Consider the following 72,089-nt stretch of genomic DNA (forward strand, 5'->3'; position numbering starts at 1 on the left):
AAGGAGGGGTTCACCTGATGGTTCTGCGCTTGCTCCATAGGGATGTTGTTTCCCTCATGTTGTATATCAGTGGCCGGCTGGCGAATTCCTTTAGCTTCCTCAGTATTTATCTTCGAGATCAAAGGGCAATCCTTGTAGAGGTGGCCAACTTTGTGGCACCTACGACAGCGGTAAGGAACACCTTCGTAATCTAGAGGCTGCTTACGTGAGACGTGATTGTGATGCAGTGTAATTTTTTCCACCAAGCCGGGCCTGATATCCATATGGACTAGAATTCTAGCCATAGTCCTATTACCAGTCTTCTCATATGACCTGTCATGCTCTAGGTAGGTACCCAGAGTGTCCCCAATTAGTTTGAAGGTGTACAGGTTCCAGAATTGCCATGGAAGTCCCGGCAAACGCACCCAAATGGGTCCTTCCCCCAATTTTTCACGTTCAGGATCGAATAGGGGATCCCATCGCTTGAGTAAGACCGGGGCGAGCTCAATGTGCCAAAATTGGGATAGAACCCACTGAGTGTATGCCGGCTTTTGAAAATGGAGGGCGAACCAGCCTCTAGTGAGCACCATTACCTCTGGGAGTTCTTTGAAGTAGGGTCCCCAAATTTCTTCCACCCAAAGTTTAAGTCGCGCTGCAGAGTATGTTCGGCCACGAACTCTACCAACTAGAACTTTGTTGGCGGCATCCATAACGTCCGGAAGAGGAGCTTCCGGCCCGATGTTGATGATATAATCCGGGTCGATAGAACGGTGACAGCGACCCTGTGGAATTTTCTCTGAGCGTCTGCCAAAAGGAAATCCCCTTAGAGAATTTCGGCACGGGTCCGAGGTGCTGTGCTGGGCGGATGCTGCGGAGCGTACCGGCAGAGACGGGGTGGTGAAAGCCCCGGAGAGAATCGGAGTGCGTGGAGAGGTGTGGCTGGTACCAGGGATGTGCGATGCGGGGGGAAAGGTGGACTGATGCTGCGCCAGCGGCATAAAAGATACGGAAGGAGAGTGGGAGCTCGATGGGGGAGGGGGCGGAGGGAGCGAAAGCGGAGGGGGCGGAGCAGTAACAGGTCGAGCGAGATATTGCGGAGGGACATCAGGGATAGGGGAGTTGAGGAAGCAGGTGCCCAAGAGGTGAGCCGTCGCAGGGGAGAGGGGAGGGCAGTCGAGGGGCGAGGAAACCACAAGGGGAAGAGCCGGCGCCTTTTCTTTTCCAGAAGCGGACAGATGTGGAAGCTGAGTCTGTGCACCCGTCGATAGACCAAGTGCAAAGCTTCGCGGCAGCAGATGAGGCGACCTTGAGTGTGCCCAGATGGCTTGATGCGGCATGGGGTCCGCTTCATAATCGACAAGCTCCTCGTCCTCCATCCCAAACTGTCGGTAGCGCCGCGGAGACGGGGTTCGAAACGGGGACCGTTCGCTGGAAAGTAGGATAGGTCAGAGCGCCAGAGAATGCACAGGGGGGACCGCGAGTAAGAAACCAAGACCCAAGAAAAACGTGAGTGGTGCCGCGTCTATGACTGCCGTTACACAGAATCCGGGAGCCCTGCCTGCTAACCGCCATGGCTCGTAAAACTGCAGGAAACCCTAGCTAGGGTTCCACCATCGCTCCATGAGGGATCCATCTCTACCTTTCTACTTTATTATGCAAGAAAAATTTAATCTTTCTTACTAGAGAGTTCTTATCTATTTTCCTGTTGTAATTACGAATATGCAATTATTTCCTTTGTCTGGAAGTCTCAACACCTAGCCTTGGATTTGGCAATGACATCCAGAATCCCCCCTGAGCTCTTCCAACTCCTGTCAGTGGATGAAGACAGTCGGGTACCTTGGGTGTCAGCACTGTGTCCAGCCTCAAGTCTTGTACCCTTTGACTGCTATCCACTATCTCTTCCCACTGGTTAATTTATCGAGCTCAAGGAAGATTTTTGCACAATAAGCCCTCATTCAACTATTTTTTTCCCAACCCCTTCCAGGTTTCTGTCATTTCCTTTTTAAAGGATCATATGGGCAACCTCTTGTAACTATTTTTAGGAGTTATTAAACTGTTTCTTCAGTTCTTTGTATAACTGATCAAATTTCTTTTAATTAACAATTGCCAAAATCGGTGCTGGCCTTTCAACCTAATTCTTTAATAATTCAAGTTACAACATAATAAAGAAGAAAAAATTGACAGTAAATATTAAAGCTTGGTAATAAGTAAATGTCATGCATCACTGGGTGTTACAGCTCCCTCCCCTTGAGAGGGACACCATCCCTAGTGGCCCTTTCAGGCAAACAGTGTCAAATAGGCTTTCTGCATAACTTCCTCTTCTTCCCAAGTAGCCTCATCTGGGCCAAAGTGCTTCCACTGCAATTTAACCTGGGTGATGTCTTGTTTAGCAAGATGGTTTCTCTCCGATCGAGGATACGAAGAGGCTCTGCCAGAAATTCTCCCTCGGGTTCGACCTACACAAATATAGCCTGCTATCAGAAATTTTCAAAACAATAATACATAATTTACTGGTACTATTCTCTTATTACCTGTAAATTCTCCCAATTAATAATATGTCGCGGGTTGTACACATATTTTTTAGTAAAGAGACATGAAAAACGTTGTGGACCTGAATATGGCCTGGGAGCACTGACTCGTAAGCCACAGGCCCAATCCGTTCCAAGAATTGAAATGGTCCACAGTACCGGGGTGCCAGTGTCACACAACCCTTCCACTACAAGGTATTCTTCCATGGTTTGACTTTCAGATATACGTGTTCCCCCAACTGAAATTCTTTGTGCAACCTCTTCTTATCCGCATATATATTTTTCCTATCCTGGGAAGCTTTTAGGTTCTTACAAACCTTTTTAATTGTGTCTTCCATTTCAACCAGCATATCGGGACCCAGTGCTAGTCTATTATTAGGACTATTCCAATCTGTGGATACCCTGCACTTTCTCCCATATAAAAATTCAAAAGGGCTCATGCCCAGAGAGTCGTGGTAACCGTTGTTGTAGGAAAACTCCACCAGATGGAGGTAGTCTTCCCACTTCTGCGGTTGTTGCATAACAAACATTCTTAACATATCCTCTAGGACCTAATTTACTCTTTCAGTTTGGCCATCCGTTTGTGGGTGGTAAGCCGTACTAAAATGAATCTGAGTACCCAATCCAGAGAAGAGGGTTTTCCAGATTGTGGATGTGAATTTCACATCCCTATCAAATATTACTACCTGAGGTATCTCGTGCAAATGGAATATCTCTCTCATGAATATATCAGTGATCTCCATTGTCTTGTAGGTGGATTTCATGGGTATGAAATGAGAGGTTTTTCTCACCTTGTCCACTATGAAAATGATGCAATCATGCTACTCTTTGGTACGAGGTAACCTGGTGATAAAGCCTAGGGTGATCGTCTCCCACTTCCACTCGGGAATGGGTAAAGGTTGCAGCAGACCAGCAGGATTGATGTTCTACCTTCACCAACTGGCATTCTAAACATTTGGATAGATACTCAACCACATCCTTCCTTAAACGTGGCCAGAAATAATTCATTTTGATGGTAGAAAACAGTTTCTGGTATCCTGGGTGAGCGGCATAAGGTTTCCGATGGAACTCATCCAATAACAATTGTTTAATAGAGTTCTGGTTAGGAACATATATTCTATTTCTAAAGTTAACATTTTTTTAGGATTAATACCAATATCTCACGACTCCCCTTTCTCCTGAGCTTTTGAGGCTTGCTTCCAAATAAAGTCATATTCAGGGTCTTTGAGGGATGCTCCTCTAATGACATCCTGCATATTAGATCATACTTGACTGTATTGTACTTCATAAATGCAATGCAATTTTCTGCTTAGAGCATCAGCCACTCGATTTTCTTTCCCCTTAAGGTGCTTCATATCAAAGTCGAATTCACTCAAGAACGCAGTCCACCTGGCCTGTCAAGCGTTTAGACTGGACTAGTTAAAGAAATTAGTAAGGTTGCTATGATCTATTAGCAATAGAAATTTCTTTCCAGGGAGGTAGTGTCGCCACAATTTGAGTGCATGCACTACTGTTGTCAATTTGAGATCATAAGCTAAATATCACTATTCATATTCTTTTAGTTTGTTTGATTCGTAGGCTATGACTTTCCCTTCCTGAGTTAGTACCCCTCCTACACCTTCCTTGCTTGCATCTATGCAGACCACAAAGGACTTTTCTGGATCTGCTACTTTTAGGACAAGGGAAGTAGTAAGTAACTGTTTTAACTATTCAAAACTTTGGTAGAATTTCATTGTCCATCTAAAGGTACGCCCTTTTTTTTGTAAAGAAGTCATCGGAAAGGCTATTTTTGAAAAACCTTTAATGAATCGGCGGTAGTAGCCAGCTAGGCCTAAAAATGATCTAATGTCCGCAACATTCTTTGGGGTGGTCCATTCCATAATAGTCTTGATCTTTTCTGGATCCACCGCTATCCCTTCGGCTGAAATCACATGACCCAAGTACTGGATCTGATCTTTGAAAAAGTCGCACTTGCTATACTTAGCATATAGCTGGTTATCCCTCAAAGTCTGCAATACTATTTTCAGGTGCTTTTCATGCTCCTCCTAGTTCTTAGAATAAATTAGTATATCATCAATGAAAATCAACACAAATTTATCTAAATAGGGCTGAAATATACCATGCATCAGACTCATAAAGGTGGTTGGAGCATTAGTAAGGCCAAAAGGCAATACTACGAACATGTAGTGGTCGTAACGAGTACGAAATGCAGTTTTGCAAATGTCCTCTTCCTTTATTCTTATCTGATGGTAGCCAGACCTTAGATCAATTTTTGAGAATACACTTTCTCCCTGTACTTGGTCAAAAATATCGTCAATGTGAGGTAGGGGATATTTATTTTTGACAATCAATTTATTTAACTGACGATAATCAATGCATAATCTCAAGGTTTCATCCTTCTTCCACACAAATAGCATAGGGGATCTCCAAGGGGATACGCTGGGAGGTATGTATCCTTTATCTAGGAGTTCCTAAAGCTGCGTTTTAAATTCTATTAGTTCAAGAATACTCATATAGTAAGGGGCTCTTGAAACAGGGGTTGCACCTGGTATTAATTCAATGGTGAAATCAATGTCACACTTGGGTGGTAAACCTGGAATGGATTTAGAAAATACATCCTTGAAGTCATGTATTATAGGAATATCTTCTAGCGAGGTCATTTTACTTTTTGAATTAGTATATCCGACTTGAACGGCATAAACTTGACAACGTTTCCTAATACATCTTCCCAACTGATTGGCGGAAATAGGACGTAACTTAATGTTTTTCATGATCCCCTAAATTTCTCTTCTCTGTCCCAATTTTGTGAGGTAACTGACAGATTTCTTTTTGCAGTCAACTAGGGACCCACTTCCTTCCAGCCAATCCATACCTATTAGTACATCGTAGGAGCCTAAAGGAAGTATGTTAAGGTCTACATGGATTGGTTGTCCTGAAACTGTTATAGGACAACGCTCTGTTTTCGCAGATACTCTCCTCCTCGTCCCTGTGGCTAGTTGAACTAGCCAAGGTTTCTTAAATTTGTTGCTCTGCAGCTTGCATTTTTCTACCACTTTAGGACTTACATAGCTTCATCTAGCACTCGGGTCAAATAAAACAAAAACAGGTTGATCAGCAGTCATACCATCACGTTCGATCATGGTAGGTTGGTATTCAGCTTGATGATCGTCCAACACAACATTAATTCGGGGCATGCTTCTTGTTATGTCTCCAACTGTGGAGGCCTCTTGCATATTGGAAATTTTTCAGTTCTGGCCCTGTGCAGATAGTTTTTATAATAATGGGATTCTCCACATCCCCAACACTGTAGGGGTTGTTTTAGTTGCTAGTTGTTTACAAGTTTATTGAATCCCTCTGGTTGTTTATTCTCATAGTAAGCTGTAGCTTTTGGCTGATTTCGTGGAAATTTGTTGAATGTCCTTTGTTGACTATTAGTGTTCTTTATTGGTCTGCTTGAGGGTAAATTCATTCTTTTTTTGTTTAATACCCCTTTGGAACCTTCATTCATCTTCCTCATTTGCTGATAACAAATGCAAGCTTTCTGAACTGCATCATCCATTGTCCTTGGATAGTCGAATTCTAATTTTTCCTTCATAAAATTAAGCAGGCTACTAATAAGTCGCTGAATTTTGGCTCTCTTCTTGCATATACGGAATGTATCGCAATAAGGAAGTGAATCACTTCAAGTGCTCATCCATGGTCAAGGTTCTCAACCTTATTTCATGGAATTCCTTTGCCTTCTCTTCATAGTATCTCTCTTTCATATATTTATCCTTGAAGTGCTTCTGAAATTCCTGCCACGTAACCTACTCCTCATCAATCTTTCGCACAGTTTTGATTTCCTCCCACCAGAGAGTGGCTTTTCCCCTTAACTGATAAAATTCCAATCGCGCTTTAAGTTTCTCAGTGTAATCATAAATCTGGAAATACTTGCTCATGTCGATTAACCAGGCTTCAGTTGCTTCCTCAGATTCTCCTTCAAAGAGCGATGGTTTAATCTTTTTGAATTCACCTTGTAATTCCATTTTTGGTTTATTTTTTTTACGTTGTTCAGACATGTTATCTGAATGTCCCTCTTCATCTTCTCCATGGCCCTCAACTGATTCTGTGTTACCTTCCACATTGTGGGTTGTTGGAGTCCTTTCTCTATCTTCTGCGCTGGGATCCGGTCCTCGTTGATTTTTTCAGTCAGATAGACTTTTGAGGATTTGTTCTTGTTCCCGCCTAAGTCGTTCGTTTTCCATCCTTAAACTGGTCATTTCTGAGCATAATTATTGAACTGTTTCTAATATAGCAGCATTGGCTTGGCAAGACTCTTCTCCCAATTGTATCCATACGTCTGGGTGAGTCCCCACATACGTGGCTTCTGGCTGGTTTAATGTACCAGAACTCCTTTGCATTTCTGCCTTTGAAGGGTGGATCTCTGTCTCTCTTTCTCTATGCACATCCACCATTACTCAGTCATGAGTTATAAATTTATATATATCAACAGATTATATATATATATATATATATATATACATTTTATGTTCATATTGAACCCAGAAGTCTTAGAGTGCGAACATGTCGCTCTGATACCATTTGTAACATACTAACCACATAAAATTTACAATTATATAAGATATATATATATATATATATATATATATATATATATATATATATATATATATATATAGATATAGATATAGATATATATATATAGATATAGATATAGATATATATATATATATATATATTAATTAATCACATAAGAGAGTACGCCAAGCTGACACAAAGCATTTACTAGTCAATGTTGGCATGCCTCCAGGATCAACTCGCCATTAACGTGGCAGAAACTTGAGGATTGTACGCCGACCTACACCATTAAATGCATACAAAGGAACAATCTCGAATTCCGACAGTTGGCACCCTCTTAGCCATTAGATCAGAGGGATCCACGGTCTTGATTTCTCAGTGAATGCTTCGGGGGTTATTGCTTCTTGCAATGAGGTAAGGTCATTTGTTTGCTGCGATGTCATTGATGTTTTCCCTCTACGAAACAGAGCGGTTGAATGGCTGCAAGACATCTCCTTCCACCAGGACTATGTCGACAAGATTGCAGGTAAGGTAATGGACCTAGACTCCATGTTAGGTCCCTATAATACTAGTGATTACCCCATTACTATTGTAGTTATATCCATTATTAATATTGTTGTGCCCCTATTGTCCCCATATTGTTATTACTGTGCCCCATAGAATCCCTCTATTGTTATTTTTGTGCCTTTATATTATTATTGTTAGGTCGGTTGGGTTATATTGTGACTCCTTAGACTCTTATATATAGAAAGGAGGTTTTGTCATTTGAATCATCAAAGAAATCATTCATTTGTGTAATGTAAAGGAGGTTTCCCCCTCGAAGAGGCTGAATTCTAAGGTGTTGATCTATCTTTTCTATCTTTTTGTAAGTTGGTTTCATAACATTTGGTATCAGAGCTTTGGATTCTAGGGTTTCACTGCTCCAAATAGGTCATCGTGGCATTTTCACTATAACATTTTTTCTGCGACATTTCAGAAGTGAAAAAAAAAAAAAACCATTTGAGACGAAATCGCACTGAACCTTGGGTCCGAATTTCAGAGCTTTTCATGCTATATTTGCAAAGATATGATCTGAGGAAGTTGGTCTTTTTGCAGACTCCTAAATTACATTCCAAACAGGTGACCTAGGGAAAATCGTCATAAATTTCTCTCTGAGCATCGGATTGAAGTCTCGTAAGAAGGTACAAAAAGAGGACAGACTATAGTTTCTTGTATATATTTTTCAGAGCCAAAGGTTGAAACAGGGACACGTGGAATGTTGCACAAGTTAGCTCTACTGAACTAGTCTATAATCAGGTCACATTAGGAGATTTGGCATAACTCTTCCTTGGAGAATCCAATTTGGATCAGACTAGTGGCATTGGAAAGAGGACACAGAGGGCTACTATAGGTCGCAATTTTAAAATTGGAGGATCCGAATTTACAAAGATACATCATAAGCAATATCGAGCTCCTACAAAGTGAAAAAAGGTGTGTAGATTCTTTAAATTTTTGCTTAAGCTTGGTTTGAAAAATTATTTTGAAGGAATTCAAAGGGCATAGTAGAGCATTATTATCGGTAACTGATGCCCCGAGTAAAGAAAATGCAAACACCTAGTAAGCAACTTGAAAGCTCTAGCATGACTAATGAAGAAGAGGAAGAAATGCTACATGATATATCAAAATTACAAGACCAAGTGCAACAAATGTCACTCTTACAAAAGCTAACAGAAGCTAAGATAAATGGCATGGAATCTAAGATAAGGGGCGTGGAAGCTAATATGGACGATTTGAAGATATATTTGAAGACATATTTGAAGAGAGACATGGCAAATTTGAAGACAGACATGGCAGATTTGAAGACAGATTTGACAAATTTTCTACAAGAAATACTTACTAATGGTGAAAGGGTAGTAAAGGAAACTCATGATGCGAACAAAAGAAATGTTAATCATGATTTCATAGACTCTAATGTTGGATCGAAGACCCACCATATTCAAAAAATCGATATGAGGAATTTTGATCGCAAGGATCCCGCAACATGGATATTACAAATGGAGCAATTTTGTTGTGCCCCTATTGTCCCCATATTGTTATTACTGTGCCCCATAGAATCCCTCTATTGTTATTTTTGTGCCTTTATATTATTATTGTTAGGTCGGCTAGGTTATATTGTGACTCCTTAGACTCTTATATATAGAAAGGAGGTTTTTTCATTTGAATCATCAAAGAATCATTCATTTGTGTAATGTAAAGGAGGTTGCCCCCTCGAAGAGGCTGAATTCTAGGGCGTTGATCTATCTTTTCTATCTTTTTGTAAGCTGGTTTCATAACACTCCGCCATATTTTTTTCTATCGTTCTGTTAAATTTCATCTCTGATACATAGCTGGTTTTGTCCCTCTCGCTTCAGATAATGGGTCCGTTGCTGATGGCTGGAGTCTCTGCGATGGAAGGAGGCGTTGGTTCATTTTGCAACCAAAGGTAAGCTATCCATCTTTTGTAATGAACTTGTCTATTTTGATGTGCTATGAGGGAACCCTAATGGAAGCTCTGGTTCTGACATGTACAAGATGCATTTTCCTGCTCGTCAACCCTCTCTAGGTAAGCCATCCCATTTTTCTCTGGAATCTACTGTCACTTTGTTCTTTCTGTGTCAATTTCCTTGTCTAATATGATGCGCCTTCAATTCACAGGTAAAATAGGTCGCGGTATGATTGTTATGGTTCTAGAGAGACTCGGAACGAAACGCCTCTCTTACAACATTGTTGCGTTTACATTACAGGTTGGTACTCACTCCAGAATGATACTGACGATGTGTTTTCTCAAACTACCGGCCTTATTACCGGACCAATCATGTGATTTTAAAGCATTAGGTTCTTCTAGGGTTTAAGACGTTGCCTAGAAATCCATGGCTACTTATGTATAACTGTGGTTATTTGTGGCACATGAGGAACCTGTTGGACAATACGATGTTTCCATTTGCATTGTTGATAAGGGCTTTTCGCGGGTTCTGTAGAGACAATATACTGTTAAGTTAATGTTTTCATGACTTTCATTGTTAAGTTTTTAAATGCGTCCCATGTTGAGTTGCATCGCCGGGTTAGCTATTCGAATATTGTAATTACTATATATTTAATTTATGGGTATTCGTTGTTGCTTGCATGTTACATATATTTTTGGTTTAATATAGAAAGGTGTTTTATTTCTTATGCTTTACACCACAGTTCTGGGTAACAAACCCTATGTATAATATTATTGATTCATGGTGGTGCTTTATGACCAATGGTGGTAAATGGTTTGTGAGGGACTTGCTCAGAGTCCCAATCGAGGGCCATATACCATTACAGTATTTCTTTTCTTTCAGACTTCTTACTATTGCATGTAATTTTAAGCTCTCTATTAAATACTTTGCATTTGTCTAGTGCTACCAGAATGGAAATATGCTTTATAATTTCTACTAATTGATAAGTGCCTCTCCTAGTTTCAGTATTTGATGAATTCGTCAACATAGTTTGTATACAAAGAGTGAACAGAAATATGATTTATTCTGCTCTACTTCTTTCGTATACTATTATTTAAATAGCTAGTGTGTTCTTTCTGGTACTCTTTGGTGAGTACATATTTTCTATAGTCTTTAATTTAATCATGCATCAGTGCCTGCAATTACTCTGGACAGGCTAGAATTACAACAGAAAGCAGTACATACCTATTTAACTTTTAATAACAATCTTACTGTAATCTATTTGCACGCTACCTTTCTACTTTATTATGCAAGAACAATTTAATATTTCTTACTAGAGAGTATTTATATGTTTTCCTACTGTAATTACGAATATGCAATTATTTCCTCCGTCTAGAAGTCTAACCACTCAGCCTTGGATCTGGAAATGACGTCTAGAATTCCCCCCGAGCTCTTCCAACTCCTGTCAGTGGATGAAGACAGTCAGGTACCTTGGGCGTCAGGACTGTGTCCATCCTCAAGTCTTGTACCCTTTGCCTGCTATCCATAATCTCTTCCCACTGGTTAATTTATCTAGCTCAAGGAAGCTTTTTCCATAGTAAGCCCTCATTCATCTATTTTTTCCCAAACCCTTCTAGGGTTCTATCATTTCCTTTTTAAAGGATCATATGGGCAACTGCCTGTAATTGTTTTTAGGAGTTATTATACTGTTTCTTAATTTCTTTTTACGGCTAATCAAATTTATTTTAATTAACAATTACCAAAATCATTTCTGGCCTTTCACCCTAATTCTTTAATAATTCAAGTTACAACATAATAAATAAGAAAAACTTGACAGTAAATAGTAAAGCTTGGTAATAATTAAATGTCATGCATCATTGGGTGTTACATCCGTTCTTCCCTATGCTCTTCCCTCTTTTAATAAATCCCCCTTACTATAGATAGAGAGATAGAGCAGGGACAGGAAAATTTTGTTCAGATATTTATCAGAAATATGGATGGAAAGTCTCTTGCTTTATGGTCAAAAAGTTCAACTTCTGTCTAATCTCTTAAGAAATTTATTAAAGATAAATGGGGCATTCCTAAAATGTTCCAATATCTACAATATGAAAGGAAGGTCCTCCATGATTTCTCTCTGCTCAAAGACTACAATATCACAAGAAACTCATATATAATCTTGAACTCAAGGCTACGAGGGGGCGCTACTGGTGCAAAAACATCAAATGGAATTGTTGTTTCCTTCAAGTAAGTAGTACAAGGGAGGGTTTTTGTCCTTGCATAATAAAGCCAAAACATTCCACGTCCTTATACAATAGACCAAATAGAGCAATCTCCAACTATGATGGTTAGTACCCTAGAGGTATCTTCCCTCTTTTATGCTCTTCATTCAAAGGCAATTATATGAAAATTAAATGCCTTTTGGCAAAAACCTTAAGCATTATTCCAGTGGGTTTTCACTTCTTTGACTCCCAATTGTGACATATAATTATGCTCCAAAGGATTCTTCATAGTCCAATTTGATATACATAAAGACCTAGATTTTGTTCTACATGAAGGGCCATGGTTTTGGGGAAGTGTTGGGTTATTTATCACTCCATGGTTCCCTGAGTTTGATGCCACAAATATGGTGGTCTCAACTATGCCAATATGGGTGAGTCTTCCTAACCTTCCTCTTCCATTCTGGCACCACAAAATTCTTGAGGACGTTGGAAATAATCTAGGGAAATTTTAAAAAAAATGGACCTGGAAAGAACAGATAAATACCTATTCACTTTTTCCAAAATATGTGTGGAGATAGACCTCAGCAAAGGGCTTATATATCACATAAAACTAAAGCATAATAATTTTTAGTGGTCTCAAGTTTTAGATTATGGGATCACAACACCATGATTGAATGTTTTCAAATAGGACACTTGCGAAATACATTTCCATAGACTAAGAAGAACCCAAAAAAGAAAAAGAGGCAACTAAATCAGCCAAAATGATGGCAATTTTTAGAGCTTCCCCCCTCAAAAGAAGATACCAAAAGAGAGTGACCCGGTTAAATTAGATGTGAAGATTAAGGCTCAACCTGGATACCAATTGGAAGGGGACACCATGGCACAGTCAGGAACAGTCATATAGTTTCAGCAGGGCTCTATTCCTGAAGGATTACGAACATTAGAAGGGCTTGGGGGCACAAAAAGAGCCCATGTTTCCAAGAGCTCAAAATCTGGCAGAGAAGTCTCCCAAATGGCTGAAGGACAAGAATTGGCACTAGTTACTATTGAACCAACTTTGGATGGTTGGTACAAGGTGCAAAAGAAGAAGGGTAAAAAAATCAACTAATCAAAAAATGTCATACTTAACTTAGCTCTTTTTTATTTGTTCCTATATATATGGCATTATCTAGCACCCCATAGGGGTTTTTATTATTCTAGATGTAGACTATGTGGTGGGATGATATTTTGTATACCTTTTGCCACAATATGGATCTGGGTGGATCCTTGGTGAATGGGTTGTTGAAGTGCATATAAAAATTGTAATTTTGTTTATCTTGATAAATAAAGTTACTTTTTTTCTTTGGAAAAAAAATTATTACAGTAATTTAGTAAAAGTAAAATAATGTGATAAAGAGTTATATTTTAAATTTAAATGGCTCTATTAATATCTTTAAAACTATTTGAAAACACTAATAACCTACTACAAAAAATATTATCAAATCTTATTTACATTAATAATTAAAAAATAATAATTTTCTCACTCTTGAACTTATAATTAAATTTATAATTGTTTTTATCATAGGTTATTGTGTGTGTCATTAGAAAAAGAGAACTGAGTATGTGGTGATGGAGAGAGAGATGGAGGTAATCCCTATGCACGAAATTGTCAAAGGGAAGGAGGATGTGTTGTATGGAGTATTGTACGTCTGGCAGTATGCAGAAACTCGCGAAGGACACTTGGGTTGTACCTGTCTCCATAGCTAGGGGCCTCGGGAATGAGGAAGGGGATGAACGGAGGTATATGCAGGATTACGTCAAGAGAAGGTTTTTCCTATTTATTCTTTTGTGCATGTTCTCATATCGTAAAAGCACGCACCCGACGAAGGTTTCAATAGTTAGGTTTTTCGGTGGAGGTTTCAACCAACATACAGGGATGGGTAAAATGGTCAACCAACAAATCTCCATCAATCTAGAACCCAAATCGGAAGACATCCTGTCGGTCTGGGGTTTGGATACTACTGATAAGAATATAGAGAATTTTATTCGTCCAAGTGGGCTTCCAACTGAGAAGAGGAGAGTCTCGGTAGCGGGTTGGAGCTAGGAAAGCAGTATAGGGTTTCTAGAGGACTCTCTATGCGGTTCAAAGGCACAGAACTAGGGGACAAACAAGGAAACAAATGAGAGGCAGGAGCTAGCAGTTTTCTCGGCAAACTGTGCAATGAAGGTGGTGGTGGGAAGTCAAGTAAGTGTAAAAAACCCTATTTATTTACCCTCATCGGGTTTATTTTTTGGAGGCTTAGAAGATATCATTATCATTTGTGGCTATAGAGGCAACGAGGGCGTGAAATCGTGTCTGATAGAAGATTTGGGTCTTCTAGAAGCAGTAAAGGGGAAATGGTTGGATAGTTCCTTTGCATGTAAGAGCACGCTGAATCTGAAGACCGAAGAGGCCATATCTCAGCAAGGGATATCCACACCGGAGGAGTTAACTGAAGAAGCAACCTTTCAGGGTTTTGGGGGACAACTAGAAGAGCCAGTGGAAGTTGTAGGGGTTTCTAGAGGGCATTTTAGGGGAGGAAGAGCATCGCCTATATCGATGGGGTGGGAAGCCAAAAGGAACCAGGGTCCCACTTTCCAGGAGTCGGGGGAAAATTCTCTTCGCTCGAGAGAGGAGGGGCAACCTTCAAAAGTAAGGACCTTAATCAATCGAAGTCATATAGTGGAGAGGCGATTAGGGCCGCTCTCTGAAGAAGGTATCAATGAGAGGGAGGAAGGACAGAAGGCAGGGGAAGCGGTAAGGAACAAGAATTCAAGGGAAAAGAGGAATAAAAGTAAGTTAATCAAGAACAAGGAGGTATGCTCAAATTTGGTTCCTGGAGTCAACATTCAAATTGACAGGGTTATGGAAGTGGCAGAAGTAACCCTGGTTGGGAGAACCAAGGGAAAAAAATACTAAGCAAATTACATTACAGAATGGATTTCAAAGGCATGGAAGGAAGCACCCAACCAATAGTTTGAAGTGAACACTCTTGCCAGAGGCTGGTCCATGATAAAATTTGGTAAGGAAGAAACCCTTGAATGGGTATTGAGACACAACTGGAGTTCTTGTAGAGCGACAATCTTGTTTGAAATGTGGAATCCTCTATTTGATGCCCAGAGGGAAAAGGTGGTAGAGATTCTGGTTTGGGTTTGTCTCCTGGGGCTACCTCCATAGTTTTGGATGGTGGAGGTGTTTAGAGCCATTGGAAATACTTTGGGTCTCTTCCTGGAGGCAGACATGTCATTTCTTGAAACAAGAGACAAGAGACTAGCCCGCATTTTGGTAAGACTAAATCCAAGGGAAGGACTGGTAGAGGAGATTCACCTGAAATACAAAGAACGTACGTTTACCCAAACCATAGATTATGAAAAAATCACTTTCCGCTATCATAGGTGCCATAAATATGGGCATCTAGCAAAGGATTTTCCTATGGGGATAGGAAGGAGGATGACGAACAGAGGAGATGCAAAAATTGAAGATCACCCTCGGAGAGAAGGGGAGGAAAATGCTCAAGTAGAGGAATTAGGGAACATGAAGGAAGGGGATCAGGGGTCGATGGATACTCAGGAAATCTAGGAAGTGCAGATGGAAGAAGTGGTAGAGTAGGAGCAAGAACAACCTGAGGAGCAGGTTCAGGAAGAGTTGGTGGAAAGAAGTACAAAATCCTTTACGCCACTGCTAGAGGGTATTGTTCTCTATCCCATCCCTCCTTTACATAAATCCTTTATGTCTCTTCTCAATTTGATTTTGAGGCCTAATCCTTCTAGGCCTATTTCTATGGAAAGTATGCTTGTGGAATCTGTGTTTGAAGCCCTAGATAGTATAATTACCTCAATTCTGGAGATACATCTGAAGCAGCCCTTGTCAACAAGGCCTGTCTAATCTAACCCTTATGAGATATAAACTCAGAAACCTCATTATAACCTTCGGTCCCGTGAGTAAAAGGAATTTTCCCTTGGAGCTGTGGGGAGCTTGGGTGTCCCTCTGATATCGGTTGGGCCTCAAAAGACTAGAGGAAGGAGTTTCAATATTTCAAAGGCTCAGCAAAGAGCAAAAATTGACATTGCAAATGGGAAACAATTATCATTAAAAATGGGCGCTTAGAGAAGTGCAAGCCCCATCCGAAGTTACCTAATGATTATGTTTTCCTTTAATTGCAGAGGATCTACTAATGCCTCTAAAAAACTAGCTTTGAAGTCTCTATTCAAATGTGACTATCCTGATGCTATTATGCTACAAGAAACATTGGAGCAAGAGAGGACATTAAACTAGCCCTGAATAAAATGCTTCCAGACTGGACATTCATGGCCATGGATTCCAAAGAAAGATTTTGGGTATTGGATTTGGGAGTCAAAGATGGTAGTCTTAAGTTATTAAACTCTTGGGGATCTGATTTTGTTTTGGGAGCTGAGGTCTATTCCCAAGAGCTATGTTCGGAATTATTACTCTTGAATATTTATGGGCCTTGCCTGGACAGGGTGCCCTGCTAGAATAACTTATTTTCTAAATCCATCATGAATAACCCAAACTTGGTGGTGGGAGTGGATCTAAATTTCTCCCTGGGCTTGTCAAAAACTTGGGGTCTTGTTGCACAAGCCGACCCATTGGCAGATTTCTTTCTGAACAAGATTCGTGCTGGCAAGCTAGTAGACGTAAATCTGATAAAATATAGACCTACTTGGAGGAACAAGAGAGTGGGGGAGGCAAGGGTAACCAAGAGGTTGGATTGCTTTCTCTTAAAAGAGGATTTGGCAATTAGGATTCCTTGTTTTAGACACTGGGTGGATGAAGGAGGAGATTCTAACCACCTCCCTATACTATTGGAAATTAAAGGACCTAATCAAAAGTCGGGGTCTCGTTTTAAAATTAATCTGTCATGGCTCAAGGAATCCGCCATGGCTCAAGGAAGTATCATACAATGAATTGTTTAAAACTACCTGGAGGCCTTCGGCAAGTGAACAGGGGTTGTCTTTAGCTCAATATTTTATGGATAACCTAAAGCGAATGAAAAAGGAAACCATAGAATGAGCAAAATTTAAGAAGATAGAAGAGGAAGCATATTTAAGCAGGATAGGGGAGGAATTAGATCTATTGGAGAGCCCGGAACCTAATGGTTATGAGATAATGGAGAAGAGGGAAAGGATCAAACATCTGGAGATCAAAAGAAGGAAAATTCTTAACAATAGATAAGAGCAGTGGAGGCTAAAATGTAGAGAAATTTGGTTGGCAGTAGGGGACGAAAACTCAAAAAAAAATCAGAATTATAGAAAAGGGAGGAAAAATTCAAACACAATCCGGGGAAAAAAATGGAGGAAGGAGAAACAACAAAAACCTTTGTCAATATAGCCTAAATGGGAAGGAATTATTTCAAAAGTCTCTTTAAAGCCCCAGAAGAGGTATCAATAGCAAAAGTAATACGGGTCACCCAAATATTTCTTGGGTATGTTGAGGAAGAGGAAAATTATCTACTAATGGAATTGATAGATCACCAATTTCGTAGGTGGTCTAAGCATCCAAAGTAGCGGACAGATGAAATTCCCTTTGAGAATTTGTTAAAACAAATTAATTCAACAACTTATACGGAATTCAAATATTTTTTTATATAAATGGGATTTTGATAATGAAGCCATACAACTTTCCAAATATGAAAACCTTACAACATTCTAGAACAAAGTTTCCTAAAAGCAACACATGGAGGTTCTATAAACAACATTTCGTTATTGGAAAATGCACAAATTTCATCACTGCAAAAAAATTACCATTTAAACCCTAAGAGTGGAATCCACATACCTGGGTCAATTCTAGGCACTTACTATCACGGGAGCATGCTTGGCAATTCACTTTCACAGGAAAATTTTCTCAGCACGTAGATTTTACAGGGCAATTCTTGGTCTTGAGAAAGGGCTCAGCAGGTCGCTGGCCACTTCTGTTGCGGCAGAAATGGTTGCCCGGAACTTTTCTTTTTTTTTTGATACCATCCAAACTTTCAACCAACAGTTTCAATTAGAATCTAGACTCGCAGCAGAGAGTTTTGAATGGAATCTAAACTCTCGACCGAGAATTTTAAATAGACTCTAAATTTTCGGCTGAGAATTTGTGCCCAAGATATTTTTTTACCGAACTTCTCCACCAAAAACTTGGTGTAGAAAATTGATCTTATGTAGTTTTGAGAATTTAGTTTTGTTCTTGGTTATACAATGACGAGTCCAATTACTTTTGTCTATTTTGTAGGGTCAATTTAAGTCAAACATTTCAGTAATGTCCTACATGGACAGATCCATGCATAATCGTTTTTCATGGTTATTGTGATGTTTTCTTCAAGATATTGGGAAAAAAAATTGAATGACAACACAAAATTTACAAGTTAATATGTATAAATATCAACATCATAGCAAGGGACCAAAATGGGAATATACAATGGATGTGAAAATAAAATGGAAAGTGGAAAAGAAATGAACACAAGGTAGTGAGTAGATGGCATTCAAATAATTAGTGAATTGGAGATATTGGCATCGATAAAAAGAAAAAGGAAACATGAAATGATGGAGAAAATAGTGGACAAAGGACATATAGCATGGGAAAGAGTTAAATTGAAAATGGAATAAATAGTTAAAAAAGAATCTATAGTGTGGATGAAATATATAAACAAATAATACCAAAAGGGGTGGATTCAATGGTGGAAAGTGGGGAGCTTTTCACCATGGGGTGAGGTTCAATTCTCATGAGGACTTCCCTGGATCCATGTGGGCACCTTGAAGTAGTGGTTGAACATGCGGTTGCACAAAAAGAGACCATAGTAAATGGTTTCCTGACTGTGCACACATAAGTGGATTAAATTCCATCCCCCATGTACTCCTTTTAAAATTCGAAGAATCTTAACTCGAGTGGTTTGGTGAAAATTTATTTTCCACGTTTAAAAATAAGAGATGAAGAAACAAAATTGATGTTTGATAATGGAGTATGCTTGATGCAACAAAAAGTTTACATCGAACTAAATGATTGTAAAAATAGAAAAAAAAATATTGTCAAAAGAGGATAATGAAACGCTAAAAAAAACTTTAATATTATTGAAAGTAGAAGATTTCATTGGAAATCAATGACAAAACATAGCAATATGAAACTTTAAAGATTCACCCAACAAACTATTGAAGAAGGTAACTAGGTTCGTGTTGAAAATGGCAACAAAAAATTATATTTTAATTTTTCCTTGAATTAAACTGTGAATGAAAATCGAATTCTATTCTCATAGCAACTTGTAAATAGTTAATTAAGTTTATTAAACTTAATTAGCTTAGGAATTTTGAGTTGGAAGTCTTTCTGAAGTCATGTATATGTTCTTTGTATATTATAGGGGTCCAGGATGAGTTAAGTATGAGTGGTAATTAGTTAACTCAATTTATTGAGTTAAGTCCAGTTAAATTAGTTCCAAATTGTTTGAGGAACCAATAGTGATTTAACAGTCAATTGATGCATTAGTGCACTCAACTAGTGCTACTCCAGTTAACTGAATATTCCCTCATCAGAAACTCATGCATGTCGATTCTGAGAAAGACCCAGTTGAGACTAGAGTGTAGGGACAATGTACTATTTGTTTTAGATTTTTCTAAGTTGCACTAATAGTGCATGCAATCAGGAACTGATCCTTGAAGGGATTGCACAGTTTTGAGTGCACTGATTTCCATTTAAGATGGGTTAATCAGCCATAGGAATTGCACAAGGAAATAGGGACTTGGAGAGCTAGTGAATTGGCTAAGTATTGGCCTAGTGCTTTCTTGTGAGTTGGAGATTGATTTTACTGAGTGTTGGGATTGTTCTTGAGAGAACAAGCATTGTAATCTCATCTTGATTTTTCGATATATACAATACAGATAGTGGGGTTTTGAGTTGTGGCTTTCCCCGAATATTTATTGTGTTATGTGTATTTGATTCTCTTCCTCTATCGATTATTATTTTTCTCGATCTTTATGTGCTTCCGTTGTAAAGAGTAGAAGTAGATTCTTGTCTCTTGCTTTAGTTCATTGCATGAGCTTGTGAATCTACAAGATTTTCTACATGGTATTGGAGTTGAGAACAGTATACTAGAGGAGATTTCGAAGTTTTTGAGTTCAGGGTTACAGGTGAAATTTGAATTTGCATTTCATACTTCAGGATCGGCACATGGCGTCCTACAGTTTGTGGCTCGAGTATGCCTTGGAAGGCAGCTCAAATTTTATAGCCTGAAGGGATAGGATTGAGGTTGTGCTAGAAGATAATGGCTTGAAGGAATTTATTGATCAAGAAGTCCCCAATCCAGCAGCTACGGATGCGCAGAACTTGGTCGAATGGAAGAAGTGTGTGGCGAAGGCAAGGCAGATAATCCTTGAGGGAGTTCGAGACCACATTGTCTCAAGTCTCCATGGAAAGGAAACTCCACATGCTATGTGGAAAACATTGGCGGATTTGTATCAGAATAGTAGTGACCAAAGGAAATTGGCACTGAAGGACAAACTTTGAAAAATCAAAATGGAGAAAGGTGAGACTATTTCCAAATACTTGACCAAGTTCACTCAATGTCATGATGAAATTGGAAGTGTTAGAATCACAGTTGCCGAGGAGGATATGGTGAGTCTTGCTCTTCTAGGACTCCCAAAGAGTTGGAATAGTTATCAGGACTCTGTTAATGGTCGGGAGAAACTGCCAGATTGGGAACGACTGTGGTTGGATTTGATGTAGGAGGAGATCAGGAGGAACACCAGGGATGGCTCTTCGTCAAAGACTGATGATGAAGAGAATTGTGCCTTAGTGATTAAGGCAAGGGGAAAGGAAGAGTTTCCCATTCCAAATCATATTCTTATCATGGAGGTAAGAAGAAAGATATGACAAAATTTAAATGCTTTCATTGTCATAATATGGGACATTTTGCTACAAATTGTCCACTCAAGAAGTCCAAGGAGAAGTCCTCAGGAGGAGCGGTGGGTGAGGCTTTGGCCTCTCATTTCGAATTGGACTTTTCCCTCATTGCATACATGGCGTCATCAATGTTGGGAAGTGTATGGTACTTAGACAGTGGAGCTTCATGCCACAGGACTGGTGACAAAGAGTTATTCAGTGACCTGGAGGAGAAAGATCTCCAGATGCATATCGAGATGGGTGACGACGGGAAGTATAGTGTTTTTGGATTGGGCACGATTGCTTTTAAGAGGGAGCATGGGGCTCCACTCACCTTGAAGAATGTTATGTATGTACCCGGGCTGAAGAAGAACTTGGTATCCATTGCCATGCTTGAGGATAGAGGTTATGATGTGATTTTCTTGAAAGGAAAGGCGTTCCTTCGACACATAGCCATGGGTCAAGTAAAGAATATATGGATTCATGTGAAGAATCTCTATAAGCTATAGGTAGAGGAGTGTGCTGCTTTGAGTTCAAAACCAGAAAAGATGCAGAGCCGAGACATTGGCAAGTTGTGGCATGGGTGATTGGGCCACTTGCATCATGGGGCTTTGAAGATATTGCAGCAAATATCTACTGGAGTCTGGTCTTCTTAAAGGTATGCGTGAGCAAGTTGATACAAGCAAGGGGTGTACTTTTGGAAAATACACCAAGTCTTCTTTTGGAGACAGAGACAATCGAGCAGAGTCTATTCTAGAGCGAGTGCATTCAAATTTATGTGGACCATTCTTGACACCATCCATGGCCAAATATTATGTTTTATTTTTTGATGAATATTCTCATAAATGTTGGATATTTTTCATGCAGAAAAAGGATCAAACTTTCACAAAGTTTTGTGAATTCAAAGCATTGGTGGATAATTATTCAGGCACGAACGTTAAAGCTCTATGGAGTGATAACAGTGGTGAGTATGTCTCAAATGAGTTTAAGAACTTCTGTGTAGTGGAAGGGATTAAATGAGAGTTGAAGACACCCCATAACCCTCAATAGAATGGGGTGGCCGAGAGGAAGAACAGAAGCATAGTAGGGGCAACGAGGGTAATGTTGCATGATCAGGGCCTACCGCTACACTTGTGGGCTGAGGCATCCAACACAGTAGTTTATGTTCAGAACCGTAGCCCACATCGGATACTTGAGATGAAGACACCATAGGAGGCTTATTCTGATAAGAGGCCAGATGTTGGTCACTTTAGGATTTTTGGGTCATCGGTATATCTCCATGTGACCAAAGATGCAAATAAGAAGCTTGACTCGACAACAGAGTTGGGGATATTTGTGGGGTACACTGATACACCTCACAATTATCGGGTGTACATGTCGACTAGTCGGATGACAGTGGTTTGCATGGATATCAGATTTGATGAGGAGAAGGCCATGCGAGTTTCCCTTGAGAGGGAGCTTGAGATACATGCAAATGTGGAGATTTTAACTCCTAAGGTTGAGGTTCCTCAGATTGATCTAGAGCAGCCACATGTAGAGGTATCGGGAGTGGAGACATCCACTCAAGCAAAGTCTTCCAAAGAGGGAAGAAAGCGTACTAGAGAGGCTGACATATTTTTGGATGATGCATGGGAGAATGTGGGAGCACCCACTTATCAGCGCAGATAGATGAGGTCACTAGAGAGGTACACTAGGTACATGTCTCTTATGGGTGCATGTGTTGAGACAAAGCCATCTTCCTTTCAGGAATCAATGCAACAGTCGGTTTGGGTTGATGCGATGGTGGAGGAGTATGACTCCATAGTTCGAAACAGTGTTTTGGATGAGGTTCTGAGACCGGAGGACAAGTCAGTAGTGAGATCTCGTTGGCTTTAGAAGGTAAATAAAGCTGCAGATGGTAGTGTGGAGAAGCATAAGGCTGGATTTGTGGCCCGTGGCTTTTCACAGGTAGAGGGGATTGACTATGATGAGACATTTTCTCCTATTGCAAGGTACTCGTCAATCAAATCGATATTGGCACTATCGCCACAAATGGGTTGGAATATCCATCAAATGGATGTGAAGACTACCTTCCTCAATAGCATGATTGAGGAATAGGTGTACATAGAGAAGCCCGAAGGTTTTGAAACCTTTGATCGTGAGTCACATGTGTGCTAAAACAAGAGAGAATTATATGGACTGAAGAAAGCACCACACCAGGATAGATAGCTACTTCACTGGGTTGGTCTTCACGAAGAGTGAAGCGGATGAGAACCTGTACCACGTTGTGGTGGAAAGTAAGTTGTTGATCATTGTACTTTATGTTGATGATCTCATACTGACAAGTGATGATAATCTCATCAAATCTTGCAAGGTGGACCTTGCAAGAGAGTTTGAGATGAAGGACATGGGATCATGCATTACTTTCTTGGCATGGAGGTATGGCAGGGAGATGGGGAGTTGTTTGTATCTCAGGGCAAGTATGCCAACGAGATACTCAGGAGATTCTGCATGGAAAGCAGTAAACCCATGGATACTCGTCTAGCTAGTAATTAGAGGAAGGAGGATTCTACTTCAGGGGAAGAAGTGGAAGCTATTGTTTACAAGTAGCTTGTGGGTTCACTCATGTACTTAGTGAACACACGACCGGATATGTGTTATGCAGTTAACCAACTTATTTAAGCGATGGTTAGGCCTACCAAGCTGTATTGGAAGGCGGAAAATCATGTATTGAGATACCTCAGAGGCACCACTCAGTTTGGATTATGGTATAGACTGACAGAGGGATTGAAGCTTCAAGGCTTCACCAATGTAAATTGGGCAGGGAGTCCATCTGACAAGAAGAGCACATCAGGAGGGATCTTCAGTATTGGGTCAGCGATAGTTTCTTGGTACAGCAGGAAACAAAGATCGGTTGCACTCAGTTCGGTAGAGGCAAAGTACATGGTTGCAAGTCAGGCAGCATGTGAGGCTATCTGGATGAGGAAGATCCTAGTTGGTTTGTTTGGTCAGTAGATGGATCCTACAGTGATTTATTGTGATAATCATAGTTGTATCAAACTCTCTTAAAATCCAGTTTTTCATGATTGGTCCAAGCATATTGATATCTGATATCATCATCTCTGATATTGTGTGTTGAAGCGGATCATGTTGTTAGATTACATTCCCATGAAGGAGCAAGATGCTGACATCTTGACAAAGGCATTGTCAAGATGTAAATTCGAGTTCACAGAGACAGGATCAAGGTAGTTGATAATCCCTTTCTTGTTGAGAGGGAGTGTTGAAAATGGCAACAAGAAATTCCAGTTTAATTTGTCCTTGAATTAAACTATGAATTAAAATCGAATTCTATTCTCATAGCAACTTGTAAATAGTTAATTAAGTTTATTAAACTTAATTAGCTTAGGAATTTCGAGTTGGAAGTCTTTCTGAAGTCATGTACATGTTATTCCTATATTATATGGTTCCAGGATGAGTTACGTATGAGTGGTAATTAGTTAACTCAGTTTATTGAGTTAAGTCCAGTTAAATTAGTTCCAAACTGTTTGAGGAACTAATAGTGAGTTAACAGTCAATTGATGCATTAGTGCACTCGACTAGTGCTACTCCAGTTAACTGAATATTCCCCCATCAGAAACTCATGTATGTTGATTCTAAGAAAGACCCAGTTGAGACTAGAGTGTAGCGACAGTGTACTATTTGTTTTATATTTTTCTGTGTTACATTGATAGTGCATGCAATCAGGAAATGATCCTTGAAGGGATTGCGCAGTTTTGAGTGCATTGATTTCACTTTAAGATGGGTTAATCAGCCATAGGAATTGGGCAAGGAAATAGGGACTTGGAGAGCTGGTGAATTGGCTAAGTATTGGCCTAGTTCTTGCTTGTGAGTTGGAGATTGATTTTACTAAGTGTTGGGATTGTTCTTGAGAGAACAAGCATTGTAATCTCATCTTTATTTTTTGATATATACAATACATATAGTGGGGTTTTCAGATGTGGATTTCCCCATATATTTATTATGTTATGTGTATTTGATTCTCTTCCTCTATCAATTATTGTTTTGCTCGATCTTTATGTGCTTCCGCTATAAAGAGTATAAGTAGATTCTTGGCTCTTGCTTTAGTTCATTGCATGCGCTTGTGAATCTACAGGATTTTCTATAGTTCAGTCTTCATAATTGTATTTGAGTCTTAATGAAATGTATTTATCAAAATAAAGAAAAAGAAATTTTTATTATTATTAATATGATTTATTAAAGCATGGGTTTCATGTTTGGGTCATCATGTTTTAGGTCAAAGTCCCCATTGTGGACTTCTAGGTTTTGGCCTTGAGTCATTAGAGTCATTTTCCATTTAATGAGACCCTTCTTGGGATTTTGAATCATGTAAAAAGGATTATTATTGAGTAAAAATAGTCATTTTTCACCTCCACGCCAAATCGGCCCTTACCTGATCAAGTCGGCCTACATGAGGGTAATTTGAACTCCATAAAAGGGTATATATAGAGTGTAGTTCGATTCATTTGGAGCACATTGTTACACAAGTTCGATATAGAAGAAAGAGGAGTAGAAAAAGTTAAAAGTTGCAAAAGAAGGAGGAAATCTGCTGGAGAAGGAAAATTGAAGTTTTTGGGTTGTCTCTCTCTCACACATGTGGATTTATTGGGCTATTTATTGGGTCAAAATTCTGCTACTGGAAAATTTGAAGTTCTGGATTTGTTGGGTCGAAGTTCTACTGCTGAGAAGGTCAAAGTGTTGTTGTTGGGTTGAAATTTTGTTAGGTCGAATTTATGTTGCCAGGAGGTTGAAATTTCATGGTTGCTTCTAGGTCGAAGTGTTGCATCTAGGTCGAAGTTCAGTTGTTGCTGGAAGGTTATCATCTACAGAAGGGTTGCCTTGGTGTGTGGAGGAAGTTTGTGCCTAGGTCAAGGAGTCTTGGATCATCTCGTGAAACTAGTAAAGGAAGAGTTGTTGACTGGTTTTTCCCCTAGATAGGGGTTTTTCCCTAGTTGTCCGCCTACATCTGGTGTCTTTAATCTTCGTGCTATGGTTTTGGTAATTTCTTGATCAACTAACATAAAATGAGAACATAAGAAAGTTAATAAGAACATAAGAATCTCACAAGTAATTATCAACATAAAGAAAATATTTTTGCCTTTCTGATTTGCCAACATGCTATCAGAGCTAAGGTGAAGAAGGAAAAAGGAAGCCTGAAGATCTATTGAATAAGGAGTTGTAAGAAGTTTGAATAAGGTTCATCAAGGAAAAGGATGATATAATAATTAAATCCTACTATCTTCAAGAACAATGTCTAACTCAATGAATGGAGAAAACAAGTTAAAAGGAGCATCCAATTACAGGGCATGGAAAAAGAGGATAGATCTCATCCTCAAGAAAAGTAAAGTCTTGGATCTAGTCAAAGGAAAAGTGAAGAAGCCTAAAAATGACTCAAGTGATGCAGAAAAGGAAAAGTTCAGAGAAACAAAGATATTTTCCATGACACTAAAGTTGGATGGAATAAAGGATAACCTCATCCCATATATATCCAACATAGATTCCGCTCAAGATATTTGGAAGGATACTTATACATTCGAGCAATTATGGAATGCATGTAGTCAAGAAGAAGTCAAAATATCTTTAGTAAGCAACAAGGAGAGTGAAGAAGAGAAAATATCAAATTTCCATCCCGCTCATCACAAGAATAAAGGAACCTTCAAGAATTCCAAAGCCCCAAGGATGAAGATAGACCTATCCAAGATTGAATGCTACAATTGTCACAATATAAAGTAATTGTCCTGAGAATCCAAGGAGTAAAAAAGGAGATAGGGATCAAGCAAACATTTCCAATGAAGTTTCACCAAAGAAGAAAAAGATGGAAGGATCTGAAGTCGAAGACCTATTTGCTAGGGACTCTATACCTTACATATCCTTCTATTCTAAGTTTTGAATTGTTTTCCTTTATGCTTTGATTTCTAGTACTTGTAGGTCTAACATGCTTTCGAAGAGAATTTTTGAGTTTTTATAGGTATCCCTTGAGATTGGATTAAGAGGGATCCCTCAACATTTTTCCAAAGATAAGTATCTTACTTCCTGTATTATATTTTATATTTGGTTTTCCTTTTCTTATCTGGATGTGTTTATGCTAGATGCTAATGACATTTCCTTCTATATTTTCCATGTTTAGGAAAATCTTGTTGATATTCTCGAGGGCTATGGAGAAGATCTTACAAAACAAAGCATTGAAATTGATGTCATGTAAGGTTTGTCTAGAAAACAACTCAAAGGCATGTCTTAGACCATAAGCTTTGTTCTCTTTATGATAAAGGTTTATTCATTCCTTTTAATATGTTCTACATTACTAACATTGTTGTGTCTATCTCCTTTTAATCATAAAGATTATTGATAGGGTGATTAATCATTATATAAATCTACCCTCATTAAAATCATCATTTGTGTGGAACCCTAAAAGGTTATTTTAAAATCCTAACCTAAGGGTGTGTCGATATTGTTAATGAAACCCTAGTCTACTTAGGGTTACTGATGAAATATAGAAAATACTATTCTTCTAATGTATGGGTTTTTTATGGTAATGTCATGTTTGGAGTTTTAGTATTGCTATGGAAACCCTAGTCCTTTAGGGTTGGATGATAATGTCTATGTGTTGAAATCCTAGACCTTTAGAGTTTTTGGAAAATTAGGGTTTGTTGTGTTATGTATTGAAACCCTAAATATTTAGGGTTTGGTAGGGTTTATAAGAAAGACCCTTATTTTATCTAAGATGATGTCCTAGGAATGAAACCCCAGGTGTATGTTTGTCTGCCTGATTAAAACCCTAGCCTAATCAAGATAATTATATGTATGACTTTGAATGTATTGATATTTGTGTCTTGGTCTTACCTAATGGATATTGATATGCTTGTGCATGATTATGAAATCCTAGATATGTATATGTGCTAACCTAATTTGATAGTGTGTAAATTCTATATTTTGTAACAAAGCCCTAGTCGAAGTTTAATATTCTAGGATATGGTGATAGTGTTTTCATGATGATGATAAAATCTAGGTTTTACAACGAATCCAAGTATAAGTTGATCATATCATTGAAACCTTAGATTGTGATGTGCTTGGTTTTATTTGTTGACATCTAAGGCCTAGTGTCTCTAAGATGAAATCTAGGGTTTGCATTAAATCCTAGTAGAAATCTAACATATGAATTCTAAAGTTATTAGATGCATTGTAAGTATGCTTGTTTGAATTGCTTCTAGGGTTTTCAATATATTTTAGCAGGGTAAGTCATATATCTGGAAGAAATATTGAAGCCCTAGGTATAATGAAGAATTTTATCTTGATTAAGTTGCTCAAATGTCTTGATGATGAAGTCTAGGGTTTATGACAAAACCCTAGAAATAAGTTGAAGTATAAAAGTATGTGTCTCTTGTTGTTTGTAAACCTAACTAAGTTTAGGTATTTGATGTCTAAATTCTAATTCTTCCATTATTGTATTATTTTGATATAGTTGATTTCATGCTTCTATATGTATGTATTTGGTTGCACTTGTTGTCTAAGTTATGCAAGTACATAATCTTCAAGATGATGAAGATGTTCGTAAGTAAAGTTGATTTGATTAATAAGCATGATGAAGGAAGTTATATGAATGATGATCAAGGATGGAAGTTGTGAAAGATTCTCCAATGTCATAGAAAATAATTTTATCTCCCTAAGTTAAGAGGGAGCCTGGAACAATAGTAAGAGTATAGAGGAAGGGCATATTATAGTCATGATGGATACCCTGAAGAACAATATTATAGCAAGATTTTGTTGTTGCATGTGATGTAGGAAAGGAAGCTAAATGATTGAGGAAACCCTCGGGAAGCATCTAAGTCCTACTGTGATAAATTGTGAAGCAGCATCAAGATGTCTAAAGACCCTGAAGGTTTGTGTTTACTCATGAGTATTTGAAAGGTTGTTACTAATTGGGGTTGTGACTATTCAGGTAAATCTCTTGAAAATTTTGAAAATAATTCTTGAGGTTAGAGATATTTGATGTGTTGAGGCATTGTGTGTGTAAAATTCCTAGGAGGACATCTAGCCGGTATGTGTGTTGATGTCTAGTTCCTGAAATAGTAGGTTGGGTGGCATTGATCATAGAGCTCTGACCTTGCATTACGCACCTAGTTCCATAGGTTGATGGTTAGCAAGTAAGCTTAATGGTACCTAGAGAGGCTGAAATCTTTAGTCCATCTTAGTCCCACCCTAATAGATTTCCCTGGTCATGAATCTAGTGCATGGCACCATAAGTGCCTAAACTCTTCATGGTTCATGTGTTTTGAGATCTTCCAAATGTAAGTATGAATACCTCCCTAGTTAAGAGAGAGTGTTGAAGAATGTAACTAGGTTCGGTTTTCATATTTGTATTTGAGTCTTAATGAAATGTACTTATCAAAAGAAAGAAAAAGATTTTTTTATTATTATTAATATGACTTATTAAAGCATGAGTTTAATGCTTGGGTCATCATGTTTTAGGTCAAAGTCCCCATTGAGGACTTCTAGGTTTTGTCTTGAGTCATTAGATTCATTTTCCATTTAATGAGACCCTTATTAGGCTTTTGAATCATGTAAAAAGAATTACTATTGATTAAAATAAGTCATTTGTCACATCCACACCAAGTTGGCCCTTACTTGATCAAGTCGGCCTACTTTACTGCATAACATAAATAACTACTAAGAGGAATAAATATAAAAAATAACAGCAACAACCATAAACACATAAACACAAATGTTTATCTGGGAAAAACCCAACCTAATAAGATCTTATTAGCATTGGCCAAAACCCTGGCCAATCCGACCAAGTGAGCCTTCACTGCTCACCTCCAGGTCTTGCATTACAATGAAATCCTTACAACCTTTTATAAGCTCCATTACATATAATACCACGGGCAGAATACTATGGGTGCACAATACCATGTGCCCCATAACCATCACTGTTTAACCTGGTCAACTTTGACTCTATCCCGAGTCAAGTTTACCTAACACTTCCAAATGTAAGTATGAATACCTCCCTAGTTAAGAGAGAGTGTTGAAGAATGTAACTAGGTTCGGTTTTCATATTTGTATTTGAGTCTTAATGAAATGTACTTATCAAAATAAAGAAAAAGATTTTTTATTATTATTAATATGACTTATTAAAGCATGAGTTTAATGCTTGGGTCATCATGTTTTAGGTCAAAGTCTCGATTGACGACTTCTAGGTTTTGTCTTGAGTCATTAAATTCATTTTCCATTTAATGAGACCCTTATTAGGCTTTTGAATCATGTAAAAAGAATTACTATTGAGTAAAATAAGTCATTTGTCACATCCACACCAAGTTGGCCCTTACCTGATCAAGTTGGCCTACATGAGGGTAATTCGAACTCCAGAAAAGGGTATATATAGAGTGCAATTCGATTAATTTGGAGCACACTCCTACACAAGTTCGAGTAATTTTGCAAAATAAATTTAATATGTTATTATCCCTGCTATAAGTAATTGATATATGCATTCGATTCAACATTGACTACCAATTAATCTTTGTTTTGACTAAAAATTAAATCATAATATATAAGGTTCACATTATCAAACGAAATTAATTTTTTTAATATTTTAATTGTATTTATTTGAATTTTGATTAGTTTACTATATTTCACTCTTATTGTGTAATCATGTTGATGTACCATCATCCATCTCAATTCATAAAATAGAACTGCCAGACCCAAGCCCATTACGGACTGTGTGAGCTGGAGGATAAACGTATAATTGAATAAACTTGACATACCTTTTGCAGCATGAAAGAGATCTGGCACGGCTATATTGATATGGCACGAAATGACTTGTTTTAATTTCACAGTAAAAAGAATCAAGAGTTTCCTTTATCAATGTAAGGACTCCCAATCTTACAAGCAAATGGTTTGGTGATTCTAAGAAACTTATGAGTGTTGTGTACGCATTAGCATATAAGCTTCTACCCCCCATTATATTTATTGATGAGATAGATAGCTTTATAGGGAGGTGACATTCTCATGAACAAGAATGTAGAAATTATATGTAGATTTGCAACTACTTATGAAATTTTCTAAATCACAAGACACAAACCTACTCTACTACTTTGTGGAATTCAATTCACAATATAGAACACAAATCATAAACATGCAATAGGAAACATCACACATACACAGTGATTTATCTAGGGGAAAGCAACTGCTCAAAACCCCTCCTATATGTATTGCATTAATCAAAGAATAGAGATGTAATACATATGCTTTCTCAAGCCTGAGTGCAACCTAAAAGTGTATAGTCTATCCCTCTGCCTGATTGACTGAATCTGGCTAATAGTTAGACAATTTTAAAGCCCTCCAAGCCCTTATTTTCTTGTGTTGTTCCTTAAGGAATTAGCCCCTATTATTTAGGGATTTTTCCCTCGATTGATTGCGGAATCCATTTGGGTTAATCTTTGATTGCATGCACCACTGGTACACATTGGAATAGGCTACAACTGATAGTACATTGCCTTGGAATCTCCATCTCAACTGGGTAATTAGAATTATCTGCATGCAAAAAATATTTTGGGTTGATTGATTAGTTATTTGGATGATCATTGAGTGTGAGTGAAGCCACACTGCATAACTTAAACTTCCACTAGTTCCTCCAACAATTAGAACTAGTTTAACTGACAATAACTCAATTTAACTGAATTAGATTTCTAAAAATTAGCAATCACTCATGCTTATCTGATCTTAAGGCCTCCAACTCAAATTAACTGAGTCACACAATCCATGTCACCTCGTTTAACTACCTCCAATATTTCTACTGAAATGGAAATTTGAATTTTCTCTAGTTTTACCAAGGCAAAGTCAAACTGAGTTTTTATTGCTGCATTTTTCAACACTCCCTCTTAGCTTGAAAGGGTTTATTTATCACCCCTATATAGCCTCTATGGAACTCTAATTTTCCTCTTAACAAAGCCTTTTTCAAAATATTTGCATCTTGTTCCTTTCTTGGAATGTATTCCAGCAACATTATCCGCCTCTACACACAATCCCATAGATGGTGATGTTGTATATCTATATGCTTGGGTCGATCATGAAATATAGGATTTTCATAGAGCTTGATGCAACTCTAGTTATCATTGTAGATCACAATTGGATCCATCATCTGACCAAACAGTCCCACAAGAATCTTTCTCATCCAGATTGCCTCACATGTTGCTTCACTGGCAGCCATGTATTATGCTTCTGCTGAGTTGAGTGCCACATATATTTGCTTCTTGTTGTACCAGGAAACAGATGCGAACCCAACACTAAAAATTCCTCCTGATGTACTCTTCCAATCTGATGGACTCCCCCGCCCAATCTGTATATGTGAAGCCACATATCTTCAATCCCTTTGTCCATCTGTACCATAGTCCAAACTGGGTAGTGCATATAAGGTACCATAAAACATGCTTAGATTCTTTCCAAAATAATTTGGTTGGCCTAACCATAGCTTAGCTCAGCTGGTTGACTGCATAGCACATATTTGGTAATGTGTTCACAAGATACATTAGTGAACCCACAAGTTGTCGATAAATGGTAGCCTCCACTTCCTCACCTGAAGTGGAATCATCTTTCCTCCAGCTAGTTGCTAGAGGAGTCTCCATGGGTTTGCTACTCTCCATGCGAAACTTCTTCAGTTTCTCATTTGCATACTGTGAAAATTCCTAGTCCTTAAGGAACCCCTATTGCAGCAAATCTGAATCTACTTCACCTACTTGATTTTAATATACATTATCAATTTATTCTCTAAATACTGAAGAAAATTACTTCTGCGGCCTACACTACTTTAATATTTGATTACATGAAATAGAAAATTGAGCAAAGAACAAGATACATAGGACACAGTTCTTTTTGGAAAAAATAGTCCCCGAAAAAAACCTAATGTGGGAAAACCGGTGCAGCATCTCTAAGGGTTTTATTATTATGCAGTAGCAAAATCTAAATACATCATTGAATACCTCACAGGGTTATTAAGTTACAGAGAGAAATACTAGCAAAAGCTTTGTGAGTTACCTCACACAATCACTGAGAAAAAGTTCTGGTTGTTCCGGCTACTGGATGAGATGCCCCTGGCAGGCACTACGCTAGCTTTGTGTTGCCTCTACATTGTCCCAACGTCAACCCTTGTAGGCACTGCATCACCCAGCTGGGAATTCGATCAGAAGCCTAGAGTCACTACTCTTAGCCTCCCCGTCTCACACCCTGGCTTCCAGCTGCTAAAACTGACCCTCTGCTCTAACTTTTGACTTTCTCTCTCTACCTCTATGTGGCCCTTCTGGCCCTGTGTCAGCCTCTGGATCACTTACTGCCTCTCTCTGCTGATGTATCTCCGGCTGAGAATCACTCTTTCTAGAAGTTTCTATCCATGCCCCTCAACTGCAAGATCATCCCAATCGATTTTCTTCGTGATAACTTCTCACCTCAGAAAATCAATTTCCTCAATCTCTCTATGTGTCTCTAACTGAACCCCGAGCCTCTTTCTTATAATTTTCTTGTTGAGACTTCAACGGCCGAGATTAAGTCTCTAATCAATGGCCAATATTAAAACTTGACTTGATCCACCTTCTAGATCATTCTCACCCATATTTTGATTAATACCCATTAATATTTTAATTTTCCGAAGTGTAGACTTAGGAACCCCATTAAAAATATTAATTATTTTAATAAAATACAATCCTAGTGGAATTTCACCAAACAGTTTCTGGGTCCTTTATAACTCATGCGCCTTAGGCTCTCCACCAATTTTCAAGGCTAGATCACATCCGATGCTACCAAAAACCTAACACTCCCTCTTAGCGAGGAAAGTGCTCTAGCAACAATATCCAACTGCATGCTACTCTGTCTCTAAAGCACCTCCTTTCTGCACTATTGTTTCCACGAACATTGTGTTTCTTTTGCTACTGTATTACTACCCATGACACTTTCACTGAGGCATCTGTACTACAACTCCCTCTCAAATGTTTATTTGCTATGCTGCTAGCATTGCCACTGCTAACACTGCATCTGTACTGCAACTCAATTTCTTAGAGAAGCAACTGAAAAACATCCAAAATTAACGAAACTTAACTATGTTCAACATAATACCATGAATGTTGGAATCTTACTGCTCTAGTCTCTAACCCTCTGAATCTTCTGTGTTGTTGTTGACTCCCGCACTGTACCATCAGCGCTACTGCCAACCTTGCTCTACGTTGATCATTTTTTGGTCTCTGGCTACTGCATTTGTCTCTCCAAACAATCCATTACATCATCTGACACTAAGTCCATCTCGCTATTGTTGAATCTCGGGCTCCCGTAGCAAGGAATTGATCCAAGAGGTGGACTCCTCAAGGATCCTTCCTGCATGTAGTCCTCCCAACTACAACTCGATATCGCCCCATCTCCATTCTCGAGATGTGTGGGCACTCATGGAAAACTCATCTTCATCAATCTTTGTTGAAGCATCCATAGGATCATATTTCTCATCCTCATCATTTTTCTTCAAAGGACATTTGGATCTAAAGTGGCCCATCTTGCCACATCTGAAACATTTTACCTTTGAAATTTCCTTCTTTTTCTTCTGCTTTTGTTGTCCCTTTGGTCCTGGAGTTGTTTTCTCCTCCTCCTCCTTGGTCTTCGTGCCACTCCCACTACTGCCATTGAGTTTGACCTTTACCAGGTCCCTCCTTAATTCCTCTTGTTGAAGGGTTTCCCACATCTCCTCCCATGAAGGTAATCTTTCCCTGCCTAATATGCTTTGGACGAAGACTTGCAATTCATCTGAGACTCCATCTAGGGCTATGCTTACCATTGCGGTAGACTGAGGAGTAGACGCCACTACAGCAAGATGGTCTCTGGTGTCCTGAAGACGTTTAAGATAGGATTTAACTCCTTCTCCCTTCTACATCAATCTCTGTTGCAACTTTTGTTCTAGATACATCTTTCGTTGTTCGGAAGAGCATTCATACAGTAAAGACAAAGCTTCCCACATCTCTCAGGTTATATCCTTGCCCTACATGTGTGAGACCACATGATCTCAAACTCCATCGAGAATTAGCCTCTTCACCTTCCCATGCTCGGCCTTTTACTTCTTCCTTTGATCATTGTCAACAAGAACAGCTACAACACTTTTGACATAGAATTCGAGACCGTATTCCTCCATAACATATAAGATTTTGGTCTTCCATATGACATAGTTGGAAGCTCCTTTCAACCTATCCTGATCTCTAAGCCCATGCAATGCCATCTCACCCAAACTGTCGAATTGACTCCTCTAGTCACTACTCAGCACTTCTCAGTTGCCCAGCAAGTGAGAGATTCGAACTTTTTTGCAAAAATTTCTCTGAGGAGAAGAATTCCCCTTCTATGTGTCTTCGCTCTTTTCCAACGAATTTTTTCCCCGACAAAAATTGCGCCCTTCAAGCACTGTGCCGAGGCTCTGCGTCATTGCCTCTACCTCTGCAATCTCATGATCCGAAAATTGTACCTCTTTGTCAACTCTCTCTGAGAGAGATTTCCTTGGAATCTTTGTTTCCTGGCAAGAACTCCGCAATCCCTTCAAGGGGATTCGAATTGCTGCCAAGTGCAGCTTTTGGCCTCTCTACTCGCTGCTGGATCCGCTCTTCCTGTTTCAAAATCAATGCTCTGATACCCTGTGAAAATTCCTAGTCCTCAAGGAACCCCTACTACAGAAAATTTGAATCTAATTCACTTACTTGATTTTAATATTCATTCATCAAGTTATTCTCTGAATACTGAAGCAAATTACTTTTGCAGCCTACACTACTTTAAATTTTATTTACATGAAACAGAAAACTAAGCAAAGAACAAGATACATAGGACACAGTGATTTTTTAACAAAACAGTCCCCGGAAAAACCCAATGTGGGAAAACTGGTGCAGCAGCTCTGAGGGTTTATTATTATGCAGGAGAACATTCTAAATACAAATCTAGGATGCTCAAATAGCAATCATTTACAGAGAAAATATTGGACAAATTACTGGTGAAATAATCTCACCCTGTCACTGGAGAATCAGTGGTTGATCCTCATCTTTGTAGGCTCTACGTCACCTTCTGATGGCCTCTGCATCAAACTACATCACCCTAGGCATCTTCTACGTCACCCCTCCTAAGTATTACACTGCCTCTCTGCTTTGGATCTTCTGCTAGCTGAGAAATCGACTTTCTTGCCTCTAGTTTCATACCTTAGCTTTTGGCAACTGAACTTCAAATTCCCTCTACAGAAACTTGACTTCCCCTCACTGACTGCACTGCCTCTGCGTCAGCACTGTGTAGGCCAGCGTCAGCCCTCCTCTGGACGTCTTTTTTTCCTCTCTCTTCCTTGTATTCTCCGGAAATTCCTTCTCCCAGATTCTCACTGCCCCTCTGCTGTAAGATCTCCCCAATCAATTTTCCTCCTGAGAACTTCTCACCTTAGAAAATCGATTTCCTCAATCTCTCTGTGTGTCTCTAACTGAACCCAAAGCCTCCTTCTTATACTTTTCTCATTGAGACTTCAACAGCTGATATTAAATATCTAATCAACGGCTAAGATTAAAACTTGACTTGATCCGCCTTCTAGATCACTCTCACCCATATTTTGATTAATACCCATTAATATTTTAATTTTCCTAAGTTTAGACTTGGGAACCCCATTAAAAATATTAATTATTTTAGTAAAAACAATCGAGTGGAATTTCAACAAACGGTTTATGGGTTCTTTAGAAGTCATGTGTCTTAGCCTCTCCACCAATTTTCAAGGCTAGAGCACTTTCGATGCTACCAAAAAACTAACACATACTTGCCTTGAGATACAAACAGTTCCCCATCTCCTTGTCATACTTCCAATCTGAGGAAGTAGTGCATGAGTCCCATGTCCTTCATTTCAAATTATCTTGCAAGGTCCTCTTTGCAAGATCTGATCAAATTCACATCACTAGTTAAAATAAGTTCATCAACATATAATAAAAAAATCAGTAATTTACCTTCTACCAAGATGTGATAAAGGTTTTCATCTGCTTCACTTTTGGTGAAGCCTAAACTAGTGAGATAGTTGTCGATCTTGGTGTACCATGCACAAGGTGCTTGCTTGAGACCGTATAATGCTCACTTGATTCTGCACACATGCGACTCTCGATCAAAGGTCTCAAAACATTATGGTTGCTCAATGTACACCTCCTCCTCAATAACTCCATTGAGGAATGTTGTTTTTACATCCATCTGGTGGATCTTCCACCCCATCTACGCAGCTAGTGAAAGAATTGATCTAATGGATGAGTACCTTGCTACAGAAGCAAAGGTCTCCTCATAGTCAATTCCCTCAACTTGAGAGAATCATTTGGCCACAAATCAGGCGTTATACTTCTCTATGATTCCATTTGTTGCATGCTTTATCTTGAAGATCCATATCGAACCCACAATTGATTTATCTGTTGGTCTTGGGACCACTTCCCAAACACTGTTCTTTACAATCGATTTGTATTCTTCCACCATTCTATCAACCCATACAGGTTTCTCTAATGCTTCCTCGAAAGAGGATGGCTCAGTCTCTACAATTTAAGTCATTATATCCATGTAGCCAGTGTACCAATCAAGTGACCTTCTATACCTGCACTATGAAGTGGGTGCTCCCACATTCTCTCTAGCATCATGTGATAATCTCTCAGCTTCCCTAGTTCTTTTCCTACCTTCTCTGGATGGTTATGCCTAATTGGTCGTCTCCACTCTCTAATCCTCAATTTGTGGTTGCTCCGCAACTTCCTGAGGTTCCTCCTTTGGAGCTAAAAGCTCCTCACCCAGTGGAACCTAAAGCTCCATCTCAAGAGAGAATTGCAATGATTTCTCCTCATCAAACTTTACATCTCTTCATACAACTATCATTCTGAAGGATGGATAGTATACATAGTAGTTGTGAAGATTTTCTTTGTACCCCACAAATACCCCCAACTCTGTTGTTGGCTCAATATTTTTCCTTGATTCTTTATAGACATGGCAGTAAATAGAGGCTCCAAAAATCTTGAAGTTCGACACATCTGACTTTCTCCCTGAGAAAGCCTCCTCCGATGTAATCATGCCCATAATCTAATGAGGACTCTAGTTCTGTAAATAGATTGTTGTGTTGAATGCCTCTTCCCACAAATGTAGTGGTAGTCCCTGGTCATGCAACATATCCCTCGCATCTCCCACAATGCTACGGTTCTTTCTCTTAGTCAGCCGATTATGCTATGGGTTGTGGGGTGTTGTCAACTCTCGTCAAATGCCTTCTTTTGCACAAAAAAATTAATTTCATTCAACACGTACTCACCTCCATTATCTCTCTTGAGAGCCTTCACCTTCTTATCGGTTTATTTCTCAACTAGTGCCTCGAATTCAACGAACTTGGAGAATGTTTGATCTTTCTTCTACATGAAGAAGATCCAGCACTTCCGTGAGAAATCATCTACAAAGATAACAAAATATTTTTTCCTGGAAGTGGAGGTTGTCAAGAAAGGTCCACAGACATCAAAGCAGATCTTTTCAAGGACTGCATGTACTTTGTTGTCATGATCATGGAAAGTGGATTTTGTGTATTTCCCCAAAGTACATCCTTTGCACACATCTAGCTGCTCGAGTGCTCCTTTGGGGAGGCCTGTGGTAATTTGCTACAAAATCTTCAGGGTGCCATGATGCAAATGGCCAAGTCTTCTATTCCATAGTTCACTGATATCGCGGCTCTGCACCTTCTTCGCCTTAGTTCTTAATGCAGCACAGTCTTCCACATCTATCTTATACATGTTCTTCACCTGTACCCCAATATACTTCACCTGTCCCTTGGTTATGTGTCTCAGGAATGGTTTTCCTTTTTTGAAGATCACATCATAACCAGGGCCTTCCAAAACTACAATGGAGATGAGATTTTTATTTAGTCCTAGAACAAACATGACATCCTTGAGTCTGAGAGGGGATCCCAAGTCCCTCTGAAAGGTGATTGTGCCAATCCCGGTCGCACTGTACCTTCCATCATCCCCCATCTTGATGTGCATCTGCAAATCTTTATCCTCGAAGTCACTAAAAAAATCTCTATTCCCCGTCATGTGGAACGAGGCACCACTGTCCAAGTACCACACACTCCCCATCATTGTGTTGGACATGCATGCAATGAGAGTAAAGTAAAGCTCAAACTTTGAATCCAAGGCTTCACCTGTCCTCCTAAGGTCTTCTTGCTTGTCTTTTTATGTGGACACTTCATGGCATAGTGCTCGAATTCATGACAATTGAAGCATTTAATTTTGGGCAAGTCTTTCTTCTTGCCCCCTTGACTAGATTCTAGTTTGGATTGAGATGTATTCCCTTTCCCTTTCTTTTCCTTTCCAACCAATGCAAAATTTTCTTTGTCCTCGCCCTTGGATGAAGTCCCATCTCTGGTATTTCACCTTATTTCCTCTTGTACCAAATTGAACCACAAGCATTCCCAATTTGGTAGTTTCTCCCTCTCATTCACTAAATCTTGGTATTTGTGCCAGCTCTTGGGAAAGCCTGGAAGTGCTAGGCTTACAAAATCATCCTCTGCTACAGTCACACCAACCCCGCCCATTTCATCACAACATTGTGTGAACTTGCTCAGATACTGAGGTATGGAGTCATTCTTTTGTATCTTTATATTTCAAAGTTTATCCTTGAGCGTCAACTTCCTATGGTAACTATTATTCTCGAACAATTTTGTCAGTGCTTTCTACATTGCGAATGAAGTATCTTTTCTGTGGAGAATTTAGACAAGGTGATCCCATACTCCCTCCAAGATTATTCTCCTCACATTGACCACATATTTCTTCCATTGAGCAAGGTCCTAGAAATCTGCTGAAGGTGGTTGTGGAATTTTTATCTTGACATATTCCAACAATCCATTGTCATCCAATATTGCCTCCATGTGATCATTCTATGAGATGAAATTAGAGTCGCCTTCCAAGGCATACTCTAGCCTCAACCCATTGAATCTCATCTTCCCAACTCTGAAGAGATCCTGCAACATTGAACTGCAAATTCAATTCTACTAAGAACCAACTTCGAAATTTCTTCTCTAGTGTGAATCCTGCTCTGATACCATGTAGAAATAATGTGTAGATTTGCAATTGCTTATGAAATTTTCTAAATCACAAGACACAAACCTACTCTACTGCTCTGCAGAATTTAATTCACAATCTAGAACACAAATCATAAACATGAAATAGGAAACATTACGCATACACAGTGTTTATCTAGGGGAAAGCAACTTCTCAAAAACCCTCCTATCTGTATTACATTAATCAAAGAATAGATATGCAATACATATGATTGTTGAAGCCTGAGCACAACTAGTAAGTGTATAGTCTATCCCTCTGCCTGACTGACTGACTCTATCCAAAACTTAGCCAATTTTCAAGCCCTCCAAGCCTCTATTTCCTTGTGTTGTTCCTTGAGGAATTAGCCCTTATTATTTAGGGCTTTTTCCCTTAATTGATTGTGCAATCCATCTGGGTTGATATTTGATTGCATGCGCCACTTGTACACATTGGAATAGTCTACAACTAATAGTACGCTACATTGGAATCTCCATCTCAAATGGGTAGCTCAAATTATTTGCATGCAACAATTATTTTGGGTTGATTGATTAGTTATTTGGATGATCACTGAGTGTGACTAAAGTCACACTGCACAACTTGACCTTCCACTAGTTCCTCCAACAGTTAGAACTAGTTTAACTGAAAATAACTCAATTTAACTTAATTAGATTGCTACAAATTAGAAATCACTCATGATTATCTGAACTCAAGGCCTCCAATTCAAATTAATTGAGTGACAAAATCCATGTCACCTCAGTTAACTACCTCCAACATTTTTGTTGAAATGGAAACTCGAATTTTCTCTAGTTTGACCAAGGCAAAGTCAAATTGAGATTTTCTTGCTGCATTTTTCAACAACGAAAGCACTAGAAATATGAAAACATAATTCATGTATTTGTGGGATGGAGTTACAATAGATCAAAGAGATATGATCATGGTTCTTGCTACAATCAATAAGCCCAAAGAGCTGGACAAAACCATACTCTCTCACCTTCCTAGGATTTTTTAAGTTGTGTTGCCCGGAAGTTCAAAGAGAGCAAGAATTTTAAAAACGATTTTGAAAGATGAAAACATCAACAATAATATTCATTATAGTTTCATTACAATTTCATGTGAATGGTACATTGGTTTGGACTTAATAGAGATATGCAAGCAAGCAACATATTTAATAATTACAGAACTTCTCGAAAAGGAAAACGACGGCCATGACATAACCTGGGAGACACCCAGACCCTTGACACAGGCGGATTTGGAGAAAGTGCTCTCTATTGCAAGTACTTCCAAGGTTGCAAAAAAATAATATAGTGATAGAAAGAGGATAGCAACATGCAGATGTTAATCCACCAAAATCACTTAGAGAATGATGCCAACAAGTTTAGTATAAATTTGAAAATTGGTGTGTCGCTTTTTCATGTTAATACATGTCCATTTATTGATGATGAGAAGCAAATGTCCAAATAACATGGAGCATTTATGGATGATGATAAGTAAATATCCAAACAACGTGAAGACTCAGAACCCTGGAACATTTTATAAAGAAATTATTGTTCTCATACATTACACGGCCAAATAAAAGAAAACAAGAATTGAATTTAGAATTTTATACTATTTCATTTTTCAACATGTAGAGATAAATTCATAAATCTAGAATTAGATGTTTGTTGATACTTAATATTTTATTTGTCAATTTCATATTTCTTTTGTTTGTCGAGTTGTCTGTGATCCTCCAGGCTTGACCTGTGGCTTGAGAAACCGCTACCCAGGGGCATCTAATCCGTCAAAGTCACCCGGGGGTCGCACCTGGCTTAGAGTTTTTAGCATGTCTACTCCCCCTAGCATAAGCAGAACCGCCCTCGTGAAGTTTGATCCTGGGTCGCCTTGCTAACGAGGCCCATCCTCAACCGGTTGTGCTAGTGGGACTTGACTTGTCAACTTCATATAGAACCTATAAGAAATTACATATTTTTATCATTTTGAGCAACACATCATTAAAATGTTTTAATCGCCATATCTTAAGAATAATCAAATTTGGGAGGTGAAAATTTTTCATTAAGATTTGATCCTTAATGATTTGAGTCAAAATAGATTCACTAATTATTAATAACTCTATATTAAACCCCCCAACAAAATGCACATCTTCCTCATACTTTGTAGCAAAAATGCAATTGAAACTAAGGCAATGTGTTTTCATCTTTGTCTTTATTATTTTTTACTTTAATTTAACTATATTTAAACTAAGTAACAGGGACTAGCTACTATGTAGCACTTGTTTAAAACGTATAATTATTTTTTAATTATCACAGTTGGATCAAAACTAAAAAATATTAAATTCTTCAATTAAAGAATATGGTTTTAAAATAAGGTTAATTTTTTTATAAATATTAAGAAGAAGACTTAGTGTAGAGATTAGACACTCAACCTCATGTAAACTAGGTAAAATGGAAATACCATAATAAAATCTTTAAAGTTGTAACATGTAAATATATTGCACAATATTAGAGCCCCAAGAATAAAGGACCACGTCAAAATGGTTTTCAAATCCACAAGTGGTTTCCATAAAATCCAAAAAAAAACAATTTGTGCTTATACTTCAGTGTCCAAATTATCTTTAGAGGGAAATCAAGAGCAAGGTTTTGATAGATACATGTATACCCATCTACATGCATGTTCTTTCTGAGGGCCTTTGTTCTATGCCATCTTTGATCTCTCCACCAAGCCAAAGGGGCACAAAGACCTAGCTATATCACAAGATTATCACAAAGGATCTTCTTGATGAGCTCCAAGATAAAACTTGTCTAGATTTCCCAGCAAGGACTTAGCCTTAAGTCTGGCCAATGCAACCAATCATGAACACGAAAATCAAATCTATTCTTAAAAGCTAGAGGATCGAGAACCGTGCACTCTCAACCAATAACTTACCTTTATGGAAAAGCACCAAAGACTACCACACAAATTGGTCATTGAAGGAAAGCCCATATATGAATGTATTCCATTTCCAAATGATCTTAGGCTAAAGCATATCCTAAGATTTCCACATGCTCTTAGCCACAAAGGTGTCATTTATATTCCCTTGAACTAAAGTAACAATCAAACTCTAAAAATTTGATGACCTTCCAAGAGTTTTTCCTAGGGTGAGCTCAAATGTGATATAGTATTTGTGCAAAACTTCCCAACCTTCCTTTCCCTTAAACCCTCGAAGTACCCATTTAAAACACAAGTCTCAGTCTTTCATATGAGTCATAATGACTCCCCCAAACTAAAATTTGAATAGGTGAATTAGATTTCAATCCACACTATGAAAGCCTTTGCCTCCATTTATGTTATCTCATAAGACATTATGAAGGACCTTTTTTTCTGTGGTTCACGAACCCCGAAGGTCGGTAACCACTACATCCATGGAATATTTGTACTAAGAAAATCTACCCAAAGGTTTCCTGCGAACTCAACCGCAAAGCATGATCCCGAGACTGTCGAGAGAATTGAGCCTATGACCTCTCAAAGGCATAGGTGCTTTAACAACAAGGAATCAACCAATTGAACTAACCCTCGGGGCTAATAAATTCTAAAGGACTTTCTTAAGCTCTTGTAAGAATTATTTAAGGGAACCTAATAGGATGAGTAATACACATTCATCACAACAAACACTTTGGTAAAAATATAAATTTGGCAACCATTCATTAGCTTAGGGATACATTTTTCGATCCTTTTTACTCTTTGTATAACATCCCATAACTCCATCAAGAAAGGCTAGAAGGAAAACAAATCTTACATACATATAGATCTTTACAAGTTGAATTCAATGCATCTCTTGATTTTCATAAGAAATTCTAAAGGACTTTCCTAAGTTCTCGTATGCATTATTTGAGGGAACCCAATAGGATGTATAATACACATTTCATAGAAACAAATACTTTGGTACAAATATAAATTTAGCAACCATTCATAGGCTTTAGGGATGCATTTGTCAATATTTTTTACTCTTTGTGTAACATCATATAGCCCCATCAAGAAATCTAGAAAGAAAACAAAACCTATAGACTTATAGATCTTGATAGGTTGAATTCAATATGATCCTTGATTTTCCAACTAGAGGGGTAGCTCTCTTTGGTTTTACGCATAGAAATAAGTCTTAGCACATTAAATCCTAAAAGGTTTCATGGAAAATATGGAGGTGGTCTGTAGTGTTCCATCGAGGTATGATCTCCAAGGATCATAAGAAAGAAATCATTAGCAAAGTGCTCATTAACTCATTATCTCACCTTTGATTTAGGAAAGGGGATCTATTAAGTAGGTTATGAACCATTTTATTGTTAGGGGATATCCCAAAGTTTTACCCACCATGGTAGTGTGTTGGAGCAAGGGGACATCCTTAGCAAATGAACATCAAAAACTCACTTTTTTAAATTGACATGTATTAATGGAGAAACAAGATGTGGCATTTAAAAATAAGGTTCCAACATCACTAAAAAAGAAACATGCAAGCTAAAAGCCTTAAGCATGACCATAATGAAGGGTCATTCCACTATGTCAAAGGCATTCTCGATATCAGTTTCAACAAAAACGACATATAGGCCAAGGCACCATGCCAACTTCACTCCCTCCCAAATATTGATCACATTAATTGGGATAAATCATCCCCTAATAAAGCTCATACTCCAAACAAATAATTTAGAAAAAGGTACTTGATATCCATGCCCACTTGCTTTAGCTAGAATTTTAAATGAGACACCAAAAAACATGATAGACCTTGAGATAGCAATTAGCATAATTGGGAATAAATATGTTCAAGCCTTTATTAATGCACTCACCCAATTATTTCATTCTAATGCCTCCTTTTACACGTATATACGATCATGTCCAACAAAATACCATACGGTTTTGCTGATTTCACATGAGAAATCATCTAGTCCTAGTGACTTATCATCAATTGTCTCCATCGGTGGTGGTTGGGACGGGGGGAGGTGTGGTTGTAGATACACCGTAGATCAATGATGTTAATTTTAGGTATGTTCTAAGCTTAAATAAATTTATTGCAATTTTCACAGTTAGCTCCATATCTTTTCCACATTAGCAATCACATCAGCATTAAAGTAAACTACAGATAGAACATAAACATAAGTCGTAGAAGACAAGCCAAGACAAGAGGACACAAGATGTGGCGCTAGCCAGGGACAAACCCCAATGTGGGGAAACCCTTGATCAATTCTTCTTATATGTTTTTCAATAGTTCAGCACACAAAGAGAGAGAGAGATAGTACGTTTACAACAGAAGTCAACACTTTGACTTATCTAGATAAGAGCATAGATCATCTCTAAGAAGATGATACATGAGATTAGTTGAAGACATGCTGCTTCAACTAATTCTCTAAGGTGACTCCTTCACCTATCGTTGTGCTACATTTCGTCATCACGCTGCACCTCACCGCGCTACACCATGTTGTACCCATCATCACTATGCTGCACCTCATCACGCTTCATTAATCATTATTGTATCCATCATTGTACTGCATTATGTGCCATTGTTGCACCATGTTGCCATCCTGACCTATGTGTTGGTTGCACCTAGCATGCTTGTTGTCCCTAGCATGCTTGTTGTCCTTATAGCATGCTTGTTGTCATTATAGCATGCTGCTTGTTGCATGCTAGTTGTCCCTTGCATGCTAGCTGTAACATTGCATGCTTGGTGTATTTGTTGCTAAGTACCATACAAATGTCCCAATGTTAGTTAGTTGTCCCTTGCATGTTGTTCTCCTTCGGAGACAGATGCTCCGGCTATTTCGGCAGTTCTGGCAGTTTCGACTATTCCCCGCAGTTCCGATTGTTCCCGGCAGTTTGGCAATCTTGGCAGTTCTTGCTTTTCCGGCAATTCCAGTAGTTCCGGCTTTTCTGACAATTCCGACTTTTCCGCCAGTTCCGGCATTTCCAACTTTTCCGGCAATTCCAGCATTTCCAGCAATTCCAGCGTTTCCGGCGTTTCTGGCAGTTCTGGCTTTTCCTCCAGTTTCAGCTTTTCCGACAGTGTCGACAGTTCCGGCTTTTCCGACTTGACGACAGTTCCGACGTTCTGCCCTCTAGATCAGGGCAACGTTATTCCTTAGGATCTCTCCTCCTACTAAAACCCAAAGACAAGTAGAGAGAGGAAGAGATCCCAAGTGTGTTGAAATGACTTGAAAGCCACCTCTATTTATACTAAAATGTTGAACACATGTGGGGTTTATTTGGTTGTTGGCCGACCTTGACGAATTGTCTTATAACGCAAATAAATTCACAACTCCATGAATACTTATCAAAATCAGATGATCTTTAGATCAATCTTACACCTCTCGATGAGAGAGATCCAAAAAAACAATCAATTATTATTCAATAAAATATTAGTAAAAAAAAATATTTTCTTCATTTCTAAATTAAAATACCTCATAAAATTAATGAAAACCTTTTAACATATTTTTATTATTTTTCATAAAAACTTTTTTTAAAACAATATATTCCACTTTAAATTTAGGTTCTTCTCTTTCAATTAACAATACAATACCCAATCTTCAAACAAAAACATCAATTGCATTCCATACAAACTCCCATAAAAATAATTGCTTGCTTGCTCACCCTAAGTAAACTACATTACAATAATTATATTCATTACTTTTAAAGTTCTCATGAACTATTGTAGCATAATCTACGCTACAATAATTCTACTTATTAAGAAATCATTGACCAACATTCAAATTCAAAATGAGTTTTAAAGAAACCTTGTGGTTGTATTTTTAAATACATTCTAACTTTGGTTACCAAACCTAACAAAGGCATGGAAGCAAAAACAAAAACAAAAGTATCAATCCAAATAATTATTTAAAACTTTTGTATATCTAAATTATAAACTAGAATTTTTAACAAGTTTTAGACCAATAATATGAAAAAATAATACTTAATATACAAGTAAATGATTGAATGATAAAAATAATATAGTCCACATGGTTTTAATTAATTAAAATTGTAAATTTGAATAATTATTTTTTTTGTAATTTGTATGTTTCATAAAAGTAATACTTAATATACAAGTAAATGATTGAATGATAAAAATAATATAGTCCACATGGTTTTAATTAATTAAAATTGTAAATTTGAGTAATTATTTTTTTTGTAATTTGTATGTTTCATAAATTTTTCATGATATTAATCTATCTATATATTTAAAAATGTAATTTAAGTAAATCAAAACTTAATCTCACTAAAAACTTCAAAGTTTAATATAGAAATTTCAAAAAACAGGTAAACACATTTACTTTTATTTGATACTAGTATCTCTCAATATTTTTTATTTAGTACTGGTGCTTTTCAAATTTTTGAATGAAATTGAATACTTAACTTTGAAAAGAATCATAGAAGATACAAACACAATACTTGGCTAAGCACTCATGCGAATCCTAGGAGGAGATACAAAATTGATACTTAGTTAAAAAGGATAAAGTTAATCAAGTGCATTTTTTAATAAGATACAAACACAATATCCCACTAAAAAATTGTGTTTCAAAAGTTTTTGAAATAGGGAGCATTGGGAACATGGATACGAGTGTTTGGAATGGCTAGAAATTTTAACAAATTTGCACAAAACATCAAGTTGTTGATAATTTAATATTATATATTAAAAATATAGAAAATAGTATAGGTTGAAATGTATCTAAATAATGATACATACAAGTTATAAAAGTACAATGGATATATATTTTTTTTTCCCGGGGAAAAAATCACAACTTTTTATTAAGAGCGATAAAAAGTTTTACAAGCTATTGAAACATATGCCACCACATCTGGCTCATAAGTCTTCTGTTCTGCTCAACAATTAAGGAGCTGTTCTGCTGTTCTGTAGGACCCAAAACCTTTACAGTCAACCTCCCAACGGAGGTGCAATAACAACCATATATCAAAAATGTGAAAACAAAAACTGGGATCTCCTTCCACAGAAGGAAAACAACCCCAATAAACAAAAATATAAAAATAAAAATATAGATGTCTCAAGCCCCGTGAGCAGTTTCAAAACGGATAGCAAGTATAAAAGTCTGTTTGCTGAGAATTTTAAAAGTTGCTACTGAAATCAAGATCTAAAGAAAAATAGAGCTGGAAAATACAAGAGTATACATATAATATATAATGTCGTTGCAAAACTGCTGTCAAAAAGAAACTGGACGACAAAATTCAAAGAGACTGTGCATAAGGAGGCATATTTGATCTGATTGAATGCCCCTGTCTAATCTCTTCTATGACCCAGTTGCCCAAATCCTGTTGTACACCAGCTTTAGATAGCTGGTCTGCTTCTTCATTCTTGTCCCTCGAACTCTTCCTACCAGCGTGCATTCTGCAACAGCTAGGGTTTCTTCAATAGTTACCTCCATTCCAAGGACCAGGTTGCCCTCTATCGCCTGAGCTCCAATGGGTCTTTGAGACTTCCTCTTCGCCCCTTTGAATCCTAAATCTTCCACCTGGGTATCATAACCCTTACGGCTGACGTTCCTATCTGTGATTGTCTGCGGATAGCCCCCACTGGATGTTATCTCCGGCTGAGGCGGATTTTGGTTCGCCAAAACTGCTTCCCCGTTCCCAGAAGATGACAGTCCCTTAGCCGGTCCATCAGAAACTGCCCGCGCCTCACCAGGTAGCTCTCCGGGACCCTGAGCAAACGGCCCTTCAAGGGTATGGGATACCCTTGGCTGCGAAACCCTAGTAATCGGGGGAAGCCCCTCAGAGGCCCTTGGAGGGCTGTTACTTGCAGCGAGCCCTAAAATGGGAAAATCTTCAAAACCCTTAGTCAACCGAAAACTCGAAGGGTCTTTTTTACCTTTTGGGTCCAAGGGTAAACCTTCTTCAGCTGCTCCTCTGGGAGTCGAAACGCCGTCACTCTGCTTGTAACCGTCTGCTATGCTTGAATGAAGTTCCGCGTTTTCCGCCGCCTTGTCCACTAAAGGAAACAGAGGAGTATCATTCGGGTTTATTTCTCCAAGCCTCGTCAGGTCGAAAGCTCCAAAATAGTGCTCCACAGCCTGAGCATTTGTGTCTTTCCCCCACATGGACAAAATGTCTTCTAATGCTGGGTCCAAATCGACTAAATCTGCGGGGTTAACCATGGTTATCTAGGAGCAGTTGCTGGTCAATGGCGGAAACCTCACGGTTCTTGTTGGGAGAAACGCAATAAGGGCGGTTGTTCAAACTGTAATAAAAACAAAGTGAAAAGGTTCTCGTGGATATGTTTTCAGGCCTATACCGTCGCAGTGATTAACCGCCAGCTGCCAGTCAAACGAGAACCCGCGCCGGCATCTGTTCTGCACCCCTCTGACCTTGCAGGCTAGCCGTGGCCCTTACGGGTTTCCAAGCAGCTTCCAGGTTTCGGAACCCTAGTCGCCTCCATGATCGCTCCTCCTTCAAAACATATTCGTACAATGGATATATATATATATATATATATATATATATATATCATATTTCAATTTATAAGAATGTTTGAAGGCACTACTTATCAAAGGTTCATATCACATTCATGGTTGATGACTCAGAGACTGGGAATTGTAACATAACGTTGATACCATAAATTTCCACATCCTAACAATGCCTAGACCATAATACTATTTCAATCAAAATGTAGGTCATTCAAAAACCATTTTATCTCCCAGCAATGCCTCAAATAATCAAATTGGAGGTCAATCCAAGACAACTTTGCCTCCTATCTATTGGAATAATTATACAGTATACTATATTATATTAAACTTTATTACAATAATATATTCAATCATTCAACAAGTTACAAGTAACAAAATTCTACTAGTCGCTACAATTAAACCATGGACAAAAAAAATTTCAAACAAGTGATGTCATAAGATATCACCACTGGTGCGAGGAGGCAATCTTTCACCCCTAAGGAATTCTAAAAAGCAAGTTTTCTTGGAATTAAAGGTCATATATAATAATCTTGTTGAAACCTATGCTCTCTATCAAGGCATGTTCATATCTCGCTCTCCTCATCCTTAGTCAACTAATTGTTTGACTCTCTAATCCTTACTCTTTCATATGCAAAGAAAGACTCATGCAAAGGACCTCCAAATGGAAGCCATCCTCTTCAAAATTAGAGACTTGATCGCTTGAATGGAGTCGTCGCCCCTTGATCTCAAAATTTTGATGTATAGCTATAGGATTCTGCGTTGCGTTGGTTTGTAAGGGGACAGACGTCGCCCCTTGCCAAAGGCTATTGGGCCCTAAAATATTAAAAATTAAGTCTTCAGTCTTCAGAAATCTCAAAATTTTGATGGATAGCTATATGATTCTGCGTTGTGTTGGTTTGTAAGGGGACAGACGTCCACCCTTGCCAAAGGCTATTGTGTCCTGAGACATTAAAAATAAGTCTTTAGTCTTCAGATTTTTATGTTCTTTTGGCCAAAATAAAATAAGCTCTTGGCCAATCCAGTCTTGCTCTTGGGTCCTGAGATATTAAATTAAGATTTTTATGTTCTTTTGGCCAAAATAAAATAAGCTCTTAGCCAATCCAGTCTTGCTCTTGGGTCAATAAGCTTTTAGCCAATCCAGTCTTGAGATTGAGATTTTTATTTTCTTTTCGCCAAAATAAAATAAGCTTTTAGCCAATCCAGTCTTGAGATTGTTATTTCCTTTCGGGCAAAATAAAATAAGCTCTTAGCCAATCCAGTCTTGAGATTTTTATTTTCTTTTGGGCAAAATAAAATAAGCTCTTAGCCCAGATTTACTTAAAATTCAAAAATTGAACATTCTAATATTTACTCAAAATTCAAAAATTAAAAAATCTAATATATAGATTGAACTTCTAATATATTAGATTGAGCATTCTATAATATAAACAAAGTCTAGATACCTTTATTAAATTGTATCACGTCCTTTTATGCTCAATGTAAAGCTACATTGTTTTATAGGCGAGCAAAAACGGCATCCACTTAACATCATTGTTGTATTTTTCCTATTTCATCCTATAAACACCAAGCACCAATTATGGTGCTTGTATCGTTTCCCATATTTTTCATATTTCATCCCATAAACACCCAGCATCAACTATGCTGCTTGTATTGTTTCCCATAATTTTTCCTATTTCATACCATAAACACCAAGCATCAACTATGCTGCTTGTATTGTTTCCCATAATTTTTCCTATTTCATTCTATAAACACCAAGCATCAACTATGCTGTTTGTATTGTTTCCCATTATTTTCCTATTTCATCCTACACTGATTTTATTTTATTTTATTATTAAAGATTCCATATTTTTTCTATTTCATCCTACACTGATTTTATTTTATTTTATAATTAAAGATTCCATATTTTTCCTATTTCATCCTACACTGATTTTATTTTACTTTATGATTAAAGATCCCAAATCATCATTTCCTGGTTGATTTATGATTAAAATCCGAAATCATCGTTTCTTCGTTGCTAACCTTGCATTGCCTTGTGTAGTAAGCATGATTGGATTAGACTAGGATTTTTTCACAAACTAGCCCACAAAAGTGCGACTACAGAAATCAGCATTATTAGTATTCCTTCTCTCAACAAGCTTGCAGTGACATTGAACCTGCGTTGTGCTACATAGGAACTTTGTAGTTTGGCACAAAAACCATACTGAAGGGAAGAGATGCAAATTGTGCCAGGCTGAAGTACAGACTCGCTAAACACTAGGAGGTTCCTATACACCAATTATCTTCAATTTGGAAAATATACAAAACACACTTCCTATCATTTTATGATGTAAGATGATGGGGAAAGGAAATAATTTCCGTAAACCAGTACATAGTGAGCAACTTAGACCCTTGTAACACTTTAAATTCCCAAAAACTTCATACAGATAAAATTATAGCCAAACATGTATCAGCTAGCTATTTAATCAGAAACCAGAAAACCTGCCATGGAATATCGACATGGGAGCCTTTTCTCACAGAAAAGCTTTTGTTCATTTCGGATATGACAAGGTCTCATTTTTCTCACAGGAAAAAAATTTTGTTCGTTTCGGGTATGACAAGCTAGCCTTTTCTCACAGGAAACTATTTTGTTCATTTAGGGACATGGAAGTATTTTCTAACAGAGAAACAAAACAAAACAAGATGCATTCCAAGTATACAACGGGAGCCTTTTGTCCCATGAAAAAACTTTTCAGGTATGACAGAGCCTCTTCTGACAAATAACATAAAAAAGAACGTCTAAAACCAAAAAAGTAGGTTTTTAAATTTCTGAGAAGCCATATCTAGAAACGCAATACAATGATACTTATCTCTGTGGCTACCACATCAACCTTGTGAGATTCATCAACTACAGCTAATTTTTGAGCTGCCGCTTATCCAATCTAAACATGAAGCTAATTGCTATCATCATAACAAGCAATATTAGTTCAGTTATTTGGTTTGGTGTTCAGAATCCAAACAATGTTTCTCCAATCTGATATTGTGACACATTACTACCAGAACCTAAAAGGGTCATATGTATACAACAGCCATTAAAAACGTAACTTGCAAATAAAGAGATGACATCCAAAGCCCCACCTACCTCCTATAAAATTGGAAAAAAAATAAAAATAAAAATTAACCTTTTTCCTAAGCTCCATCTCATGTAGAAAATAGTTCTTCCATATTGACCACACATCCATGAGATCAGATACTGTTTCCAATTCAATATCTCGAGCATACAACTCATACACATTAGTAACCATAAGGCTACACTAAATGTCACGATACTAAAGCCATGATTTAATCTAAAAAACTATTTTAAACCAACTCGAGAGAACTATGTCATAACAGTCTTACAAATTAGCCTAAAAGAAGCCAAAATATGCATTTAGACGACATAACATGGACTATATCCAGTTTAGGACCAATAAATAACGAAAATGAGCGTTATCTAAGATATGAATAACATTCAGATTCGATGATGATATCCACTAACAATATCATTAACTTGTACAGCTTCGACCTACGAAATCTTCATTCTTGTCAATGCTTACGAATAATCCAGAAATTTTATAGTTCTATTTAGGATGATGTCCCAAACAAAACCTGAGTAATGTAATTTATTGCGCAAATCCATTAAATTGGCATCGGGGCAGACCTATACATATAGTGATTTCGATCAGGCTTATAACAAACAAGCAAAGTCTAATCAAAGTCACTGTTTAAAGATGACAAACTAATTTTATTTCTTTATTTTAACTTTTGAAATCTATGGAAAGGACAAGATAGACTAAAATTGTACTTATTTGACATAAAAGTAGTAGAGCATGTAAATCCATACTAATGCCTTTGTACACCAAACACTTATCTTGTATCATCAAGCTACAAAAAAATTTCATTTAAATATAAAATCATGTGCCGGGGATGTATCTAAGGACAAAATACTGCCATTATCCTTTCACAAAATTCTACAATATAAAAATGTTATTAATATATTAGAATGCCGAAAAAGGCACATAGATTCAAATGACACAAAAATTTCATCGATCTTCTCCAAGAAAATGCTCTAAAGTTCCCAATAGCAAGTGTCCCACCTAACATTCCCATCAATGCAACACAACCCTGCCAAGATAACAGCAAAACAAAAACACTTTGAACCAGTCAGTTTTTTTTCTCAAAAGAAAACACAGAACTGCAAAATAAAATAAAATAAAATAAAAATAACAAAACAAAAACATATGGATCAAATAGATCTTCCTTGTAAATAGATGGTACAAAGCACATCAAATAGGTCTTACTAAGTCGATACAAAAAAAATACTACTAAAACCATGTATACTTACAAAAGTTCAATCTAATCTTCTTCTTCAGCCTCATTCTCAGCAATATTAAAGTAGCGTAGTTCATAGACATTGCGGTCCTTATTTGAAGCTATCACTCGCAGCCAATCTCTCACATTATGCTTCTTCAAATATTTCTTTGTCAAGTACTTCAAATATCTGTTAATAAATGAAACTTCTAATTAGACACAATGGAATTTAATGGGTGAAGACATATAATTGTTAATAAGAATACCTCTCAAAGTCGATCTGTCATTATGCTCCTTCAAACATTTCTTGGTCAAGTACCTTAAAATTCTGTCAAATGGAACTAAAAAACAGGCACTCATAAAAAACAAAAAACAAAAAGAAAAAATTGAAGGATGACACAAATGTAAGTAGTCTTAAGAACACCCGTCTCTAAAAATTATTGTTTTGTAAACTTTAGAAGAGTGTTTGATATAGTTTCACAGGAGAAACTACAAGAAAAGCTTACAAACTTTGTGGTTACGGAGTGGATAGCAGTACTAGACGACAAAGTACAAGGGAGGGACAGCTCCAATCACACATGTCAGGAAGAATTGTCAAAAAACTTTGGCACTAATGTAGGAGTGAAATGATGTTGCCATCACTCCCACATTGTTGATTTATTTATAGATAAACTAGAAGACCGAAGCAATGAGAAAATAGAAGAGTGAAAATATCAGGCATTGTAATAATAAAAAAAATCATTATAATGATCACCCAAATCAAGGCTCATCATTTAAACTTTAATGAAGAACCGCGTTGTGAAGCATACACAAGGAAGTAACAACGAGATAGATGGAAGGCAGCCTTCCAGCTACAATAAGAGTGCAGAACAGCAAATATCTGGGATTAGAGATCAATTATCTCACTCTTTCAGGCACTTGAAACATCAGTATGCAGGGCAAGTATAAACAAAAGAAGCCAGATAGAGAGATTAAAACATGGTACCAACCTTCCTCCAAATAAAGGCAACCACTCGTTAATTCTTCCAGTTGGAACATATTTATAAGTAACAGCACTGAGAAAAGTGAAGTACACTACAGAGTCAGAGTTTAAGTAATGATGTCACTTCCACGTATATAACACCAACAAACTAACAAAGCCCCAGGGATTAATTTGGATGGTTTGGCCTTTTCCACTAGTGCTAAATTGGAATCCCCAAAGAGGTGACAGGATCCAATCCAAGGGCCTGTTGGGTTACCAGCCACTATTCTTGCTGGAGGTTAATACCGACCTCTATCTGAAAAACTGGGAAGAGAAGGAAAATATATGGGGCACTAGCAAGGTTAATAAATGTTAAGAGAATTTACTTCCCCAAGTAGAAGAAAATGCTAATAAATAAATATTGTTGAGATCTAACATACTATGTAAAAAAAAGGGCAAGGCAACCAATAATTGCTAATATGTGGAAAAAAAAATAGCAAAGGTCCATTTTAACCTTCCTGTCACCAATAGATCCCCGGGTTGAGATGGATCTATGCTAGCTCTATATAGATATTATTGATGACCATGGGCAGCAAAAGATATCTTGAACAGAAGATCATTAGAAACTAGAGTGAAAAAATTGGACGTAAAGATGCAAAGTAGTATAAGAGATATGCCCACTAAATAAACATAGTTGAAAATCTACATGTTTTCAAGCTTGTAAAGATGGTAACTGAAAAGGAGACACAGAAAAAACAACAATACTGCATTGCCAACTTCACAAAGAAAGAACACCAACATTGCACTGCCAACATCAACGTAACAAGAGCCCAGTGGGTTAGCTCAAGTGGTTGAATCTGTGAATTACAAGCAGTACATCACAGGGTCAAGGCTGGCTGCCTCTGTGGATATTACTGGGCCCCAGTCAACCAGCCGTTTTACCCAGGTTACCTGGAGGGCTCCATCAAGGACAACTTCAACCTAGCATGTGAAATTCAAGTACAAGAATATTTATGGAAATAAATATTTTGTGAAGAACAAAAAAAACAATTACTTGGCCAGCTGAGGATGAATTCACATGGGCTAAGATGTGGGAAAGAGAGATGGAAAAAACCAAAATAAAAATTGTAGAAGCTTAACAAACCATGTGTAGAGAAATGAGGAGGCAGAGATCAGGCAGCACTTCCTATTTCACTTGTAAATTATACGGCCACATCAGAAAGGGCTGAGAGTTTGAGGACAGCAGTACATACTACAAATGCAGGGCTCCAGAATCCGTAGGTAAAAATACCGCAGAACTGGCAGCAATGACACACCTCAAGGGCAAGATGTTGCAAATTTAATCAACCCGAAAGAAACAAGTGACCACCCCCATGGTCTACACCCAGATAGTAGAGCAACGCCTCGACTGGCACCCACACATAGGATATCATTTCTCTTCCTTTTCATTTTATTTTTGCACTTCCATTTTCTTTCTTTTCTACAGAAATACTACGATGATGAGAAGTCATATTCTCACCCCATTCGACCAATTGACCTCCTGCATGTTCCCCTCTCTCTGTCTCCCTTCTTTGGAACAAGAAATGTTCAAATGCATCATGAGTCGTGACCCAGTACACCGATCTGTATAAAACGTCTCCCCTTTATCTAAAATGACCTTCGGCAGAGATGCTTGTCAAGCAGAGTTTGCCAAGCAACGTATGTGTATTGGTGCAATAAGCGAAACCCCAGGTAATCTGTATCATAATAGAAGTGTGTCCAAAGAGTATAACAACAAGCTTTGATGAAGCTATTTAACAAAGATTTTATGGACAACAAGAAACTTTCCAACCAGTTACTGCATATGTATTCTTAAGTCCTAATGGCACATAGTAAATTAGTCCTGGCAGGAATACATTCCAAATATGTTGCACGTGTTATAGTCACAAATATAATGTAAGATAGCCAATGTTACACGTGCTCAATCATTCTACGATTTCTTTGGCAAAGGGATCGCTAGCCAGTGGAAATTACCATTAAATTCTTTAAATCGTTATGTTGGCCAAAATATTGCTACCTTGCACCATAAATAGAAGACTACCAGATAGCCAAGTACAAAAAAAATCATTTATAAATGGCCATTTGTATAAAACACTAAAAGTTTGGGAGCTAAAAACCAAATGGCAACATTCAAGTCATCATCAAAAACAAAAGCTTCGAATAAGTTGTCATCTAGGTCTACATAGAGAGAGGGAAATAAATTGCACACAACGCGTACCGCACCAGATAAGCAAATATGTTCCCTTATATGCCAGTGGCGTACCAGTTCACTGGCTCCCACCAGGGTTCCTATTCCAACGGGTTCGTCCTCACCTATCCAGGGTTGGTCAATTTTGGCAGGCTAACAAACCCTTAAAATTGGCACCTGATCTGAAGGAAGTCCGCTCTATGCAGTGGAGGCCCTGGGGATATGTATAGACCTATGCTAGATAACTGATCTAGCAAAAAAATGAAATGCCACATTCATATATAGACAACAGTGCAGACAAGAAAGTAGAATCAAAACATAACACAAGCTGCAAACATTCAATATTCAGCACAGTACCATCAAGAAGCTTGAAGCTAAAAACCCTGCAAACCCTAAAAGAAGGAAACAATGGGAAATGAGAGGAAAGCATACCTTTTAGAGAAGGCGCTCTCGGAGGTGACCGAAATCTTGTTCTTCTCACGAACTATAGTGACGATGTCACCAAGAACACCAGTCTTACCGCCGACCTTGATCCGATCCTGCAAAAACTTCTCGAAGGAGGCGATGTCCATGATCTTGTCTTCCACTGGCTTCCCGCAGTCGATAACGAAGGTGGAGGCCTTCTTCTTCCCCTTCACGGGCGCAGCCCCTCCCTTTTTGCCTCCTGCCACCTGAGGACCCATTTCTCTCCTTCCTTCTCTTTCACTGCCTTCACTCAGCTCTCCTCTCTTCTGCCTTCGCCTCTCCTCTTCGTTTATCTGCCTCCAAACCACTAGAGACTAGGTTTTCGTATAGTAACATTCCCTTATACCTCTCGCTTCCAAAACCCTAATCCCCTAATCCCCGTAAAAAAATTCTCCTTTATTATTTTTATCATTTTTCTAACGAGGTCTAAATGCCAAATATTTCTCGGACATGAAACCTGTTTTTAGATGATGTGTCTAATATATAATTTTCTATAAAATTAAATTTTCCTCTCGAGTGTTAACTTCAATGCTAGTGTAAAAGAGTTGTTAATGAGGATGGTTACCTTATGTGGTTTTAAGGCTGAATAGTGGTAACATTTATAAAACAAAACAAAACAAGATAAGATGAATAGTGGTAAACATTTATAAAACAACAGAGTTTATGGCTGATTTTTGGTAAATCTCACGAAAAAAATTGTGGTTAAATATTGATTTGTGTTGTTTAAATTGGTTTTTTGAATGAATATATGGATTCATCAACTTTAAAAACCCTGGAGTACTTTGATTGTGAAGAATTCACTGGTCAAATTTGTGATTTCAATGAATCCCTATTGGATTCTAAACAATTTAGCTAACTTGTGATTTCAATGAATCTCTATTGGATTCTAAACAAATTAGATAAGACAATAAACTGGAAAAGTTTCCAAAAGTAAAACAAAACAAAACAAAACAAAACAAAAAAACCTTATATTTATAAAAAACAAATTAAATTTATAAGGGTAGATATTGAGAAATATTTAAAATTATTTTTATAAACATAGAGTTTTAATTAATATATTGTCACATTATCCTTTTTTATGAAATCTGAAACAAATAATTATATTAATAAAACATTATATACATTTTTTTGTTAAAAAAAATCATAAAAATGTGGTTTTCTTTATATGTTGAAAAAGTTTAGCTAGTCTTTTATAGGTACCCAACCTACTTTTCCACGGAAAGATACTCATCACAGAGGTCTAAATTAAATAAAAGAAACTTAAAACCAAGGAGCATGAATATATTCAAAGGATTGTGCATGAGTGAAGTTTCCCAGCATCATTCTATCCTTTGATAGTTTATTTGCTTTAAAGTATTAATCTATCTCCCATTTTATGTATCTTTATAAATATGGATAAAAGATATATGAGAGGATGTTAATTTTAGTAAGAGGATGTCATGAAAAAAGGTTGCAATGTGAAGCTATGCAAATTGGATTCTCTTTTCATTCATTGAATTGCAAGCAGAGAATCTCTATAGATTTGGATTTGAGAAATTCCATTTTTTGTGCTAACATTGAGACCATTTTTAAAGTCATAAGTTCACAAAAGTTTTGTGTGCCACTAACGAGTCAAACTTTAAAAGAGATGTTATCAGTGGGGAAGAGATGTAAAATTCTCCTTGGCTTATGTTTACAAGGGGCTGCTTGGGAGGCTTCATCAAGAAAATCCCAAAACAAATCTCTATTATTTCTACTTCAAAGGAGTGAATTGGGATTTGTACTTCTTTATATTGAGGAAATGCAAAGAACATGTTCAGATTTTGGACAACGCATTTCAATGGCATAGTATCATTATCTTCAAAGAGCTTACAGTTTCGAGCTAGACATATTCCTTGGCATATGGTTAAAGGGAGAACTTTACACCTCGTTTTGTCCTTGTTCATACACTAGTTCCTAAGAGCTTCTTTAATGGAGTTTCCTTTCCAAGCATTGTTCAAACCAATGAAGTAATTTGATTCCTACCAAACTTCTAAAGTATAAGCACAAGTTATAATAAAGTGAGGATTAGCCTTAGAGTCAACTATGCAAAGATAGCATTATTCTTGTCCCTCGTAGCTTCTTTTTTTAATTATGACACATGTTAAAGCTTTATTATTTAATACTATCCATACAAAGGTTTATTTGGATGAGTAATTGAGCTTCCAAGGAAGCCTCGTCCACCAAGATTGTGGCCTATCGCTACCCTTAATAACAAAGGTTTTGTATCTTAGTATGGGCTAATAGTTACATGTATGATTCAAAGACCACATGAGTTGATCTTCTTGATCTTTTAATTTTTTGAAACAACTTCTTGGATTTTGAGTATAGTGTTCCCGTATTTTTGCATTCTCCATTGTAATTATGATACCTTCACGTGGTTTTTACAATTATTAAATTTATATCTTGTATTTTTTTATTGTTAATGTAAAGGTGTTGTGAATGGTGTACCAACACCTAGCCACCTCAAGGCCTTTTAAGGAAACAGGGAGTCTAGACCCAACCTCCAAGGTTACTTTATGGAGATGGCGTTATAAAAATTTCTCTTCCTTCAACCACCCTAAAACTCTTTTATGAGATCACCATCATCTTGAGCTCATGAAGAGCTTTCCAATGATATAATGTCATCCAAATATAAGTTTTATATCAAAGTTATGACCCTCTAAAGAACCACTTTTCCTAGAGCCACATCAACATCCTTACCATTACCACATGGCAGTCCTTTACCCCCGTGTCACCATCTTATAAGGTTATTTCCATAGTTGGATTGCATCAGCCTATGTCGTGCACATCCAAATCTGAGATTTTACATTAGTCATATTTATCGAAAAGTTTTAGATCTTTGCTAATCTAGATCCCAACTATTTTGTATCCATTCGCAATTTCCAAATTTCTAAATTCCTCTAAATCCAGGAAAATGCTCGATCAACAGGTTAACATTTGGATATGGGAAAATCTAAAAGTCTCAATTAACTAAACAACCAAATCTCCAAATTTTCAGATCTAGAACATCTACTAATCCATGTCACCCCCATGGATTTGCCACTTAGGCCTCCACCTTAGTGTTAATGTGCCTTTGATCCATGTCAGCACCCCGCCATTAAGGCACCACATCATCTTCTTAGCAACTTTTTGCCACATCAATGCACTACTCTAGCACACCATGTCAACATGCCACATCAACATGACACATCACCATTCCATGTAAGCACCCACCTACTAGTAGGGTCAAGGACTACTTATGTGGACTCCACATAACTTCCACATGGCCTACTTCGCTAGCATCCAAATCCAGAATTTTCCAAAATGTTGGTATTTTCACCTTTTATATATTTATGCATCTCTTGCAACCTGTAATGCCCCCTCCCACATTTACCCACTTTTACAAGCCCTCTGGGTAACAGGCTCGGGTTAAAAGTTTATATAATAAAGGTTAATAAAGGCAAAATAAGACCAAGCTCATGGGACATATATTCCAAGCTAAATGTTGGGCAAAACTCTAAAGGGGGCATCACTTGTTGTTTATTATGGCTAAGGAAATTAGCAAAGGCATTGGCAAAAGGCAAAGAGGCATTAATTGGCATTTCATTTACGAAATAAAGGAAAATAGGAGAAAAGGGAGATGAAGGGTCACAAATTTGCATGAGAGGGAAATTGAAGGAAAAGTGAAGGAAAATGAAGAAAGTAGAGGCATCAGAGGATCAGTTTGGAGTTTTTTGTCAGTTTTTCTTTGGAATTAGTTTCAGAGAGAGAGAGAGAGAGAAAACACCAAGAGGAGAAAGCAAAGGAAAGACAAGGAAAACAAAGGAAGGATAAGGACAAGTAAGTACAGTTAGATCAAGGAACTTCAAAAGGAGGATTTTGCGGGTAAAAGGTTAAATGCTTGATTTCCTGGCTGAGGTGGGAATGCATGGTACATGCATTTGTTTATTTGATTCATTTGTTGTCATTTGCATGGGATTTTTCAGGGTTGATAGTAGTTCCAACCTTGCCTTGCCATTTCCAGGATAGTCATGGTGTGATGGGACTCTTTTCTAGTTGATCTTTGGATTGTCGGAAGGTTTTGGAACCAGGTGAGGTGGTCTCAGGAAAATTCCCAAGGGTTGGGAGTGGAGGTGGTTTAATCTCCGAGAATCCCTCAATAGGTGGGTGGAAATAGGAAAATTACTCTCAGGATAATGGTGAGGAAATTGTGAGGCATCCAGGCTTGTTTGGGATTGTGATCTCTTGACCATTTTTTGTGAGATCCCGGTAGCCTGAGGGTGGAGGTGGTTTAATCTTCAAGAAGTCCTAGTTGTTTATGTCTTGAGATCCCACATTCATGCTTGGAATATGGCATGGGGGTGATTGGTTGAAAGAAATATTTGGTTAAGCTCAATCAATGGTCGAGTGGTACATGGAAGTCCCTAACTTGGTTGGCTTTTACATCAGTTAATAAGAGTTATTTTCCTATTGTATTTTATGATAACTTATACTTGATCTTATAATGATTTCATGGTTGTTATGTCATGGTTAATAATCTCGCTATATGCTAGTTATAAGCATGGATCTGTAATGTGTTCTAGTTATGGCTTTGTTCAAGATTTGATAAGTATGTGATGGCTAATGAATGCATGTGCTAACAAGTGTTATTGCAATTATTACGATAGGGCATTAGACCTTCTTGGTGATTCTCAAATAAGTTTTAGACTCATATGATAAGATATGCATTCATGACCTATAGCTTACATGTTCATTATATGTTTAATGAAATGACTGTCATGGTTAGGCCTGGTTAGGTCAAGTTCTTGTTCAAGTTATATATGAATAGAATTGTCATTATGTCATTTATCATTATGAGAAGTCTCAGGTAGTTCTGGGCAAGGGTCTAGAGGTTGGCCTAGAATTGTGGCTCAGATCTGGGGACTGCAGGCAATGAACTAAGAAATTTAGGTCACGATCATATGGAGCAAGGCTTGTGAGTGTGATTGGATGCCTTCAACCGCATGCAGGCAATGTCAAGGATGCGGTTGGGAGTCCAGGTCACTGATACAAAATTCTAGCTCAAGGATTGACCACCTGGGGTGTTTCTTTAGCCTCTTGATGATTTGTAGTCCCTGTGTGATGTTAGTTTGTGGTCAATAAGTCTCAGTTGTAGGCCCCACTTCCTTAACTGGAGCTAGGAGGTTGGGTCAAGTCATAGTAGCACTCCATTTCACATTTACCCAAAGGGCTTGTAAATGTGGGAGAGGGCAGTACACAACCTTACATCAGGGTTCCTTCTGCATAAGGTTATGTCATTTACGAGCTCCTCCGTCTAGAACATTTGACATCTGGGTTTTTTGTAAAATCTATTTATACTTTTTTTTGGATACCTAGATCTCCAAATATCTGAAACATCCCGACATCCCCACTAACTACTTATCAAACATCTGAACTTTCACTCTAGATAGATCTTGATGCCCAATTCCAACACTTGACAAATCTTGATGTTTGTCTGCTACACTTAATAGATGTCGGTGCTCATTTGCCACACCTAATAGATATAAGTTCCCATCTACTACACTTGAAATATTCTGGATGTCCAATCCACGACATTTAATGAAATACACACGATGAAACCTATGGGTGTCGAATAACAAGGTCATCCAACCTTTTATGATTTCCACCATCTTAGCCTTTTCTGTTGCACCCACAATCACAACTTGTAGGTTTTAACCCTGTACTGAAATTACCTGCAAACAAATTCTTCAAACAGAAAAATAAGCAATGGTCAGAACAGAAAATAAGTATACACATAGATTTTCCCATGGATCCCAAAACTGAGACTACCATAGTGATTTTTCATTGTGTTCCTTTCAGTGTTACAATACATATATATACATGTCGAAGCATTCATAAACCCCAATCCAATAACCCTGGATTAGAACATAATCGTAGTTACCTTGACCAAGTCTACAAATACCATGGGCAAAAAACCATCATGCTCAAAACCATGTGCAAAGCTCATGCACAAAACCATGGGTAGGTCTGCCCACCATATATATATATATATATATATATATATATATATATATATATATATATATATATATATATATATATTCTGGCAAAATCCCCGACAGGGGGCCTGCCACCCCCCCCGCTGTGCCTACGCAACGTACATCACCTAATTCTAATTGTGGAAAGAATATAACACATACCCAACATTCTCCCACTTCTTGTTTTCTTTCCACGCATGGTGTCACAATAGAGCTTAGTCATTGGTCCATGCTTGCAATGCCCATTGTTTCTCTACACCAAGAAAACTTCTCAGTACTCACAAACTTCGTCAATGCATCTGCAACATTCTTCAAAGTGTCCACATTTACCATCAACACCTTTTTGTCCTCAACCATATCCCTCACAAAGTGGTATTGAACATCAATGTGCTTTGTCTTCAAATGATAAGTTGGGTTATTTACTAAGAAAATTGCACTTTGGCTGACACAATTTATCCTTATAACCTATTGTACCAACCCCATACTTGTACACAATATTTCAAACCAAACTGCTTCCTTGCTTGCATGAGTGGCTCCCATGTATTCAACCACTGTATTTGAAAATTCCACTATAAACTGCCTCTTACTCATCCAATTGACTGCTCCTCCAAATAAGCTAAACACATACCCACTTGTAGATCTTCTTTGATCCAGATATTCAACCCATTCTGCATCAACAAAGCCACAAATGTCCAAAACTTTGTCCAATCCTGGTCTTCCTTCGTAGCACAAACCATAATCACTATTGCCATGCAAATACCTAAAATTCCACTTCACTATTGTCCAATCCTCCTTCCCTGGTTTTGACATAAACCTACTCAATTCTCCCGTTGCATGTGTAATGTATGGTCTGGTGCAAGCCATTGCATATATCATGATACCAACTACACTCGCATATGGAACATGGGACATGTCCTCTTCCTCTTCTTATGTCTTAGGACATTGTTCAACATATAACTTTACACCTACAGGAATATGAACCTTCACCGATTTACTATCCTACATATTAAACCTCTACAATATTGTCTAGACATACTTCCTCTGGTTTAACCAAAGCTTCCTCTTTACCCAATCTCGTTTAATTTCCATGGCCAAAATATAGTTTGCCGCACCAAGATACTTCATGTCGAATTTGGAGGACAATTGGGTCTTCAAATGCTGGATAATTTCTTTGCCATTTCCAATCAACTTCATATCATCCACATACAAGACAAAATAAATAACACAGTGACCAATTAATTTAATATACACACAGTGATCCACTTTGCTTCTAGTGAAGCCAAGTCCCCGTATATATGTATCAAATTTATGATACCACATCCTTGGTGACTGTTTTAACCCATACATAGAATTTTTTAACTTGCATACTAGTTCTTTCTTACCCTTCACCGCTAAGCCTTCAGGTTGCTTCATGTAGATCTCTTCTTCCAGATCCCCACGAAGAAATGTTGTCTTCACATCCATTTGTTCTACCACAAAATCAAAAGTAGTAGCAATAGATAAAAGTAATATAATAGAAGCTAGCTTAGCAAGAGGAGAAAAAATATCACCAAAATAAATTCCCAACACCTGGGAATAACCTTTTGCTACCAACCAAGCTTTGTATTTCTCCACCTTGCCTTTTGAATTCATCTTCTTCTTAAACACCCATTTTCTTCCAATGGGTTTCCTTCCAGCTGATAACTCCACCAGATCCTAAACCTCATTTTTGTCCAAAGATGTCATTTCATTAACCATGGCCTCTTTCCAGAGTTTGTCATCCTTTGAATGTACTGCCTCCTTGACAATTTTGGGATCATCATCAATAATAGATAAAGAAAAATTTGAACAGAAAGTAGATGGACTATACCTTTATAGTTCCCTTCTCTCTCGAACTAATTTTCTCAAAGCTGGAGTTTGTGGCTCTTCCTCTTCTTATTCATGTTATTTTGTAGAGTCTGATTCTTCCTCCTTTACCTCAAACTCTATCTTCTCACGTTCCTCGGGTAGGACTTAATGTTTAATAACATCTTTCACCACTCTAAACACCACATCTTGGTTGTACACAACCTTCCTTATTTCTATATTCCAAAGCTTATACCCTTTTAAACCATCCTTATACTCAATAAAGATGCACCTTTCAGATTTACTATCCAACTTGGTTCTTTTCTCCTTTGGAACATGTACATATGCATCACATCCAAATACCCTCAGATGTGAAAGAGAGGGTTTCTTACTAGTCCATACCTCATGTGGAGTCTTATCCTCCAACGTTGATGAAGGTGATGTCTTAAACAGGTAACCCGCAATATCTATTGCATCTGCCCAAAATTCTTTCCCTAATCTAATGCCACTGAGCATGCTTCTTGCCTTTTCTATCAACGTCCTGTTGATTCTTTCATAAACTCCATTTTGTTGAGGTGTGTATGGAGTAGTCTTCTGTCATGCTATACCACACTTCTTACATAACTATTCAAATTCCTTCTTGCAAAACTCTCCACCATTATCTATCCTCAACACCTTAATCTTCTTCTCTGTTTGATTTTCCACCAGAGCCTTAAATTCTTTAAACCTGTCAAAGACTTCAGATTTCTTCGTGAGGAAATATATCCATGTAATCCCTAATAAGTCATCTAAATGAGACATAGTACATAGACTTACCCAGTGACAGAATCAACACAGGTACAAATACATCACTATGCACAAGCTCTAATATCCCTTTCGCCCTCTTAGCATTAGAGGGAAACTCACCTGATTTTGCTTCCCATATACACAATGTTCACAAAAATCAAAATTTAGAGAGAAATTAGACATACTTTCTACCATATCGTTACCATGCAGTATTCAAAGGCCCTTCTCTCCAATATGTTCAAGCCTTTGATGCCATAGCATGGTCTTTTCTCTAGAGACCATTATGTTTTCTGCTCCACTTTCAGGAACCACATTATTGTTACACCCATCAATAACAGTGCTACCCAGAAGCTTGCACAGAGTTCCAATCTGAACTCCCCACATCAATACCAGTGCTCCCCGAGCCATCTTGCAGGCATCTTTCTTGAACAATTTTTTTACACCTACATCATCCATCTTGCTTACAGAAACAAGATTTCTGGCCAATGTCGGAATATGCAGAACACGAAGAAATGTTATAAAAATTCCACCTTGCAACTTCAGCTTGAATTTTTTGCGTCTGATGATTCTAGCCTTCCTTTCATCCCTAAAGAAGACATCACCACCATCATATTTCTCATACTCGCAGAACCACTCCTTATGGAGAGTGAAGTGAAAGGATACACCTGAGTCAATCAACCATGCCTCGTGATCTTCATGTGTACTTGAAGAAAAAGCCAAGTACACATCCCCACCTTCAGCTGAGGTGGGTTTCGCCTCTGCAGAAGGAGCATCATCGGACCCCTTTCCTTTCTCAGGAGCTTTAGATCTATATTCCTTTTTGTAGTTCCCTTCTTTTCCGAATTTCCAGCACACCTTTACAAATTTTCCTGGAGATTTAGATCTCCTACTCGAGGACTTATTTTTGTTTCTGTTCTGGGACCATCCTCATACAAACAAGGCATCTCCATTCCATCTCTCTATATTTTTTCGTCTCATCTCCTCTGACAACAAGGATGAGATTATTTCATCAAACTTCAAGGTAGTTGTATTACTACCTATCGCAACAACCAGACTATCCCATGAATCTGGTAGAGAACATAGCAAACTGATGCACTTATCTTCATTTGAAATTTTTATATCAACAGATAACAATTGGCTTACAATAGTATTAAAAGGTGTTCAGATGCTCTGTCACCGAGTCTCCATCCTTCATCCTCAGGTTATACAACTTTTTTCCACAAGAACAATTGTTCACTATAAAATTAGATTGGTACAAAGTCCCTAACTTGTCCCACAAAGCCTTCGCCGTAGCTTCCCCTGATACATTCAACAATACTGAATTTAAGATACACAACAATATTGTAATCTTCACCCTTCAATCCAACTTCGCATAGTCTTTTGTTGACATTGTCGTTGGTTTAGTACTCGAATCTATTGTGATCCACTAATCTTTATCAACCAATAGATCCTCCATCTTGAGCTTCCACAGCTCAAAACTTTGTTCATTGAATTTCTCGATCTCTATCTTTTCATTGTTCGCCATCTTCTTTCACCGCAAGAATTGATCCCGCAGATCTCCCACTGTAATAAGGTCTACCATAGGCCTGATCAAAACCCCTCAACATCAAAGGCATCCCCTTGAAGTCGAAACAACTCTGATACCAAATGTAGGTTTTAACCCAGTACAGAAATTACCTGCAAGCGAATTATTCAAACAAAAAAAAAATAATGGCGAGAACAAAAAACAAATATACACATATATTTTCCTCTGGATCCCAAAACCAGGACTACCAGATTGATTTTTCATTATGTTCCTTTCAATGTTACAATACATATATATATACATGTTGAAGGATTCATAAACCCAATTCCATTAACCCTGGATTAAAACATAATCATAGTTCCCTTAACTAGATCTATAAAATACCATGGGCAAAAAACCATCACGCCAAAAACCATGTGCAAAACTCATGCACAAGACCATGGGTAGTTTCACCCACCATCTTTGGGTCGTCCACCCATCTTTGAGTTCGCATAAAAAAAAAAAAATAAATAAATAAATTAAGAAAAAAAAATTAAAAAAAAAAAAAAAATCACAGGGCACTGCCCTGGACCCCATGCAGAGGGTCTACCGCCCCCCTGCAAACCCCTCAATAGGGGGGCCTTTCACCCCCCCGTGACTCCAAACACAACATACAACACTTGATTCTATTCATGGAAAGAATATAATACATACCCAACACAGCTCCTATCGAACCATATGACTAGGTAATGGAGCTAAATTCCAATCCCCAAATTTCTAAAGCATTTCAAGCTTCTGATAGAGTTATTTAACTTGCACCCAGAATTGAATTTCTTATCCTAAATAGGTATAAACTTTCCAAAAGGACTTCTAATAATACAAAAAAACTCACCATCCTATGAAGACATCCAACATCTTTCACTATGTGGCCATTTACCAAGGTTTTCTTCTAAGGAGTCAAAATAGGCCATTCTTCAAAGTTTTCCCCCATGTGAGTGAAACTTCTCACTCTATCCAAAACCATAAAAGCATGGCTTGTAGCCCAACATAATACTAACTAAAAGGCAACACCAAGACTTAACTTCACATAGAACACAATCCTTCTATGGCACAAAAAGCATAAGGCCTTCAAGCCTTATTATCCCAAATCAAGGATACTTTCACCTAATCAATCACACAACAATTAAGGCATGGATACAAGATAGTTGTTAAATGTCATAATTAGCCTTGTAAAGGCCATTCACGTTCATTTAAAAGGCCATACAAGCTCACTTCAAGCCCGTCAACAAACATTCCATGAGTTCAAGAGTCCCTCAATGAATTACTTAACACCTTACATTAGATATTTTGTGAAGACTCTTTCCTTTGAGTCTCCACTTTATATTCAAGGTTTTTGCTCTTACATCCAAGTCCACATCATCAATAAGACCCTTTCATCATAAACAAGATTTAAAGCTTCCCTGGCCTGTTTAGAGTAGATTGAGCTCCATTGGTTGGGATTCACTGAGAGTCTTTCACAGCCAACCAACCATCTTGGTTTTCCAACAAGTTGAGAGGTTAACATCTCATGTATTCTCAACCATAATGTCTTACTTAACAAGAGGCTCGCTACATCCATAAACATTAAAATGACCAAGAACAAGAATCTATATATGTCATGCTCATGTGATCCATTCCACCTATGCCCATAAATATAAACACATGTTCACGAGAGAACATTCAAGATAAATAGTTGGGCATGTGAATTTTTGTGACAACCCCATGCTAATTTCCCCTCATTGTAAATGTTTCATATATTTTGATTATAATTAAAAGGGGCCTGAAAATTGGGACACAAATTTTATAGCTTGGGGAAGGGAGATTGCCTGAGGAAGTTGGGATATTTAATTTCAGTATTAAGGCTGACCTACTTGCCTTAAATTGGATGACCATGCAATTAAATGAGATGGTAAAACAAGGACGAAGCCCACGTTTATCTTTGGAAAAATCTACAAGAAAGAGGACAACAAATATTAAATAGAAGTATGGTTATGTTGGTAGGTAGGCATATCAGGTTGAGGAGTGGCATAACAACATCCCCATGACAACACATGAAACAAAACAATCGACTGAAGGCTGAAAGATATGTGAAAGAGTGCAGGTGCATGATCCCCATAACTAAAATATGATTATAGACGGAAGTAGAGGCTGAGATGCCCCAGGGAGAGTTTATGCATTCATGATTGAGGATTGACTCAATAATCGGAGGGAACATGAAAAAAGGGAGGTCGGGAGGCTCTTGGTGATCAAACTTATTTGTTGAGAGGGCAAAGAAGAATATCAAGACTGAGATAATTCAAGGAGAGGAGAATCTTCGATGATAACACATCTGAGAAACCCATGAGGATTACCAACTAATAATCACAGAGCATAACTATGATGATAGCCCAACTGAAAAACCCATGAGTATTGTTGGATGATAATCATAGAGCATAAATTTGGTGATATCCTAGCTAAGAAACCCATAAGGCTTGCTAGCTAACAATCACAGAGTAAGCTCAGATGATAATCCACCTAAGAAACCCATGAGGCTTGCTAGTTGATAATCATTGAGAAGTAATTGTGCCTTATAAGGCTCATAAATCTATTGGAGATTGTGTTGGTTGAAAAATTCTGAGAGGTGGAGGTTCCCAGGGCTAATGAGCAGAAAACACCTTATGGTAGTTCCACAGGGTTTGGCTAAGAACACAAATGGAAGTTTCACTCAGAAACTACCAGAGAAGTGCACTCTTATTCCTTTATAGGTAACACAACTGATAAAATCTCCTTGTCATTAACTATATATCTCTCTCCCCACATATAAATTGAGACTCTCTGTGTTTAAATCCCCGGAGATGTTGGGATGTTGTATTATAAGTCCCTCTGTATGAAAGGAAGTGTTCCCTACCTTATGTGAAATTATTGTATAACTAGTGGGTGGAGGCGGGGTAGCCTCGAGACACCATATTCACAATTGATGATATTAGTATTTTCAAATTACCTAATTGATTAGTTGATGGGTGAAGGTGGGCTACCTTTGGAAACCATGTTTTAGCAAGATGTATTGCCTTTTCTTTATCAGATGTTCCTTGTCAAGCTCTAGAATCTGACTTGGGGTGACAACTGTAAGAAAGACTTAGTTGCAGATTGTCTATGGTTGGGTAGAGAGGTAGAGTCCCAATCTCAATTGCCAAGTTCTTCGTCATAAGGTAAGTGTTGGTTTACTCTATGTGCAAGTGGATTTTATATGTATGCTTACTATGCAATTTAAATGTCATTATGAATGTGTGGAACTTGGTTTCTTGTATGATTATAGAGCGCAAATGTCTAGTGTATTTCTTGAGTAATGGTAGATGCCCATGTTAAATTTAAGGAACATAAATTCATGTAATGTTAATCTCTAGTGTAATTCCTAGGAAGTGATTTAAACTTCTATGTTTATTTAATATTCATAATAGCATTGAGGAACATTATTCTCTTGCGAGAACAATGTGGAATGTTGAATTCTAGTGTTATTAAGAGGGGAAAGATTTATTCCTATGGAATAAAGATCTTATTCTTTCTTGTGTATGTATATGTATAAAATGAATTGATTCTGGTGGTTCTTCCTGAGTCTGAGCTCGTCAAGATGCATTAGATGTTTTGCACTTGTCTAATATGCTCATTAATAATGACCTTGCTGATGCAAAGGAATGAGGTATTCATGTATGAATGAGCAATGTTGAATTCTTACACGATTTTGAAATGGTTTAAATTCCTATGTTATTTTTAGCATAACTTCTAGTTTAAAGATTTATATGCAATGGATATGTAATTTTGCTACCATTGCTTGAGTATAAATATTGTCTAAGTTTCTTGAATATTAGGAGATGGGTAGATCTCCGTAATGATTATTATTTTGTTAAATTAATGGAAACCAAGCTTTGGATTTTAAACTGTAAAGCCTGGGAAGTGTAGCTTTGTTTTATATAAGTATATCTATATGTGCATTGAAGGGTTGGGTTGAAGCCTTAGATCCCATAAATATAGCTTTATTTATTTGAGTATATATATTTATGCATATTGTCAGACCAAGTGGGGACCATATAAGCTCAAGAGGAGTAGCATTGCATCATATGTAAGCGTTGAGAAATGGTCGTTAATAAAGTGTTATAAGCTTGTGCTAGAACGAGAGAAAAACTTGGAAAATTTTCCAAGTGTTGACAATGCTTAAAAACAGACAAAGTTTTGCATGTGGGACTCGCTAGGTCAGGGGTTGAGCAAGTTGGTCAAATAATACAACTCTCAGTGTGAGTTTGTGCTCGACCAAAGAAGAGAAGTCGAGCTAGATGGGTGGGACACGCTAGTCGGGGTTTTGATATAATAGTATAGTCAAGTAGGACTGCCTAGTCAGGGCCTAGGTAAGGTCGGAGAGGTCAAGCTCGATAATGGTCAAAGGTCAGGAAGTTGAACTGTGATTGTATGCGCAAGGTGGTTCCTCATGGTGAGGATCGACCCCAATTCTCTCTCTCTCTCTCTCTCAATGTTGGGCCCTTGCCTGTGGTGATGTGGCATAAGCCACGATGTCATCACATCTAGGTGGACCCCTAGAGGGGTGGTATTGCCACAAGAGTAGGTGTAGCATTATAAATATATCTATATATATGTAACAACCTCTAGTTGATTCTCCATGTAAATAAAATAAGACCAAGGTCGTGGGACATGTATTCCAAGCTAAATGTTGGATAAACATTATAGTGGGCATCACTTTTGGATTAATAATGGTTATGGAAATTGG

General features: G+C 37.8%; 1 protein-coding gene across 2 annotated transcripts; it reads right to left on the minus strand.

Moving 5' to 3' along the window:
• Window positions 1-53,064: 53,064 nt before the first annotated feature.
• On the minus strand, window positions 53,065-57,483 carry LOC149220032 (large ribosomal subunit protein eL22z-like). Of its 2 annotated transcripts, none has more exons than XM_089384608.1 (3): window positions 57,110-57,483; window positions 53,524-53,679; window positions 53,065-53,331 (listed from the first exon to the last, which is right to left on the minus strand). In XM_089384608.1, the coding sequence occupies exons 1-2, from the start codon at window positions 57,358-57,360 to the stop codon at window positions 53,535-53,537; spliced, it is 396 nt and encodes a 131-aa protein (XP_089240734.1). In that variant the 5' UTR covers window positions 57,361-57,483; the 3' UTR covers window positions 53,065-53,331; window positions 53,524-53,534. The 2 variants fall into 2 exon arrangements, with proteins under 2 accessions (XP_089240734.1, XP_089240733.1); XM_089384607.1 differs by having other exon boundaries at window positions 53,065-53,303; window positions 57,110-57,480.
• Window positions 57,484-72,089: the final 14,606 nt, after the last annotated feature.

Source organism: Pinus tabuliformis, chromosome Q (genome assembly GCF_031772625.1).
Source record: "Pinus tabuliformis cultivar Carrire ecotype Pingquan chromosome Q, CPIR1, whole genome shotgun sequence".
Lineage (NCBI taxonomy): Eukaryota > Viridiplantae > Streptophyta > Pinopsida > Pinales > Pinaceae > Pinus > Pinus tabuliformis.

What these genes read in the sequence shown, in the direction of transcription:
- LOC149220032 (XM_089384608.1), bottom strand. Translation starts at nt 57,360, where the DNA reads ATGGGTCCTCAGGTGGCAGGAGGCAAAAAGGGAGGGGCTGCGCCCGTG. An exon ending in GAGAGCGCCTTCTCTAAAAG is followed by an intron (nt 53,680 to 57,109) that starts GTATGCTTTCCT and finishes ATTTATTAACAG; the next exon opens with ATATTTGAAGTACTTGACAA.